The following is a 66,743-nucleotide window of genomic DNA, read 5'->3' as shown; positions in this document are numbered from 1 at the left end:
ATGCTCTCCCGCAAGCGGTCGTATCAGCTACGTCAGTCAACCAATTCAAGACCAGGCTGGATGCCCACTGGGCTGACATCATGCAAAGCCTTCCCACCTGAACCCGATCTTACCCAACCTGAGGCTGACTGTCGATAAGCACTGGGAGCTCGCTGAGACCGGGCCCCACAGGCCAAATTGGCCTCCCACAACCCGTATACCGTAAGGTAAGGTAAGGTAAGGTAAGAAAAATGCGTCAGCTGATCATTGTCATTTCTGCCACTTGCGTGTGGTGAAATGGGGTCATAACTTATAAGACGGCTTTTTCATATCAATTATTTTACATAAAATCATATTTCAAACCATAAATAATGTTCGACAGCCAAATAAAAGAAACAATACCAATACGGGCTTACAGTTTAAGGCTCGACATTGTGTTGTCTACGATTAGACAGCTGATAACTCATTCCCGTACGTCGTATGGTCGTAACACTATAATGACCTTTGCTTATTGTCACAAGTGCGCCGCATTCGCGATTGTTGCCCGACGCCTGTTTGCAGGTGAGCCCACTACAGTTGTTATACATATCTAAAAACCGAAAAACTTTTAGGCGAAAAAGGCACTATTCCAGGCCCATTTTTGATTTTTTTGCGATATTATGTAAAAACAGAAGCTTCTTATCCTAGGAAAAATAAAATGGGAAATCTTTCAAAGGTGGCACACTACCTTTAAGCTAGTCACATATTTCTCTGGGTGAATAGTGGCTGCAGGTAACCTAGCTCGCAACGGCTTTATGCAAATGGGCGAACCTTTTTCTCATTCAAAAAGTATAATCTTATAATTTTATACATAAGCTAATAGCAACCACATGTTCTGAATGTGCAGGCCAGTGGCAGCCTGGGTGGCAATGGCAGCAGGGAAAACGAGCTAGCGTTCGTCATTTGGCCATTTTCTCCAAACAGATTAAGTACTTTGTTTGCTGACATTGAATGTGCAAAGGTCTGTGGCTTCTCACATAAATTGTTTTAGTCGATACTGTTGCTCTGAGCTGATGATTTGTGTGACATAGCTACATAAAACTTATTTCGCAAAAGCACACGATATTTCCGGAATGAGCTGACAATGCTGGATCAATTTACATTGCAACTGTTTGTTGTAGGTTCAGGCCAATAAACAAATACCGAGGGTACTAAAAGTTCCATCGCGATCGGTCGCTTTTTGCCCGAGTTATTCACGAAAAACCGAGGGGGCTCCCATGTGCTCCGTTTGAGCCTCCCCCCCATATAATCGCTAGGGTTTAATTGCCCACGCGCTGAATGTCCACGTGCTAGGTGGGGGCGTGTGTGGAGGTGTGCGGATTACGTAAGAGCGCGCTGCTCTGGGGGCGGGGCAGGCGGCGGGGGCGCGGTGAGTCAGCAATCTATCGACTGACAGGTCACCACGAGGCCCGGTAGCACTCAGTAGGGAGCAGGTTGGTCAGCATAGATCTTCATAGCTCAGATACGATATCTTAGCAATGTTATCTGTCTGTCTTATCTGCACTGAGCTTCAGTGGGGAGCACATGGGTCAGCATAGATCTTCATGATCTTAGCAATGTTATCTGTTGGATAAACGAGTAACAACATGATACAGCAGCCATAAAACCTATGCTGATTTTTTTTTTTTCGCACATGATTTTTTAAAAGGCTGATCACCAAAAAATAAAAATAAAAGACCTGGTTACCAGAACTGACACCAGAAAGCGCTTCTTCACTCGCGATACCTGCTGGCTTGGAACGCTCTTCCTGTGGCAGCTGGCTCTGCCCCAAACCTGCCCAAGTTTAAGAAATCCTTCATTTGAACTTGCATGACAGATCATTTTAATTAGCGTAAAACTTTCGCTTCCTATCTTGTAGATTATCTTTGCTTCTGTTATGTGTTGTTATTTACTGTATACCATCTTGTGTTAACTACCTTTGTGTTTATTGTATTGTATTCATGCATATTATCATGGAAGACGCTCAAAACCAGCTTTCTTATTTCATAATCGTCATCAGGCAAGAACTGGTGCGTCTAGGATTCAGGATTCCTGTTCCTCCTCCTCACTTCCTTCCTGTCCTCCATGACACTGGAAACCCAGCCAGGTGAGTTAACCAGGTGAGTAAACTGACAGCAAGTCATCGATTGATATGTTCGCTGACCTTGTACCATTTTTTAACATTTTATCAACGAGTTGGAACAGTTTCAGACGCAGCACCCCGGCATGCAATAGGTATAACATATGATACATATGACAAGCAAACAGCGGCGTTAAGTTTATGCCGGTTACACTGCGCTTGCAAATACGCAATTCATGGTTCGTGTTAGAACCGAGCTCGCCCGCCGTGGCTTCCTTTTTCGTGCTAGTAAGGAATGGAATGGTGTTTAGTGGTTTTTAGTGTGCTTGTACTTTTGCTATGTGGTTTTAACTAGATATTTTATATTTTTATTTCGCATTGTATATGACGTGGAAGTCATAAAACCCATTGTATGGAGACTCCGAATAAACGTCTGTCTGTCTGTCTGTCATGGTTACGTATAGCCAGGCAGGTATCCGTCTACAAAGTATTACCTACCGTGTTTCTCGGCGCTTCACCTGGCCAGCATTCACAGCAACACAAACCTCTGCATTGGTACCAACACCTGCAATGGTACCAACACCTGCAATGATAACAACAATTGCAATGGTACCAAACCTGCAATGGTACCAACACCTGCAATGGTACCAACACCTGCAATGGTACCAACTAGTGATGTCAGTTACGGAAAATCGGAATACCGATACCAAACCAAATACCAACCAAAACCGTGGAGAAATACCGAAACCAAACCAACTTGGGAACATGAGGGAAATACGAACTTTTTACCAATTTCTTAGCCTCTTATGCATTAGTGGGGGTCCATGATACCAACAAAATACCAAACACATTAGGATTGAAATACCAAATACAAAGTTGGTATCGGTTTGGTATTGGTATACCAAAAAGTCGGTATCCAATTGACATCTCTAGTACCAACACCTGCAATGGTACCACCATTATCCTCACCAGTACCAGCAGCAGTTCCAGCAGCGCCATCACAAATCGAGAGGTGAGGTCAGGGGTCACAGGGTGCGCCCCCTCAAATGGCCTCCGTCCTGACAGGGCTGACCTCGGGTGGGGAGGGGGCGGGGGTGATCCACACCCACCGCAGCCAAAGGGCATCAGCCTGACCTGCCAGTGTCGCAGCGGCTGCCAATTTGTGCCGGAGACTATATCGGCTGTCAGCGAGCTGCTCTAAAATCGATTGTGGCGTTTAGGTTATGCTCTTTGCAGTTTAATTTTAAACGCTTCTAATTAGCACACCTGCGCGGGTCCGGCCACCTTCGCACCTGCCCTACCCCCGTGATATTTCGAAAACAAAACAAGATAGCGACAAGCTATCTTGTAAACGGCGTGGGATACAAACGGATAAGGTCTACAATTTTTACGGCCATTTTCAGGCCATGCCAAAAGTGACGTCACAGGGATCGAAATAGTCAAAATAGCGGCGTAAGATGTCAAGAGACTATTGTGCGCATAATTTTTAAACTAATCAAGCAAGATCAAAACTATCATCGGGATCCACTAGTCAATCCGCATCAAAATATGTGCCTATATGTTGAACTCGAAAGGCCAAGGCCAAAAGCTGACCCAGGTCACGTGGCATTAAGATCTACATGTAGATCATTCGATGCGTCTTGAAGAGCTGAACATAATGAGACCATTGACACGAAGTACGGCGAAAAAGTGGTGTCGTTTAACCCCACCCCCCACCCCACCCCCACCCAGTAACAAAAAGTGATTTGAGGCTGGATCATTGAAAGTGACCTGGTGACCTGATCTTAAAGGTTTGGTAAACCTTGCACACATTGCGTGTAATTGATGAGGACACAGTCATGTCAAATTTTGCGTCGCTAGGCGAAATTTTTTCGCTAGAAAATATCACACAGCCCACTCATCCCGGTGCACGATACTTTTTTATGAATCTGATGCCAGTTTTACCAACAGAAAAATAGCCGCCTGCCGGAATTTTTTGCCTAAAGACCGTTTCACATACGGAGCGTAAACGCGATGGGCACGTAAGCGGGTAGGAGTTTGCCGTTTTCCGTATGTGAAGTGGCCTTTGGGCAAAAAATTCCGGCAGGCGGCTATTTTTCCGTTGGTAAAACTGGACTCAGGAACATGCTAGCAGCAATCGGCTGACACTATGATGTGGATTATGAAATATGCAGATTGGAGAATACGGTAACCGGGCAAAAGATCGTAAAGCAGAAGCTCGTAAGGCAGAGGATCGTAGGAAGTTGATCGTATGCAAAATGTCATAATGCATAAAGATCGTACGGTATAATGCTCGTATGAACAAAAGATCATATGCGCCAAAGATCGTCAGTGAAATTGATCGTATGCCAAAAGATCGCATGGGATAAAGATCGTACAGTATAGCCCGGCGGCCGCTGGGCCTCCGCGCCACCCGCCGGCCGCTGGGGGGGGCATAAAGTTGCCCCCCCCCCCTTTACTTCTGCGACGATATCGTCGCAACGCGAAGAGATAGAGAAGCGAAACTTTGTACACATCTTCCTGAATACCTAGCCGAGGTTGTGTCCAAATTTGGTGTCGATCCCATTTGAAATGACGTCACAGTGACGTCATAAGTGAAATTATAGATTTGCGACTCTCATATTCCTCACGATACATCACATATATGGGACCGAATATAAAGGGCCGATTATTGGTCAGAAACTAGATGGAAGTGTAGTAAGATGTTTTAGGATGACATCAGGTGCTGTCTAGTTCATTTACAGTCGAGTTTCATGCTCGGCGTCATCAGAAACGGTCCATATCGGAAAACGACAAAACTTTATGACGTCACTGTGACGTCATCTTAGGTGCTACAACCACCAAACTTTCCTCAAACATTGCCTAGGTATTCATTTGAAGCTATGCCAAGTTTCACGTTCGTAGCTCATCAGGTTTCGGAGATATTTCACAAAACGTAAAGGGGGGGACTTTATGCCCCCCCCCCCCAGCGGCTCGTGGGATAGGTAATGCTCATATGAACGAAATGTCGTTTTCGCAAAAGATTGTCCGTATATCGCATTCGCAAATATCGTATTCGCAAAAGAAGGCAAAAGATCTTTGGCTTACGGTCTTAAGTCGTGCGATCTTTTGCGACATACGATCTTTTACTTACGATCATTTTCTTACGATGGGTAAGCATCTTTTCATACAATCATTTTCTTTACGCTCTTTTGCTGACGATCTTTTGTCGTGCAATCTTTTACAACATAGATATTTATCTTACGATAATTTTCCTACCGCGTACGATCTTTTTTGATACAATCTTTTGTCTTACGATCTTTTGTCTTACGATCTTTTGTCGCGTGATCGAGAATACAATGCCAACACTGTACTATTACTAAGCCAGCCTGCCGTCACCAAACCGTGCAGGTAGCGACATCTATTCACCACACGCAGCGCACTCTGGTGACACTCGTTCCAGACCTTCTTCGATGTGGCCTTGGACTTTCGTTCGTTGTTCGTTCGTTGTATATGGTCGGCCTGCCGCCGGGGGGTGATTTCGGACGCTTTTTAACTTACAACCACTGCATTACTCAGCTAGTGGTTGTTGAATGCTTCGGCGCTATTAGAATACAGCTGTGCTTCTGACGCACAATGGCTGACCGCTGACACATCTTTGTGTAGTAGAACAGTACCGTGTACCACTGCTGTCCGGTGTCCCCCGTGTAACACCGTCCCCTTGCGTGACACCACCGTCCCCGTGTAGTTAACACCGCCGTCCCCTGTGTAACACCGCCGTCCCCTGTGTAACACCACCGTCCCCCTGTGTAACACCGCCGTCCCCTGTGTAACACCGCCGTCCCCTGTGCCGACATTCTACTGTCGCCGGTGTGACAGCTCCTTCGAACGCAGCAGGTAGGGATGGGACGACACATGGGATGGAGTGGGACAGGAAAACAGATACACCAGTGGGCGGGTACAGGGATGGGACACCGAGTAAACCACTGCTGGTAGGTGTGGCTGCAGGAACTGCTAGCAGCAGGGTATATATGTAGAACAGGGGCATACAGTGTAAAGCCCCTTCCTCAGTTTCTTTTTTAGCTTCACCAGCCTCACCGCTCAAACAGCCTGTCACACAGTCACAGTCACAGTCACAGTCACACAGTCACAGTCACACAGTCACACAGTCACACGGTCACAGTCACACAGTCACAACTCACAGTCACAGTCACAGTCACAGTCACAGTCACAGTCACAGTCACAGTCACACAGTCACAGTCACACAGTCACAGTCACAGTCACACAGTCACAGTTATACAGTCACAGTCACACAGTCACAGTCACATTCACAGTCACACAGTCACAGTCACACAGTCACAGTCACACAGTCACAGTCACAGTCACACAGTCACACAGTCACACAGTTACAGTCACACAGTCACAGTCACACAGTCACAGTCACAGTCACACAGTCACAGTCACAGTCATACAGTCACAGTCACACAGTCACAGTCACACAGTCACAGTCACACAGTCACAGTCACACAGTCAGTCACACAGTCACAGTTACACAGTCACAGTCACAGTCACACTGTCAACAGGCCGAGGCCAGTTATACGGCCCATCTACCGCTTCCAGTAATAACTACTACCTACAATCTACATACTGTTCGTTGTGGGCTCACAATCATTTAAACATTGTCCCTTTACTAGTATATAAGTGTATTTGCCAAGCATTTCATCATTTCGCCTGAATATAACTAACATTAGGATAACAGTCAGTACGAATGTGCCAACAAGCAGCATGGGTGTAACTTTGTATACTTTCGAGGTCCCATGTGGGACCCCAATGCGAACATTTGGGACCCCAATTGTCATTTTGGGACCCCAATAGTGGAGGCCCCCGAGACGCATCAGCTACTTTGCAAACGGAGGTCCGATATTCATATAAAAGGTTCTCTGTTTAAATAGGAGGCCCCTTGGACAAATGGGAGACCCTGTTGGACAAATAGGAGGCCCCCTGAACAAGTAGGAGGCCCCCTGAACAAGGAGGCCCCCTGAACAAGTAGGAGGCCCCCTGAACAAGTAGGAGGCCCCCGGAAAACAGGAAGTCCCCTGGAGAAATAGGAGGCTCTCTGGACAAGTAGGAGGCCTCCTGGACAAATAGGAGGCCCTAGACAAATAAGAGGCCCCTAGACAAATAGTAAGCCCCATGGACAAGTAGGAGGCCCTCTGTACAAATAGGAGGCCCCCCTGCAAAAATAGGAGGCCCCCTGGACAAATAGGAGGTCCTAGACCTAGACAAACAGGAGGCCCCTTTCACAAAAGGAGGCCCCTGGACAAATAGGAGGCCCCATGGACAAGTAGGAGGCCCTCTGTACAAATAGGAGGCCCCTGCAAAAATAAGAGGCCCCCTGGACAAATAGAAGGTCCTAGACCTAGACAAAAAGGAGGCCCCTTTCACAAAAGGAGGCCCCCTGGACAAATAGGAGGCCCCTTTCACAAAAGGAGGCCCCTGGACAATTAAGAGGCCCCCTGAACAAGGAGGCCCCCTGGATAAAGAGGAGGCCCCCTAAAAATAGGAGCCCTCTGGATAAATAGGAGGCCGCTTGGAAAATAAGAGGCTACTTTAACCAATAGGAGGCCCCTTGGACAAATAGGAGGCCCCCTGAACATGTAGGAGGCACGCTGGACAAATAGGAGGCCTCTTGGGCAAAGAGGCCCCCTAGAAAAATAACAGGTCCCTTGGACAAATAGGAGGCCCCCTGGACAAATAGGGGACCTCTTGAACAAATAGGAGGCTCCATGGACAAGTAGGAGCTAGAGGCTCTCTGTACGAATAGGAGGCCCCCTGGACAAATAGAAGGCTCCCTTAACAAAAAGGAGTCCCTTAAAAAAAGGAGGCCCCGGGACAAGTAGGAGACCCTTGGACAAATAGGAGGCCCCTGCACAAATATGAGACTCCTAGTCGAATAAAAGACCCCTGGATAAATAGGAGGCCCCTGGACAAATAGGAGGCCCCTGAACACGTAGGAGGCCCCCTAGATAAAGAGGAGGCCCCCTGGAAAATAGAAGCCCCCTGGATAAATAGGGGACCTTCTGGAGAAACAGGAGGCCTCCTGGACAAATAGGAGGTCCCATAGACGAATAGGAGGCCGCTTGGACAAATAGGAGGCGCCGTTAACCAATAGGAGGCCCCCTAGACAAACAGGAGGCCCTCTGTAACAGTAGGAGGCTCTCTGTACGTACAAGAGACCGGCGCTGTAGAAGCTTAGCCGTATGTACGCTAGGAGGCTCTCTGTGCAAGTAGTCGAAGTAGGAGGCTCTCTGTACTGTACCTACAATTACAAATAAGAGGCCCCCTGGGTAACTTAGATGCAACACAAATCGGAGGTCACCTATAAAAAAGCGGGACTCTGTTGGAATACCTGATTTAATAAATTATTTTCCTGATATTCAAATTACTTAGGTAATCCTCGTCCGCACATGGTGGGGGGGGGGCAGTGGTTGCCACACCCCCCACCCCGACCTAGGTAGTTTTTTTCTGCTCTGCACTAAACATTTTGATTGCTAGAAGTCGGATATTTCGTATAGCTGCTGCTCTATCCTTTTTTAGCGTCCACTGAAAATTTCAAGTTTCTGTGGTTTTTGGTTTCGGAGATATGACCTTATTCTTCAGGTAATGTCATAACCCAAATGACAAATACCCAATATCTTGCGTTGGCGTTGGGTCTTGTGAGCTTTTGACACCTTGATTTCGGCCTTTTTTGTCAGTCTTACCTCCCACCTATCATGGAACATGTTGTTCAATGATGTAGAGATGCCAGGGTCAGGGTCAAGGTCAACCTAGGTCGTCTAAAAATATTGCGTTTTAGGCAAGCTGAATTTACTTTCGTGAAGTTTCTTTGACTGTATTTTTGGCAAAAGCTTCTCAGTTCATGATCTCATGTAATATGGACACATTCACAGTCGGTGCACACATCAGTATACTCGTACACACAGACACACACAGACATACAAACACATGTCATTGACCTTGAGCTAACTTGACCTGAAATGACCACAGCCAGCAAAAACCTAGTCGGATAGTGTGACAAAGAGGTTCTAGCTGGCTTGGCACCACAATACGGCAGCGTCATCGGTACATGATGAGCAGCGCACGTGATATTCCAACGGGCAACGGTGACCCCAAACAGCAACATTCTTTAGTTTGACCTGACCTGGAAGGTCAATGACTGACCTGATGAGGTAAAATTGGTATCATTGGATTCGTCACTTCCCAAAGAAACTGTTGCTCTTGACCGCAAGGCTTAAAATCTTGTAAGAAAAAATTGTGGTGATGTCGAATAAGATACCTACACAAGCAGCGGGCCAACCCATCATATACCGATGACGCTGCCGTATTAGTGCCAAGCGAGCTAGAACAGCTCTTTGTCACACTATCCGACTAATTTGCTGGCTGTGGTCATTTCACGTCAAGTTAGGTCAAGGTCAATGATATGTGTTTGTATGTCTGTGTATGTCTGTGTATGTACTGATGTGTGCACAGATCGGTTTGTGTGTCCCTATTACACTTGATCATGAACTGAGAAGCTTTTACTAAACATACAGTCAAAGAAACTTCACGAAAAGTAAATTCAGCTTGCCTAAAGCGCAATAATTTTAGATGACCTAGGTTGACCTTGACCCTGACTCTGACATCTGTACATCGCAGAACAACATGTTCAATGATAGGTGGGAGGTAAGACTGGCAAAAAAAAGCCGAAATCAGCGTGTCAAAAGCTCACAAGGCCCATAGCCATCGCAAGATATTGGGTATTCGTCATTTAGGACATGACATGACCTGAAGAACAAGGTCATATCTCCAAACCCAAATGCCGCAGAAGCTTGAAATTTTCAATGGACGCTGAGAAAAGATAGAAAAGCAGCTATACAAAGAAAATCAGGTTTCTAGCTTTAAAAATGTTAAGTGTAGAGCAGAAAAACTAACTTGGGGGTGGCGACCCTCCCCCCAGGTGCCGGCGAAGGTTAACCCTCACACTTTCTGGGGTCGGCTTACGGCTAGATTCCTTGCGCAATGCTGTGCCGTTAATTTTTTTTCTATTATAAAGGCATTGTGTTTTATTGTCAAAAGTGAAAAAGCCAGAAATTTTCGTCGATTTCGGATGCCGCGGGGGATATTTACATACAATGTCACCCTGCTGGCCTGGATCCACCAGTAGGGTCAGGTGACCTACCATTTCTTTATCGATATTAAAAAAAAAATCATGGCATCAGAGCTGTGACGAAAAATAAGTGGCCTAAATCCGATGAGAAAACTGGATTTGGGGGTACCCCATGTTTGGCTTCTGAGCCTCTGGTCCCCCAATGAAAATTTCTTAGAGGAGGCCCTGGCGTGGCTCGTAAATTACCGCTTCCGCAATTGGAGGCCCCCTTGGACGTTTGGGACCCCAATGGTGATGTCAAAGTTTCACCCATGACAAGCAGCATATAAGCTTTAAAGTTCTATTTTTCTCAAATATAACTTTAAGCTATAATTGTTAAGCGGCTATATAGACTATTACTAAATCAGATATATTTTCTTCAATTGTAACTTCAGGGTAACAGTTAGCACCACGTAGTTAGAGGCTAAGAACATTAGGTAAAAGATAGGTAAATAATCTGTATATCATATCATACTTTTGATCCGCAGAAAAGCGCAGAGTTCCCCGCTCGAGCAATGTAATATAAGTAAGAGATCTCACTCTAACATTACACCAGTAGCAAGTGTCCGGATCGATGACCGTGGTAGCGGTATGGTGCACATGTTACCAACTGTGCATACATCACTGTGATGTCCTCCTTCGTGTGTAGTATCCATAGGCTGGCCTGATCTTCATGTCTGATTTCTTCATTGACTCATATCCCCTCCACGTGTACCACCATACTCCAGTTTGGTCCACAATACCGCCGTCCCGGTACCGACCGTTCAGACTGCTGTACCCGCATCTCCTGCCGTACCACCAGGCCCCCTGATGCTTCTGTGCGCAGTGACCGATGATCATGTCCTGGTCACGGTCACGGGTAGAAAACTTGCTATCGACGCTGTACCACAGACAATCCCCGGTATTTCCCGAGTAGTCGGAGGCGCTCAGTGCGTAGCCATTGAGCTCAGACGAGATACGAAACTCTTGGTATATGGCGTATCTTTGATTGCCGTCAAACGCCTCTAGATCAATACGAAGTTCGTACCGTCGGCCTGATGACGTCAGCTGAAATAGGTGTTCTAAACCCCACCAGAATTCTTTGGTAACATTACCGAAGCCTTCCTTATAGTCCCCCCATCCGAGGAAGAAGTCCTGGTGGGGTTTGATGTCGTCTCTCCGCTGGATCACCGTCCAGTTCCCTCCGACAGTTTCCATGTCGCAGTAGGCCTCGACGGGTGGTTGTGTGTTGTTACCACTGGGCAGAAGGAGGTAGACTCCAGACGGGGAGTCGACAGGAATGTCGCTGCAATCACGGGGAGGAGGCAGCTGCTTTACCTCGGAAACCAGGTGATCTACGTTCTCCTGTATGGCTGTTGTCTTATTAATGGTTTCAGCCAGCTGGGACACTGGAGTGACAGTCTGTGATGTCGTGGCATCACTATGATTATCCAATGCGACTGTAGTCACGTTCTGAACTGATTTCTGCTCGTTCAGCTGGTCACTGAGCTCGTCCAGTTGTGATTCAAGCTGGCTGTTGAGCCTGTTGGCCAGTCCAGACACCTTTGTTAGTTGATTTTCTAGCCAAGTTACATTGGATTCCAGTCGTTCCGTATTGCCGTTCACGGTGGCTGCAGTCTCCTCTTGTTGGGTTTTTTGGTTGTTCAGCTGGGTCTTGAGCTCGCTCAGTTGAGATTGCTGGCTATCGAGCCTTGTAGCTAGTTGAGACGTCTGTGTGAGTTGATCTCCTTGCTGTGTGACGATGATGTCTAGTTGCGCTCTGAAGCTGTTCACTGAGGCTGCCGTCTCGTCTTGTTGTGATTTTTGTTCATTCAGCTGGGTGTTGAGCTCGCTCAGTTGCGATTGCTGGCTGTCAAGTCTCGAAGTGATTCCAGTCAGTTGACCGGACAGCTCTTCCATCTGCTCACTCTGTCTGCTCCTTAAAATGTGGGTGGTCCATTCAGTCACTCGAGAGTCGAGTAGAGTCAGTCTATTGTCCAGCGACTCCACTTGTGACTCGAGTTTTCTGGCGATAGGCCGTAGCTCTTGCTGAACTGCTCTTGCGATGATGATGAACATCTCGTCGGCAGTGGCGCTGGGCAGGGCGGCCGGCTGCTGCGGCTGCTGCTGCTGCTGCTGCTGCTGCTGCTGCTGCTGCTGCTGCGGAACAGCCGGCAGACACCACCAGCAAGGTCGACACGAGGATTCCTCTCCAGCCTCTAGCCATGGTGGCTCAGTAGGAGGAACCGCCAGCACCGGCTGCCGACCTCGGACTGACGGCTCGGAGCTGGCAGAAGGTCTTTAGAGCTCGGTGCGGCTGACCTCTGTCGGAGGCACCACATCCGGTGACGCGGCCCGGTCCCGTGACCGACAAACTGAGCGATAAACATTTACAAGTTGCCATGGACCAGTCTGTTATTGAGGACCTCTTGCTGCTCATGGCAGTTCTGTTTACAGTGACTTCTGAAAGCTTAGATAAATGCGAGCAGGGAAAGGTGCAGGGATGTTTTGCCATAGCTTAACCCGCGCACCGACGGGGTGTGGGGGCGGTTATCCGCCGCCCCGCTGAGGCTTTTCATGAATAGAGGAAAAACCGCGGCACGCATCATTCGTGATCATTGACCAACCTTGGCTACTTTGGTGTCTTAGTTCCTATTGGACAGCTGTAAGGTCACTCTTAATCCCTCTTCTCGAAAACTATCACCTATTCCATTCCCGGCCTGGTCCAATGTAGAGAAAGAGCTAAAGAAATGTGAGCCTCGTGTTGCGAACAGGGGGGGGGCATGGCTTCCCGAAACAGGCTGGGGAGTTTTCAGAAGGGCAAAAAGAAAAAAAGTGCCCAAGATACCATCAAGTCAGGTAAGTGGAGACATGGTCCCTACATTTTTGTGATAAAAACGAAATTGAACCACCTCCGATGACCTCCGATGAACTCGGCGCCTTTCCGTCATTTAATTTGTGTGTTTGTTGGTTGGTTGGTTGGAGTGGTTGGTTGGTTGGTTGGTTTGCTTGGGTTTTATGTAGGTAGGGACTAGACTCAAATCTGATATCCATTGTACATATGTACCTCAGATTGGAGACTTATGGAGACTGTGCGCCTTTAAGGACGCGCCACTGTGCGTTTTTGAAAACATGTTTCCTACTTCCTAATCACGCACACTCTTCCTTTATTCTCCATATCACAAAGCTGACACACTTCGGGTGAAAATGACATTGAGAAACGTGAGCAGCGAACATTTTTGATCCTAATGACGCACAGGTCAGAAGCCTACCCTCGTATTCAATCTTCCTAAACTCGGGATATATCGAACACTGCATTATTAGTTGCAGCATTTTTTGACCATTTAGTCGCATCGACTTTTCACAGAAAGATGTCTCATTACAACAGATATAAGCCAAACTTACTGTATCGACTCGCACGACGCACGTGGTGCAGAAAAGGCAGACGCGTTGGCGCAGCGCATTCAGCTGATAATAATCAAACTGTAATGACATCTATATAGTGATGATTTCCTTGCTCTCGTGCGTAACTAGGAGCAGTGCGGTATAAGGTCACTTTCCCCTACAATAGTTGCTTATGAAAATATTTCTCTTCAATTATAATTGTAACCTCAACAGAGTGACAAAATTTATTTTACCAGCATCTTGTTATTATCGTAGAGACGCGACGCATGAACTGTGCTTTGACCCTGAAAATTATTTTTCATTTTTTTTGTAACTTTTTGAAACTTTTTATTTTTGAAATAATTTTTGAAACCCGCCCCGGGCCGGTGTTCAGCGACTTCCGCGCCGGTTCGGGGGAAATGTCTGAACACCCCACCCCCCGTCTAACTCGGCTCCTGGGCCACGTAGTGACACGCAGTAAGCGGCATTCGAAAGAACGTCAAAAATAAGGACGGAAATACTCTGGGTCATTTTTTGGGTCAGGTCAAAGGTTAGGTCGCCAGAGGCCATCAAAGGTCGAATTCAGTCCATTTCAACAATTTTGGAAACTGCCAACGGCTAACTCGGGAACCAATAGAGCTACAGCCCCGGGAAAATCGCATTCGATAGATCTTTTACAGACCTTTCTGAGCCTTGTTCTTAGATTTGACCTCAGGTCAACGGTTTAGCCTACAGAGAGCAAAAACTTTAGAAATAGCCGTTTTCACGGAAAATGTTTTACGGTACTAATTTTTTGATTCAAGGGAACTACGACAGTACTTTTGTCAGGATCGTGTTCCTCTTGTCAAAACGCGTCGAATAAACTATAAGTTGACCTTGAAAGGTTATTTGAAAATTTGACCTCAGGTCTAGGTCATGACCTGACCGAAAAGGGTCATGTTGCATATTAGTCGATCCGTATCGTCGAGCTGAACACATCTGACGTCTTTTCACCGCTCTAGCACGTCTCTATCAAAAGTTGTAGCCAAAACACTGCTGGTGACCGTTCATGACCTGACATGACCTCAGGGGCACACAGAGGGATCACAGGTACATTTTTCCGATTCAGTGTGTCATGTTTATGACCTATGAACCAATGTGCCAGAGGGTTTTGAACGACATTCGTCCAAAAGAGGCGCATTTCAAATTTCTCCCATTGACTTAGGACTTAGGTATATGTAGGTAATGGAGAGGTCGCAAAATTAATCTGACCCTAGGTCACCGATATCAAAATTTCGAGATAAACATTTTGTAGGTACTGTTACACCGATCAATTTCTGAAAGTTGTAAGGCTATTGTTCAGTCGGTGTAGCTATGACGAGGAGTCAAACTTTTTCTGAGGTGAGGTTACTTGACGTGACCTGGTGACCTGACCTAAGGCGACCTGGGTCTGACATTTTTACAATATGTGAAAAAAGATTCATAAAAAGGTGTGTCAAACACGGCGGAGCTCCGTGCCGCCGTTTTTGAGATAGCTGCGAAAAACCGCAATGGGGTGTTCAAACACCCCCTGCTCGGCGCCAGTTACCCCTCGTCGGCACAGGCCATTTTGTGTCCTTCGACGGCACAAGTGGTTTTCATAAGGTGGATCTGAATTTACTGTTTTTTTTTCTGGAAATGTCAACATAAAATAAATTGATATACCTAAAAACAATGCTGCATTTAACCCTATTAGTGGCAGGGGGGTTGTTTTTATCCACCCCTCAGGTTTTTCGGGAATATCTCCGAAACCGCTGAAGCTACGATGCTGAAATTTTCTGACTTTTCCTAAAACTAAATTGGGCACATTCCCTGAAAATTTCAAGTTCATAACTTTACCAGGGGCGGCTCCAGAGCACTGGGAATTGGGGGTCCTATTCGTGAAGCGAGTCATTTGGGCGAAGATCACGATGCTGCACCAGTTTTACGAACAGTGAATGAAAGGTATCATGTGATAACATATACAAAGTTATTGTGCATCCTCTTTTGACACGTTTTTGCCATAATAGGCGGATCCAGGCGTCCAAAAAGGGGGTTATTTTTTACCTCCCAACATAGGTGCCCTGACACCGCCTATGCATGACCAATACAATTTTAGTCGTTCTCTCATAAGAAAATTGTAACATAACAAGACCATTGCCACCCTTTTTAGAAACAGTACCAACAAAACCCTTATTTACTATACTTTTTGTGTACCCCCAATCTCAATGATCTGTATCCGCCTATGATTTTTGAAAATGCATATTTTTAGGATCCATGTGAATTCCTGGTTCATTCTCTATCGATCGGCAAAAGTTGCGTTAAGATTGGTTCAGAAACCTGGCCGTGATAAACAGTCTAAAATGTATCTGCAATTTGCCCGTTTTTACCCCCCTCTACCCCCCTATTGACATTTTTAATTTTTTTTAGAAATGTAGATCTCGTAGAGCCAAATCGAATGCCGTTTGAATTTCGAAAATCGGCCGGTTAGCTCTCGAGATATCAAGGGGGGGGGGGTCGTAAACAGCCCCCCCCCCTGCCACTAATATGGGGTAGCCAGGAGCCTGCCACTAATAGGGTTAACACCTGCTCGCCGATGCTGAACCTCAACCGGTGCCTGCCGCCATTCCATCTTCTGCAGGCAAACAGATACATAAACAATCACAAAGATGTAAACAGATAGACAGAAAAAAATAGACAAGCTGTAAGACAGGCAAATAGCCAGACTATCATAAAAAGGCTATCAGCCAGACAGACAAACAGACAGACTGGTGAGACCAGACAGATCAGACAGATCAGACAGATCATACAGACAGACAGACAGACTGAGTGACAGCGTAGGTGACATTACCATCTGACTACCCGCTGATTTGTCTGAACCATGGAACTGAGTGACATGTCGGACAGCTGCCCCGCCCACAGAATGCTCGGTATATAACATGACATTTGTTCAGAACTGGCTGTGTGCCTGCAGCTCGCCCTCGACCATGAGGGCTCTTCCGTTTTTGGTGCTGCTGTGCGCAGCAGTCGTCGGCGCGCAAGGTAAGGTGTTTAGAGTTGTAGGTTAACTCTGACAAGCAAGTGCGTAGTATCGAACCATTTCTGTACATTGTTGGGCCAATGTTGACTGGGAATGTAAAGTGAGACACAAAGCAATCAACCTATAAGTTGACATATATAATCATTTTACAACATATGAACTATATATACTACTGCAATGACTTGGATTCACTTTCAGAAAATCATAAGGAATGCCGAGAATTCGGCGATATTTGCGGAAAGTACAAGAACTGCGTCCCAGACCACAGGGGCTATCTGCAGTGTCGTGACCGCCATCAGCTCGGTACGTTTTTACTTTGTGACGGTTTTCATTCTCTTGCCTTACATTTTTGTAGGTTTCATTAGGTCGGAATTGAGTGGAAGGAAGTAAGATGCGTAAGATAAGATGAGATACGTATGCAAGCATTCAAGATTATACCCAGAAATTTCCGTTAATCTACGGCAGACGACGCTCGCTTCACTCGCTCCATAACATATCCTTCTTTGGTAAGAAATGTCAATGGTCATACGCCTGATTGTCTATAAGTGTTTCGGTTCGGCAGACGGCGCAGCCCATTTGTGCCGCTTTGGTGGTGACTGGTGTCCCGATGGAAAACTCTGCAAGAAAACATCACACGGTCGACGCTGCGTCTGGGATCACAAAAACGAACGTGAGTGGATAGCTGTGTTGATTTATTCGTAAAACAATTTCCAGCGTACACTTGTTTATTAAAAAAAATGACGTAAGTAACTAAGTCAAGATTCAAAGTAAAACAAACTGCAAATGTCACTGCTCCAGCAACTGTACAGCGAATCTATCCCGGAAAACTCCCAACAGTGCTTCAGCTCACTTTATGCATGTACTTTTTCTACAGATGAAATAAAGAAATGTTCCAAAAGCCGGGTCACCAAGCACTGCGCCCACGGCCGTAAATGTATGCACTGCTACCTGCGTAAAGGGCTCTGTTGTCGACGTGCGGCCATCATAGGTAAATTAATACTATTCTTCAGCAGAACAGGATGATAAGCCGCCTTTCGGTTATGTTTTTTTCTATGCCACTTGTGATTACACGTGCGTGACGTGCGCGCTGCATATAGTTCATATAATGGGATGCAATGTTCGAAACATAGTAGAGTTCAACTTCATTTAATTCTAATGACAACATGGAAAATTTACTGTCATTTTCTCTCAGTTGGGACTTGGGATGCAAGTCTCAAGTAGCTAAATGATATCCTGACTTTCAAGTCACATTTTACACCGCAAAGCGTTTTTCTGGTAAGATTTGGTAAGAACGTAAATTAAACATTCTCATAGGTAGTCGGTCTTGGCGCTAATTCATACTTTGGTAATTTCTTTCCCAGACCACAAGAACTACTGCGGCATTAAATACAAGAGCCACGACCATACGACATGCGGACATCATCATGATAGAAAATCCTCTTGTTACCTTGTCGGGAAGTTCTGCCCCGATGGCAAACACTGCAAGAAAATCGGCCATGGCAAATATACCTGCGAGTCCAAAAAGAAACGTGAGCTGATTTTTTCACTTTCCATTTCAACTCAGATTTCTTGCAAGTAACTATATAATCATAAAAATGTCTACAGCGATTGGAAATTAGGTTAATATGAAGTATATATCATATGTATGCCACAATATTTATATTGAAATGTGTGCATGAGTTCCAGTGTATTTACGCGTTTTATGTCTTCTTTGGGTGGTGCGTTCTGTGATGTGGAATTTGTCCACATAATGAGCTGTCACAAGCATAGAGTAAATGCATATTTTGTATGTGTCATATTTATATTTTTCAGTTCCCAAGTGTCACGAGTTTGGTCAGCTCTGCGGTAAATATCACAAGCGCAACTGTGTGCCGTGCTTCAGCAGAAAAGGCCTCTGCTGTCGACGACGATCGAAACTGGGTGAGATTTGCATCATAGGTTTTCATTTTTTGTAACGAAATTACGTTCATGAAATTACGTTCATCATCTCAAAATACGTTCATGAAATTCGTTCCTTAAATTACGTTCAAGAAATCGGATCATGTATGTTTTATATGTTATCCCCCATGCGATTGATTGATGTGAGCGAATAATAGGCTCTCGCATACAATTTTCTGACTTTCGAAGGGGTCTGCTTCAGCATTTAGATATGACAAAAAGATAAAGTATTGGGGAAATTGGCTTCAACTGATTCGAATACATAAAATATCACAATTAATTTACTTTAATAATGCATGTCGAGATGAGCATTAGCAACATTGCAGGTACGTCGCTGACGTAATTTTCACTTCACTTCCAGGTCCAGCAGCCAAACATTGCCGTTATGGCGGCAAATGGTGTCCAAAGAACAAAACGTGCAAACAAAAATCCAGGAACGGAATCGTCCTTCGCCGCTGTATTTGTAAGTGGTCGCTATTTACGAGCATTGCTATTTCTGATTAGACTATGAAAACTATTTAACTAAACTATTAGACCTGAAGCTGATTTTTAGTAAGAATGAGTGCGTAATGCGTATGTATGTTTTTTTTTTTCATTTGTATGTGTGTCGCGTTTGTTTTTCCCTCGTTTTTCGTACCTCACATAACTAAGAACTGTAAAAACCACTTCCGTGTGGATAGTTCGTGCTTTTACAAATACAAATACAAATACAAAAGACTATCTTATCTAGCTTCGGGCGCTGTCTTGTTGTGATTTGTTTTGTACTTTGACTCATCCACATTACTTTTCTATATAAAAGAAGGTTGTGGCTGACTCCACACTTCCTCAGGTATTCCTAGTGGTATTAGCCGTTTTCACGACGGTCATCTGGTACACATTTGATGCACATTTGGTGCAGATTAGGTGCAGATTTGGTCAAATCCGGTCCCGTAGCTCAGTTGGAAGAGCGTTGGACTCCGCGTGGTGAGAGCACGCGTCCACGGTTATAACAGTCCGGGTTCGAAGCGCGACGGGCGCTTGACATTTATGGGCCTCCTGACAGGTATGGTTGCGGTTGGTGGCAGGCCGTAGCCAGGCGAAGTCAGTGAGGGGACCGGCCGTGCGCGGCTATGTGCGCACGTTAAACTTTGGACTCTAAATTCTGCCATAGAACCGGAATTGCGCGATCGGAGGGTAGAGGGCAGGGTCACCGCAACAAGCTTCGCTTAGCGGTGGCTCTGTCCTTGTGAATCCTTCCTATCAAAAGGTTCGGACTAAATTAAAAAAAAAAAAATCAGGTTCAGTGTGTCTCTTACTAGCTATCAGCTAGGGTTGCACTAATTGCTTATATACCTGCCTTGCCCTATTATCAGAGAGCATCAATGATTAACCCTTTTAGTGGCAGGGGGGGTGTTTTCATCCACCCCTCAGGTTTTTCGGGAATATCTCCGAAACCGCTGAAGCTACGATGCTGAAAGTTTCTGACTTTTCCTAAAACTGAATTGGGCACATTCCCTGAAAATTTCAAGTTCATAACTTTACCAGGGGCGGCTCCAAAGCACTGGGATTTGGGGTCCTATTCGTGAAGCGAGTCATTTGGGCGAAGATCACGATGCTGCACCAGTTTTACGAACAGTGAATGAAAGGTATCAGGTGATAACATATACAAAGTTATTGTGCATCCTCTTTTGACACGTTTTTGCTATAATAGGCGGATCCAGGCGTCCAAAAGGGGGAGGGGTATGTTTTACCTCCCAACATAGGTGCCCTGACACCGCCTATGCATGACCAATACAATTGTAGTCGTTATTTTAACATAACAAGACCATTACCACCCTTTTTAGAAACAGTACCAACAAAAACCTTGTTTACTATACTTTTTGTGTACCCCCAATCTCAATGATCTGTATCCGCCTATGTTTTTTGAAAATTCATATTTTTAGGATCCATGTGAATTGCTGGTTCATTCCCTATCGATCGGCAAAAGTTGCGTTAAGATTGGTTCAGAAACCTGGCCGTGATAAACAGTCTAAAATGTATCTGCAATTTACCCGTTTTTACCCCCCTCTACCCCCCTATTGACATTTTTAACTTTTATTTTTTTTAGAAATGTAGATCACGTTCAGCGAAATCGAATGCCGTTTGAATTTTGAAAATCGGCCCGTTAGATCTCGAGATATCAAGGGGGGTCGTAAACAGCCCCCCCTGCCACTAATAGGGGTAGCCAGGAGCCTGCCACTAATAGGGTTAAACACTGAAATAGGTTCATAAAATGAAGATATTTGCTGTAAAAGAGATTAGGTGCAGATTTGGTCAAATTAGGTGCACTCGCCGGATACCCCTCGTTAAAACGACTATTATGTTTCAGAATAACCCACGGGCTGTAGCACATCAGGCGATGGAACATTTGTTCACCTCTCTCAAGCATTGGGATAAGAATTGTGATTCCACGCTAATTTTGTCGTTTTTTATACAGACATCCCCAGGTGTAAGCATTACGGCGATACATGCGGTTATAAGAAGAACAAGGTCTGCCTGAGGTGTGGCCACAAGCTCTGCTGTAAGAAAGGAGTCACCAAGGGTGAGTTTAATTACGACTCACAGCACCACACCCTTTCGCTCGATCTAGCGCAGGCATATTTAATATTTATATCTATAATATTTTAGGTGTTTTCACGAGGTTTTGGGCAGGAATAGTCTCGGGAACATAGTTTTAGAATCCATTGTGGAGTCCACTTTACCGTTCCATTTTCCGTTGAGTTATGAATATAATTGGTATCGCGTGCTACACAAAGTATTCATTTGTATTCATAGAAAAACATCACAAATACCATTGGTAGGTCCTGGTGATGGTCGGCGGATCGTACTAAATTCGATTCGTCTGGATTGGTCGATTGTGAATTCCATTTCAAATGGGTTATCAGGTAAATTAGATTTTAATGCATGGAATCAAAGGCATTCCTTACTGTTCTTAGAGAGAAAAAAAGCGAAACCTGAGTGGCTGGCGTGTTTTTAATGGAGCATGACAACATCAAATGCTGTTTCAGACAAATGTAAGAAACATTGCAATGTATTCTGGAAAAAGTGTACATTGAATAAGTGCGGCCACAACTCCAAGGGATGGTGCTGCAAGCCATGGAAAATCACAAGAGGTAGGCAACTGAAGGTGCAATTAGAGAAAAACCTAAAAACGTCTTTAAATCACCACGAACATTTGTGTAATCGCATGCGCCGTGACACGGCAACATCTGTATGTGCTTTCAAATTTCTTAAATATTCCGATTTTTTAATGAAGTCAACGTGAACGCCAACTATACGAGTATATGTATGTGTTACAATATTTCGTTTGTGTGTGCCTTACAGATGCGCTGACCTATTGGTTGAGAGGGAAATGGCACTTTGCATGCGTTTTTAGCGACTGTTGTCCTTTCAGACGAATGTGACCGACACTGCATCGGACGCTGGAAGTACTGCACCGATAAGGGCTGCAGCAAAGACTACATTGGCTACTGCTGCAAGTCCCAGCCATACATCACAAAAAGTAAGTGAACTCGCTAAGCTATGAAAATGAAGCAAAAGTGGCCAAAATCCATGTATGTGTGGTAAAAAGTAACGTCGAACACATATAATGTTATTTGCCGTTTGGTATCGATCAGTGCCATGTTGTGTGGGGCTAAAATAAAAATGTAAACCGTCACTATGTCGGATAAAGCGTGCTTCACATAATTCACGACTTTAAAACATTTTATCTTCCCATAAGTCACAACTAACAGACAATATCAACAAACGCCTTCCACTACCAAGCGATGGAGCATATACTCGAAACGCATGTCGATTGTCTGTCGTCTTTTTCAGAGCTATGCCAGCAGATATGCTACGGCCCTGACAAGTACTGCACTAATAAATTCTGTCCCCGGGACATCCGAGGCCACTGCTGCAAGACCCGACGGCCGAGGCCGAGACCTCAGAGGCCAACAGCTCCGCGTATGTGCAGTAATTCCACCAAAGGAGTGATAGAAAGTTTATAGAAGGATTATCCATTGCGACTGTTTTGCAAATTAAATAATATTAATAATATTCAGGCAAAACAGATGCAAAAAAATATATATATCATTTTGATGGAAATTTAGTCAGTCTGATTGCATAATTTGAGCTGTACTTTGTCGCTACTAGGAAATGGGTCCGTCTCAGTCGAGGATTCTTTTAGAATGCAATCTTCTATATTCATATATTTTATTTATGAAATTTCTTTTGAGTATGCCTACCAAAAATATTTATACTATCAAACGACATGTGTAGCACGCGAACTACGTCATGACCTGTGCAGAGGGTTGTTAATTGGTTTGTTCCTGTTGCTCAGCTAAAATGAATTGGACTGCACTGAACTGAACCGATGTGTCCCGCATATGCTCATTTCGGTATTTCTATTTTACAGACGTTCAGTACTGCAAGCACGCGGGTGATTCGTGTGGGTACAAGGGAGGCAAAGTCTGCCAGCGGTGTTCCAAGGCGAAACTGTGCTGCCGACCTGGCGTGACAATGGGTAAGACGAAATTCCAAACATCAGAATTTGTATAGAAAAAACGGCTGTCTCTCACATATCTTAAAGATAATGCTACGAGCCCTGGCATGGCGCTGCATGCTCTCAGAACAATTTAAAGATGAAACGTTTCATTATTTGTCGTTGACGTATCAGGTAATATTTCTCTCAATGTCGTGTTCATAAAAATATAACCTGTTTTTGTTCACTGTCTCGAAAGAAAATCATGTTTTTATTACGCGAACCCCCTCCCCCTTCCAAAAAAAAAAAAACTAACAATGACCCAGTTTCCATGGGCGCCTATGAACTGTATCAGTAAAAGTGGACTACCTTATCCATTATGTGTATAGGCGCAATATGAAAATGAATATGAGGGTGGTCATTTTATCATTTTATATAGCCGATCCTCTTTTACGTATAGCTTGTGACAAGGAGTTCGAGAAAAGTTATGCTCCCGATTGACCATGGACACGTGGTAAAGATTGGATATTTTCACAATATAATCATTTCCCTTATCCGTAAGAGGTTCGTGTGCTAATTTGAACAATACGGCACAAACGATCCCGCTGTACAAATGGTGACGAAAGACAACTGACCTTTGACCTTCTTCCAGAAAAATGCAAGAGGACTTGCACCGGCAAAGGGCAATATTGCTCTTTCACTGAATGCCCCAAGGCTTTCAAAGGATGGTGCTGTACTTATTGTAAAAGGATCAACTGTAAATTGTTGTAACTCTTTGTCCTTTCATGAGTTAAAGAAACAACGATAAAAAACAGCTATACATCTGACGATTTTTGATGATATGGCAAGCTTAACCAGGCGATTTTTTTCTGGACTTCTAGCATCTAGGACCACGAAATTAAACTAACTAACAAACCGAAGTAAGCTTATTCTTCTACGCTTACTTGTAAATTCTACATTCATTTTCGTGCCTGTTCTATATTCTAATATCTACATCCATAGCGTTATATGACTATCAACACGCACATTTTGCGCTATTTTGCTTTATGTTAGAATGATGCCATATACAGACGGAAATAAATAACGGTGTATTATTTAGTTGTGTTGTGTTTGATTTATCCTAGTGAAGTGATTCCTATTTCTGATATTCAGATACCCATCCAAGCAAATTTAATACTTATCTAAAAATAGAGGAAAGTATGCAACTCATGCATATATGATGAGGAGGATATTGTCACACAATAAACTGCAGCAAGAGCTTAGAGTGCCTGTAACGTAGAACGGTGGAACGAATTACGGGCCCTAACTACAAAATACTACGTTTATAATTATCACGATCTGTTTTTGGCAAAGGTTGTCCACCTTTTTATTATTTATATTAGTAGCTTTGGGAAGGCATCTGTGTTCCTTCATGAGCCTGTCTTAACCCGGCAGTTGCTGGGGTATTTCGGTTAAACGCCCCCAGCCGATAACTCGAGAACCAATAGGCGCAGCGAAACGCACGAGGCGGCAAACGAAAGAACGCGACGAGACGCTTCAGATGTGTACTTAAAAGTTGAATTTTGAGGTCACGGGTCGGGTCAAGGTCAGGTCAAACACCTGAAATCGGGCTTTCAGTAGCATGGACTTCAGGACTTCGCAATGGGCGCCTCTCGTCATAAACTCTGTCAAAACGGTGCACAATCCATCATATACAAGAGTGTATAAGAGTTCCAGCTCCATGTAGGGGTCAGTCAAGCATAGGTCAGGGTCAAGGTCAGGTCAACCCGGTAGGCACATATCCTCGAAAATCAAAACTGATATTCGCAGCCTGTGACACATGTGTTATGGGTAATTTGGGGCGTAAAACACGATGGTTACATTCATTTTATCATATGTGTAAGTGTTTGGCTCAAAAAGTTCAATTTAACCCTATTAGTGGCAGGGGGGGTGTTTTCATCCACCCTTCAGGTTTTTCGGGAATAGCTCCGAAACCGCTGAAGCTACGATGCTGAAATTTTCTGACTTTTCCTAAAACTAAATTGGGCACATTCCCTGAAAATTTCAAGTTCATAACTTTACCAGGGGCGGCTCTAAAGCACTGGGAATCGGGGGGTCCTATTCGTGAAGCGAGTCATTTGGGCGAAGATCACGATGCTGCACCAGTTTTACGAACAGTGAATGAAAGGTATCATGTGATAACATATACAAAGTTATTGTGCATCCTCTTTTGACACGTTTTTGCTATAATAGGCGGATCCAGGCGTCCAAAAAGGGGGGTTATTTTTTACCTCCCAACATAGGTGCCCTGACACCGCCTATGCATGACCAATACAATTTTAGTCGTTCTCTCATAAGAAAATTGTAACATAACAAGACCATTGCCACCCTTTTTAGAAACAGTACCAACAAAAACCTTATTTACTATACTTTTTGTGTACCCCGAATCTCAATGATCTGTATCCGCCTATGCTTTTTGAAAATGCATATTTTTAGGATCCATGTGAATTCCTGGTTCATTCTCTATCGATCGGCAAAAGTTGCGTTAAGATTGGTTCAGAAACCTGGCCGTGATAAACAGTCTAAAATATATCTGCAATTTGCCCGTTTTTACCCCCCTCTAACCCCCCTATTGACATTCTTAATTTTATTTTTTTATAAATGTAGATCACGGTGAGCGAAATCGAATGCCGTTTGAATTTTGAAAACTGGCCCGTTAGATCTCGAGATATCAAGGGGGGTCGTAAATAGCCCCCCCCCCCTGCCACTAATAGGGGAAGCCAGGAGCCTGCCACTAATAGGGTTAAGAAATGCATGTATCATGGTCGTGAAGTAGTCACGAGAAATTGCCAAGATTCAGTTCAAGATTTTGGAAAATGTGGAACGATAATCAATAATCGAAGATAGCCATTTGATACTTCATGGTATTGGCAGTCTAATGACGTTTACGGCATGTCTGTATGTCTATTCTGTGATTTTATATGATTTTTTGAACATATGCCGTTTTTGGTCGAAAACTCAGAAATCATGACGTCACTAAAACCTCGATATCTCAAAAATTTTCCGACCGATTTTTTTCCAACTTTGTCACAATAAACTTCAATCAATTCCCTACAGGTACCAAAAATTTGGCGTGCCTGCGGCGCGCCGTTTTTATGCTATTTCCCGGCGAAAAAAGTTAGGGCGTTTAACGCCCCCCCCCCCCCCCCCTCCCCCAGCAACTCGCGGGTTAAAAGCTAAAAATACATATAAAAGCCAACAAAAAATCGAAATGCGCCCTGCTAACCTAAAAATGTCTCCTTTTCAAATGCGCATGCAACAAGAAATAAATGTGTCAAGATATCAAATGCGTTCTCTTTTAGGTTACCACAACGAATTTTGATTTCTTTGTCGACCTTTATATGCATTTTTAGCGCTTTAGACTGGCTGATGAAGGAAGGCGGATGAAAACTGCCAATAAAAATAAACAAATTTAGGATATTAACCAAAAACATTAGCACTGTTCGAGCTCCACAACATGAACTACAACTATCAAGAACGCCTTAATTGATTTAAATTTAACATTTGCTAGCCAGCAACATATCAAGAAATTGCATATATGTAGGTGGTCATTCCGTAATAGCCAATTTATATAAAAACTATATATATATATATATATATATATATATATATATATATATATATATATATATATATATATATATATATATATATATATATATATATATATATGTGTGTGTGTATGTATGTATGTATGTATGTATGTATGTGTGTATGTATGTATGTATGTATGCATGTATGTATGTATGTATGTATGCATGTATGTATGCAATGACATCAACAGACTTACAGATATGGAGTGGCGATTGCGTATTTATCATATGCGACCTTTTTAACCCGCGCCCTGCTGGGGGTTGAAAACACCCCCCTCCCGCGGTTTTTCGCAAATATCTCAAAAACAGCGGTGCGAAGCGCCGTCGTTTCTTTTTACACCTTATCATACATCTTTTCTACATATTTTGTGAAAATTTTAGACCCAGGTCACTTAAGGTCAGGTAACCAGGTCAGGTCAAGTGACCTCACTGCATAAAACGTTTCGATGTCTGCCAAAGCTACACCGACTGACCGATCGCTTTGAAACTTTCAGGGATTGATAAGAGCAGCAATATGTACAAAATGTTTATCTTGGAATTTTGACATCGATGATCTAAGGTCAGGTCAATTTGTGACCTCCCCAGTCCCCATTATAAGTCAATGGGAGTAAATTGAAAGTCGCCTTTTTTAGACGGAAGTCATTATAAACACTCTAAAACACTGAATTACTAGTGTCTTTGACACACTGAACATGAAAATTGCACCCGTGACCCCTTTTTATGCACCTGAGGTCATCTCAGGTCACCAATTGTATCTGACTGTTTAAGTTTTTCGCGAATAACTTTTGATAGAGGCATGCTAGAGTGATGAAAACACCTTAGCTGTGTTTGGCTCGACGATATGGATCGACTGATATGCAACTTGACCCGTACCGGTCAGGTCATGACCTTGACCTGCGCCCTGCGGTCAAATTTTCAAGTTGACCTTTCAAGGTCAAGTGATAGTTAATATGACGCGTCTTGACGAGAGAAGACAATGCTGGTAAAACAAAGTTCGTGCAAGGTTTGAGACCAGCGTTATTGCAGGAAAACGGTTTCCGAAAAAAATCGGCTTTTTTGGCAGTTTTTGCCCCCTGCAGGCAAAACCGTTGACGGTAGGTCAAATCTTAGAGGACCATTCAGGAAGAGCGTTAAATAGGGATATCAAATGCGCCTTTCTGCGGCGCTGTAGCTTTATTGGTTTCCGAGCTGTGCGTCGATTTGTTGAAAATTGTCGACATCTGACCTACAAATCGGCGAATTTTGGCCTTCAATGACCTCTGGTGACCTGACCTTTGACCTGACCAAAAAAGTGACCGAAGTGATTTCTTCCTTATTTTTTGACGCTCTTTCGAACGCCGCCTTTCCCGTATCGCTACGTGGCCCAGGGGCCGAGTTAGAAGGGGGGGGGTGTTCAAACATCCCCCCACCAGCAGGGTGTGGAAATCCAGGACCCCCAGCGGGGCGCGGGTTAAAAATTGATGCATGATTAGCGGCATTTCTGAAGCCTCCTCCACAGGTTCACCTGACAACAGCGATCACGTTTTGCAGCGTACAGACAATCCGATCGGGCCCCTCGTGCCATGAGTGACATGTAACCTCGACCGATTCGAACATGAACTTTGGTCCGACACGGATTTTGGCGCGGGTCAGAGCGTGTGTCAAGGGGAGGGGATGTATCCTGTAACCGATGACGCGAGGCCAACTCATACCACCGTGGTTACAGTGGGCGGTGAAAGGCGACCTTTCCGTGTCAGTGACCTGTCAGATGTTCCCGAAATCTGAATGTTATTGTGCACCGGCCCACCAAGTGTTTCTGGTTTCATTGTCATGGACACGTGACTTGTACGGTAAAATCTATGACAATCGATCACACTTTTATAGACTTATGACTACCACACTTGGCAAAGTTGTCTACCACTGAGGGTGTGAGGGTGATGGCTGTCCTTGTATGAACTCACCAAGATTGTTTGTTCTTATCCTTTTCGTTGTTGTTTGTGCACCTATTTACACTGTTCAGCCTTTACAATAAAATGTATCATGATCGGCTTTACAACGACTGGAGCAGGCTTCTCATGCTGGTTGCCGGTAGTGGCATATCGGAGAAAGGATAATACGAGAACACAACAGCAACTTTTACGACGAAAGCACTCATGACAAGGCGTTCTACTTCAACATTGATCACATAACCACAGTTCCGCAAATATCGATTCAATGCTCTCTGATTTTTGCTAGCAATGACCTGATTTTTATTTGATCGGTCTGCTAAGCCATTTTAGTCTTTAAATACCGATACAGGACAGCTTTCGACGAAGCAAAGGGAAAAGGCGCATTGGACATAAAGCACTGCACCGTGCTAGGGCATTGCACGAGATGCGCCACTTAAGTTACGAGGGGAAATCACGCATTGGCCACCGGTCATGCTAACAGTCGTGCAAGGGCAGTCAGTCTAAGAGTATATAAGCAATCTATTCTAATCACGTTCTGCCCCTTTATACATGGTTACCGCTGAAGAGCCTTGCACAGAATACGAGGGATAATAGTTCACAAGAAGGCGGCGGGGAATTTCTATGAATAAACCACGCGAGCTGTTGACATCCCAACAAATTCCTTCCCCGAATCCCCTCATCTGATCATTCACGGATACACTAGCTAGGGACACTTGTACATTCACTGGTTGGCCTCCACGGCTAGTTCGCAGTAGGTACGGAAGGCGTCACATTTCTCCTCTAGGCTGCGCACGTGGACTGCGATGAGACTGTGTGACCCGACTGTAATGAGCTGCCTGAGGCGCTGAGTACTGCGTAGTGCAGTTCAGACGAATTGTCGTCGCGTAGATTGCCGCGGTTCCTTGCGGTGTCAAGGCGAGCCCACAGTAGGTGAACAGGTTCTCAACTTCTGAAGTGTGTGTGTGAGAGATGTAATTTTGGCATGAAAATGTCCAAACGGTCTATATTCAGACAAAATCAGCCCAGATTTAGCCAAGAGTTAGCCTTGATTCGTCAACATTCTTGACGTATCAGATCGAATTGAAACTCGCACACGACAGAACCTGGGGTACAGAATGCTTACCCTAAGCCATTCGACGGCACTTGCTGCTGCTCAACAAAGGTCATGAGTCATCAAAGGTCACAGTCCCCAAAGCTGCGCAGCACATTGTGACTCACCATGCAGCGCTGAAAATGGCGCCGAACGACTCGCCGTATTTTGAATTCAATAGGGCAGGTTATATACAATATGGCAAACTTACATTCACAGCTTATATTTTCTGATCAGGCTCAGACATTCATAGCCGATGGTCAATGTGCACCTTGTTAAATTATAATTCACCAGGCCCCAGGGAATAACGATGCTGATTAAAGCAATGTCTTACAAACGTGGTGACAAAAGCATGAAGTTCAAAACTGGAAAATAAAAATGAAATTAGGCGGAGTTCGCATCTGCAGAGGATCCGGCTCTGAGTCAGACATGCAATTTCATGGTGCACCTGATATCAGGGTTTTGATGTGCTGCACTGACACCCGCCAGCCGCAAGTGTTACACAGATCAGAATCTAATCAGAATCTCAGATGACGCTATGAACAGTGAAATATCAGTCATTCCCGACTTAGACATGCAAGATGTCATTGCGGAAATTGCCACTAGTCATGCAAATGTTTAATGGAAAGAAAGGGAGAGAGAGATAGAGAGAGAGGGGGGAAAGAGAGAAATAGAGAGGGAGACCGGAAGAAATACCGAGTTTATGATGAGAGACATGCTTACCATAAACTGGATAATCTGGATAACTGGGTATTTATGACTACCACATTAAACCGACTTCGAGGGTAGTTGGTCTTACTCTTACCTCACCCACGACCTCTAAGATTTCGTTTTGCAGGACTTCTGCTAATCAGAAGCGTTTCGTAGTGAGCGTTTGTTTACCGCCTCGTGCATCGTATACACAGTGGCTGTTGGTTCAGAAGCCGTGAATCGTGATGGGCTGGAGGGAGGGCGTCCACCCCCCCCCCCCCCAGCAGGAAATGGTTGGCTAAGTGTCCCATTTGGCCGATAGCACGTGACTGGGCCTTCAGCCAAACGCCGTTGGCTGAGGAGGATTGTTAACCCACGCCCCGCTGGGCTATTCAGCCATACGCGCCCTGCTGGGGGGGGGGGGGGGGGGGAGTGCAGATTCTGCCCCCTGTCTAACTTCCGAACCGATGCAATGGTCGTAGAAGGACGGAACAGCAATCGCAAGCTCTCAGCAAGGCGGATCTTAAAAGCCTTTTTTGCTTAAGTAGGTCCGAGGTCAGGTCAAGGTCAGGTCAAGGGTACAAAATGCAAGTTGCTACAGCATCGGCCTTGCACCGTAGTTGCCGAAGAATGGACTGAGACTAATTGCCCATAACATGTTCTTAGGCTACCAAGACAATATTTGCTGTATACAATATCATGCAAAGGTCAAGGTCAAGGTCAGATCAGGTCACCAAAAACGAAATATAGAAAAGGGCATTTGCGACACATATTTTTATGGGTCATTTTAATCATAGAATTCAAGAAGCACACTCAATAAGTGATATGGACCACATCTGGATGAATTTCAGGTCTAGGTCAGGTCAAGGTCAGGTCAAGTGAGGTCAAATTTTGAAGTTGGCTGTCAAGACCTAAATAGGTGTCTATCTGATGCAGTTTTTACGGTGATTTGAATGGTGCTATTTTTGTTTCCGTACGAGGTTAAGAACTTCCAAAAAATTCATTTTTTAAAAATTTGTTTGTTGTGACGTCGTAAAATTTTGAATAACCCACACATTTGTGAACCAATTCTTTTAAAAAGTGGTATGTAGGTGCACATAGACCACTTCTCTGATATTTATTCCATTTTTTCGATACATTCAAAATTTTTGATTTGATAATGATTTTCCCAAAAAATCAGTTTTTGAGGAAAAAAATTGGGCCAAAATTCAAAACTTACAAAAAAAAACGAGATAGCCATTTGATAGACAAAGTAGATTCACGTATAACCTATTTTGATACGTCTTGATTCCTTTAAAAATGAATAAATTGGTTTCGGCTTCCTCATATCTGCAGTTAACCATAAAACATATCAATAGTAATTACATACTTAATCAAATCATATTCCCGCAGAAACAACAATTTTAGGTGTCCTTCAAGAGTGTATGATTGTTATGTGAATCGATTTGCAATCAGATAACTATCCTTGAACTGAGCATGCAAAAAAGAAGTTTCGCTGAGTGGTACATTACACACGGTTAAATAAAAATTTAAAAATGCAATCATTATTCCAGTGCTGTTTAACAAGTTGTTTGTTTTCATCGTAACAGCTCTGAAGGCTTTCCCTGTAATGCGATTCTAGAAGTCATTGAATTTCACAGCACGTATTGACGGTAGGGAAAACCCAGGGTCACAGGATTCCCTCGACAACATCGCTTAGCAGCATGGCAGGTGGTGACGCATTAACTCCTCGATTCCTATTGGTCAACGAAAGTGTTGCGACTCTGCCCGCCAATATAAGGCACCGTCAGGGCCCCGAAACCGGTAGTATCGGAAGTGTAAAGGTGCAAAAAAATATGAAGGTAGTTTGTTTACTGGCGCAGTTGTGCGCAATTGTCTACGGGGTGGCAGGTAGGTTTGGGTTAAAGTGTTCTCTTATCTTCATTGCACTACTTTATGACCTGTTTTCTTTTGATTTTTTTCGAGACTTGAGGTCAGGTGATGCTTCAAAAAGTTACAATACGTTTATAAGGAATATTTGATATTCTAGTCCTGCCTGCTTCATTTTATAAGAATATTCGAGTCCTGCCTGCTTTACATTATAAGAATATATATTATAAGAATATGCATCTCGAAGGACGGGTGAAATCGTAATTGTTTGTCCCTTTAGGTATATTTGAACATCCTGACAATGTTATATGAAAATACCGGACTCAGTTGTCACACATTGAGCTTTCAATCATCTAAATGTGAATGCGAATATTATTTTAGAATGTGACCGATGTGGATCTTTGACTTTCTTTCAGGCGCTGCCTCTGATCCATGTCCGCTGGGAGGCAACTACTGCCCCGATGGCAAGATATGTCAGGGAAATACGTGTGTCTGGCCCCAGGGCACTGTCGGTAAGCTCAATCCCTGCATTTGTCATCTACATTCAATTAGGTTACAGTAAATTTATCTATATTATTATAGTAAATTTCAACACGAGTGGCACTGAGCTATAGAAGAGCAATTATGAATCCGAGATCTTAAAACGGAAATGTTAACAAGGCTCCCTTTACGAATCAAAAAGGAACCTAATAAAGGCTCCTTTTGTAATTTGTAAAGAAACTATTTTTAGGCTGTATAATATACAGTATACCCGTCTCAGTTGAAGCCACTAGATATAACTTAACCGGCTTAGGTGTGTTTCAATGTGTGTTTTTGATATTTTCTTTACATAAAATACATATTTTTGCTCACCTCGTTTTTTGTAGGCATGTGTGACTTCCTGTTCACATAGGTCTATGATGTATGTATGGATGTATTACCGTTATGGACCATCCACACATGGCGTGGCGATTACTGCCCATGGTTCCGAAGCTGATGTGAATGTTTTGCAGAGTACCAATGCACGACACTAGGTGAGACATGCGCCTCGGGCCGTGCGTGTATCCCCTGCTACCTGCGGGATTCGGAGCTCTGCTGTCGCCGAGCCGCCCTCCTCGGTAAGACACTGGGCCGTTTTCCACAGTATTTTTTTATAATAAAACATGTTATCTAATGACGGTTATGTTATTGATGACTCACCTTTTTTGCCGTTGACGTTGGCGGATTGAACACTACAGGTTATTTGGCTAAAGATTATGGGGCACAAGTGCGTTCACTATGCCTACATGGATCATGGGGCAATAAAATACATATGTACATATACCAAACTCTTGATATTCTCTTCAGGTTCTGACCCATACTGCGGGGAGCGGTACCAGGAAAATAATATGTGGAAGACCGGCACTTACTGTCCAGACGGAAAAGTTTGTCAGAAAATAAATGGTGCGCACAAATGTCAGTTCACAACACCACGTAAGTACCTTTCAAATTTGTTGTTATTGCCAGGTTATATCTCGTCTTCTTCGGCTCTCGCAAGCGCAGGTGTTCTTCTTTTTGTATATTTATCATCCGTCACACATTTATCTACTAACATAGGCATGCTCTCACTCCTATCATAAGCATATCAGTTCTAGTAAGTTCTTCAAAGCTTCAGCTATGCACGAATGTAATATGCAATATGCGTGTTCATTGTCCAATTAGTATATACATTCGACGTTCCAACACTTTCCCATTCGCGCTCTCATACACCGAACGACTCAACCCCGCCCTTGAAAACATGCATATGTATAATTCTAAAATCACATTTCTATTTCTGCAGAGCCCAGTTGCGACACTTTCGGTGACATCTGTGGCCTCGACAGCGACCGAAACTGCGTGCAGTGCTATTTCCTTCCAGGACTCTGCTGTCGCCGGCGCTCCAAACTCGGTTAGTTTGTTGTGGGCTACGGCTTTGTTACTATGACAGCCTGTGTCGGCTGCGTGAGGAGGGCCAGTGGGGTCATTATGAGGGGACTACAACTTCCGTAGGAAAATGTACTTGGATATGTAGTGTCACTGCAATGCAGAACACATATTAGCTGTTGCCTGTGGTGTTTTAGGGATGAATAATTAATTATCGTTATGTGAGCGGTTGTTCGACTGACACGCATACCTAGGTAGTTATACAAGCATACGAGGTATTAAATAAACGTGAAACGGTATGTTTTAGAAATTAATATGGCAATCAATCACCAGGCAAATTAATGCGCCCCTCTGGTGGCTCCCCACTGACGCTATCTGTACCCCCTCTGACGTCATCTGTACCACCTTTGCCGTCATCTGTATCCCTTCTGACGTCATCTGTACCACCTTTGCCGTCATCTGTACCACCTCTGACGTCATCGGTACCACCTCCGATGTCATCTGTACCACCATTGACGTCATCCATCTGTATCCCTTCTGACGTCATCTGTACCACCTCTGACGTCATCTGTACCACCTCTGACGTCATCTGTACCACCTCTGACGTCATTTGTTGTTTTCCACAGGGAGCATTGCTAGCGAGTGCCAGTACGGGGGCACCAACTGCCCGGGAGCGCAAACATGTCAGCAGACCACCGGAGCCGATGGATCTGTCACCAGGACTTGTGTTTAAGCGGACGATATGCATAACAAACATGTTTAAACGCATGCTTGGTGTAACGACCCAGCAGCACCTACGAGGGGGTATCGAAAAGTTCTGATCATCACATAGAAGATATAGACCGATTTTGATGATTTTTGGTAGGCATTATATTTGGTTCTCAAGAACAATGTTCCCGCAAAGAAAATCCTGAGAAGTGGTTTTATCTTATGTAGGAGAGACTTAGAAGTAAAAAAGATGAGCATTGGGCCCACTGAGGACCGAACCGTCATCCAACTAATGCATTTGAAACGGTATCACACTGATAAAATACATCAAGAACGTGAACTTAGTTTATGGCGAAGAAAGCCCATCTCATGCACTTACCGAAAATGAAGAAATAATTTTCAACTTGGTTGCATAGCCTTTGCAAGGGAGTCAAGAAGTGAGTGACTACCAGTGATTGACAAGGTGGTGACTGTGAAGGAAGTGGAGGACCTCATCCTTACAGATCGTCGTGTGGCCTTTCAGATGATTGTGCAACAGAAAGGTCTCAATGCTGGCAGTGTCTGAAAATATTATCAGCGAAGAACTACAGACGATAAAGGAGTCAGCCCGCTTAGAAGTTCGTGTGTCTATGTTCGAGAGAAAAATTCGTCTTGGCCTTTCGAAACGAAAACTAGGCCTTTTTTAGGGAATTGAAGACATCCTTGATCATTTGATGACTTGTGACGAATGCTGGGTCTATGTGTATGATTCAGAGACAAAAAGATGATCTAGAAGTTTAAGCACGGCACATCTGCCCTTCTTAAAAGGCGAAGATGCAGAAGCCGATATGGAAAGTCAATGCTCTCAGTGTTCTGGATCTGGCGTAGGATAGTCATTACCGACTGTCTTGATAATGGTCGGATAATGATAAGCATGCGCTACTGCACACTTTTGAAGAAATTGCGAGATGGCCTCAAGCAGAATCGCCGCAAAAAAAGCCCAAGAAAGATGTTTTATCCTCACGGACAGTGCCCCCACCCATTCGTCCTGAGCTGCGATTCAAGAAACAACATGATGTGGACATTAAATCCTACCGTATCTAACAAATTCACCTGACCGGGTATTAACTGACTCTTGATTGTTACGGGAGATGAAAAATCCACAGTATGGCCGGTGATTGAAGGACAGAAATGACGTCATTGATGAGGTGAAGCAGTGATTTACGGGACAGTGCGAAGGTTCTACAATGACCGCCTGAGGCAGTTCAAGAAACGATGCAATAAGTTTGCGGTCGTGTGTGGTGACTTGTGAAGAAGTAATGAACATCATATAAAAAAAAATCAAATTTGTATCACATCTAATTCATGGTGATGATCAGAACTTTTCGATACCCCCTCGTATAGTAAGGGTTGGAAGACACCAGCGACACCGCTACTTGAGTGTGCTTCGTGTGTATTTATGCTTGCTTATTTCTGTTTTTATGTTACCTTGCAAAAATCAATTTAAGTTGCTGTATTTGTGATGTATGCGTATCATCAAATGCATATATATTTTATTGGGCATTTTCAGCATTTTTAACGACAAAGTGGTTTAGAAAACAGACTTCCACGATATCACGAGCCCGGTAGTAGGGAGGCAGACGAAGACGGTTTGACGTTGCTTTATTTAAGAGCGATGCAAGAAGTAATACTGCTGATACGTACTGAGAGGACGGGGATTTTACGTAACAATCTAGAATTTTTTCTCACGCGTATATTTTCATTTTTTCTTTTTATGCTGCGACGCTGGAGAGGGTCAGGCTCTCGAAACTCTCTTGCGTTACGAATAGCACGCAAGCAAAGCTTAAAATAACTCAGAAGGCCACACATGAGGGGTAGCGTATCTCCCCCATGCCTTCTGTATTACGAACCGGCCCGGTTGACGAGAACACAATGGTAGAACAACGAGAACCATTCTTGCATATACGCTATGTTACCTTGTCTTTCTCAGAGGTCCCTGAACCCCTCTCTTCTATCTCTTTCCACCAATCTCTCTCTCTCTCTCTCTCTCTCTCTCTCTCTCTCTCTCTCTCTCTCTCTCTCTCTCTCTCTCTCTCTCTCTCTCTCTCTCTCTCTCTCTCTCTCTCTCTCTCTCTCTTTCTCTCTCTCTCTCTCTCTCTCTCTCTCTCTCTCTCTCTCTCTCTCTCTCTCTCTCTCTCTCTCTCTCTCTCTCTCTCTCTCTCCCTCCCTCCATACGCCACCGGCCCGACTACCCTCCTCACAGCTACCCGTCTGCCCTGTGCCCGGCGGCTACCCATCTGCCCTGCGGCTGTTTTCCTGGCCCACCTCTCTCGACACCGCCCGTCTCGCTTCCCGCCACAGTCACCTACCAGGCACGGAGCCATGAAGACCTCTCCAAAGTCAGTGCTGCTGCTGCTGCTGCTCTGCTGTTGGCTCAAGTCGTGGTCGAGCACTGCATACCCAGTGGAGGAGGTTGACACGCCCTCGCCAGAGTCGGCCCAGGAGAGTATGGGCCTGGGGGATGTCGTCCCGAACGAAAAGCAATCAGTTTCTGAAGATGTTCATTTGGAGACGGATGACTCGAGTGAAGACATCCAAAGCAGCCCTGGAGACGGTGAAAAGGTCTTTGAGAAGATGAATGTTATTCGTGAGAAGCTGAGTACAATGCATGAGCAGTTGCATATGTTTGAAGAGAAAGGAGATTCTTATGAAGAGGAAGAAGAGGTCAGTGATAAAGACGAAAAAGAAGCCAGTGACGAAGAGGAAGAAGCTGCCCTCAAGAAGGATGACAACAACTTTGATATGGATAAAGGCGCTTCTTCTGGAGAACAGCAGCATCACCACCAGAAAGACCAGCAAAATGTGAACAGTGCATCCAACAGCCAGGACACCGAGACGCAAGACGCTGTCAGGATCACCAGTGATGACAATCCAAGGACTGAAAACTCAGAACTTCAATCAAACAATCCCGCTCAAGTTAGTGAAGGCTCTGGGTTCCCCATTCCAGAGAACTGGACTCCTTCTACCAGCGATGCTGATTCAGAACTCCCGTCCAGTTTCGGACTTCTCGCACGCTTCAGTGACGACTTCCAGGATCTTCTCGATAATGTAGAGGACATCACTGTCAACCTGCAGGATCTTCACTCGCCAGGCGAAGTCGTGGAACCCTCCGCTACAGACTCCACCGACCTCAGACCAGCAGAAGCTCGCGCTGACGATGTTGTACCGCTCTCTGTCGTACCTGACGAACGAGCGCGCATCGCCGTCTTCCCGGCTCGTGCCAACATCGACCAGGCGCTTCTACTTCTCCGCGACCTGCAGAGGATGCTAGAGGAACGTCTGGACGTCTTTAACATCATGCTGGAACGATTCTACCTCGGTGAGGTGCGAACAGGCGATCAAGTATCTCAGATCAGAAACAGTCTCGAGGGACGCCGGCGTCATCATTATCATGACCATCATCACAACTTCCAAGGTTTTCATCATCATCACGATGATGACCACAGCCATGATGGAAGCGGGCGCCCAGGTGGTGGTCGTCGCCCCGGTGGTGGTCGACGCCCCGGCGGTGGTGGCGGAGGACGGCGGCCCAGTTTGGACGCTCATCAAGTCAGCGATGGTCATGGAGCTCAACAGTTGACTATCATTAACTTGTTCGATGATGAAGGAAATGATGATGGAGGGAAGAAAAAGCCTTGTTCAGGAAGGGCTCCGTGCTAGACCAGCGAAGTTGCTAGACCAGCGAAAGTTGCAGAGATGGTAAAATCACTAACCGGTATTTATGATGATGTACAAATGACGTGTTGATTATTCTAAGTCTACATATAACCATTTGTTGTTGTTGTTGTTGTTGTTGTTGTTGTTGATTAGTTGTTCTTCAAAAGACATTTGTACGCAGTTACCTCTCATTGGCCAGGAGTGCTTAAACAGAACTTTATTAACGCATGTAAAAGTGTTTCGCATTGAATGTGTAGCCGGACGTTTTTCTGATGTTGAGATGCGATTCTGAATAAATGAACATGGTTAATGGTTTGAAGTGTTTCCATTGGTATCTCTGCGCTCCCACATCACCCAATAAATATATCGGCAATCCGGCAATAATTATTATATGCGCTGAAAGCATAAGATTCATCGCTGCTCACTATTAGGAAGTAATATGCATCGGCCAATTAGCCCGCGAGTCACTGGGGGAACGATCCACATTCCACACCCCCACATTTTCCCCACACTATAGCTGAAAAAACGGAGCGCCCAAATTTTAGTTACCTGCAGGTGATCGAATTTTATTGCGAAAATAAAAGTTTCCAAAAAATATGTTTGAATATTTTGAGATAGTGAGGTTTTGTTAACAATAGGATTTGAAAATTTCGACCAAAAATGGCATACGTTTAACCCACAAGCCGCTGGGTGTGGGGGGGAGAGGGGCATAAAGTTGCCCCTTCAACGTTTTGTGTGATATCTCCGAAACCTGATAAGATACGAACTTGAAACTTGGTGTAGCTTTAAATGAATACTTCTCTTATATTAGTAAAAAGTTTAGGATTTGTAGCCTTTGATGTTGTAACAGTGACGTCATAAACTGTTGTCCTTTTCCTATATGAAGCGTTTCTGATGTCACTAAGCATGAAATTCAACGGTAAATGAACTAAACAGCACCCGCTGTCATCCTGAGACATCGAAGTAAACTTTCAACTAGTTCCTGACCAGTTATCGGTCCTATATTCTCGGTCTCATATGTCGGATATATCGTGAGAAAAGTAAGAAACGGCAATCTACGATTGGGTTTCTGACGTCACTGTGACGTCATTTCAAATGAAATTGACACCACATTTAGACACAAACTCGGCTAGATATTCAGGACTATGTGTGCAGAGTTTCGCTTTAGTCTATTTGTTCGCATTCTGACGATATTGTTGGAGAAGTAAAGGGGGCAACTAGTTGCCCCCCCCCCTCCCCCAACTCCCCCCGCGGCCGGCTGGTGGCGCGGGGGCCCCCCCGCGGCTGCCGGGTAAAAAAACATAAAATCACAAAGCAAACGTACGGACATGCGGTAAACGCCATTAGCCTGCCGATACCATGCACCGTCAAATGGCTGTCCTTGATTTACTATTATCGTTCTACATTTTATAGAAAATCTTTAACTAAATCTTTGTAATTTCTCGTGACAACTTCACGACCATGATGAACGTATTTTTAAAATTGATCTTTTTGACCAAACAACAGTCTTATGATAAAATGAATGTCACCATCGTGGTCTACGCCTAGAAGAGCCCATATGAACTGTGTTTATGCTGTGAATGCCAACTTTTACTTTTGGGGATTTGTTCTTACCTGGTTGACCTGACCTTAGCCATGACCTGTGCTCTAACTGACCCCTACATGGATCTGCCATTCGTGTGACATGTATATGAAAGATTGAGCACAGTCTTGACGGAGATTATGACGAAGAGACCCAATGCGAGGTTCTAAAACTCATGCTACTGAAAACCTAATTTCAGGTGTTTGACCTGACCTTGACCTGACCTGTAACCTCGAAATTCAACTTTCAAATACTCATCAGAAGCATCTCGTTGCGTTCGTTTGGCGCCTCACGCGTTTCACTGCGCATATTGGTTCTCGAGTTATCGTCTGGGAATTTTATCGCCCCTCCCCCCCCCCCCCCCCCAGCAAGTGGTGGGTGGCGAAATAGGTACATACCTCAGCAACTGCCGGGTTAAAAGACGCTTAATTTTCTACATACATAACCATTTTAGGAGTCTCACTGCTCAAAGATGTGCTATTAAATATTCAGTCTTAGCAAGTTTAACCTTTCAGAAATGTGCACATAAGTGTATCATATCGAGTTCGAGACTAATGTCTGCGCAATCAAATATCAATCATCATTTGCTGAATCTAACTAGAAAAGAAAACAATCGTTCAGTTACAAAACGTACCTATGTATGGTGATAATTGGGAGCCTTGACTTTAAGTATGATTTATTTGCATGACCTGGTTTCTGCTGATCTGTCATTATGCGACCACCGACCAGTGGCTAGATAATTAACATGCCTGAAAAGCGTTTAGCACGACTGCAAAACAAATACTGCAATACTCTGAGCGATAGAGAAATATGATTAGTCAGGTCGTTAGGGTAGACTGGTGTGTCGAAATAGCTGGAGAAACCAGATGCACGTCAAGTCACCATTCACACTCCCCCCCCCCTCCGCGGCTCTGCTGTCCCCTCCCCCCCGTCCCCTCCCCCTTCCCGGCGCCTGCGTCGCTTCTACGACCATCGAGCCATCATCGCCACACAACCAGGTAAATCGGACAGCGCAGCAGGCCTCTCTCTCTCTCTCTCTCTCTCTCTCTCTCTCTCTCTCTCTCTCTCTCTCTCTCTCTCTCTCTCTCTCTCTCCCACGACCCAACACAAACACTTCCCGTTGTAAACAGGACGTGTGTCTCTGCCCCGGGGGCCGTCATTCCATCAGGCCCGTGCGAATGCCAAGCAATCCGAGGTCAGTGAACCCTTTCGGTCGTCCTGCTCTCGAAGTACCATTTACTTGTTTGTGCGTTACTCGCTTGGTTTCTGAAGACAAAGGCACAGACACTTCACTCTCCTTATCCTCCTCCTCTCTCTCCCATCCTGTACTGATGCTCACCATAGTAGATGCTCACCATAGTAGATAGGAAAGAGGCATAGGGAGCGGATGCTCATAGGATGCTGCCTCTTCTCAGTGTCATATGACGGTCATATCTGTTCTTGAATGCGTTGATGCTTGGACTCAGTACCACATGTTCAGGCAGTTGGTTCCACTGGTCCACAACTCTTGAGGAGAAAAATTGATTGCGTCTGTGCAGCCGATGCCTTGGCTTTTGCAGTCTGAGAGCATGTCCGCGTGTCCTTTCCCTGTTTGTACTGGTCTCTAGTTTCAAAAACTCTTCTCCAGCATTCACCTTGTCATGTCCATGGACCAGCTTGTAGACTTCAATCATGTCCCCTCTAACCCTTCGATCTGCCAGTGATGTCAGTTTCAGTTGGTCTAAACGATCTTGGTAAGGGAGATTGGCGAGTTCAGGTACGAGTTTTGTCGCTCTCCTTTGGATCCTCTCCAACCTGTTGACATCCTTTTGGAGAAACGGGGACCAAGCTTGGATGGCATATTCCATGTGAGGGCGTATCAGTGTTCTGTAAATTGGCATGAACATTTCCTTGTCCATGAAGGTGAATGTCCTCTTCACTCTTCCCAGCATGGAGTTCGCTGCAGCTGCCGCTCTCGTAACCTGCTCTGATGCTTTGAGGTCTGGCGTTATTGTGATTCCCAGGTCCTTTTCTTTAATGGTTGAGGTAAGAGTGGTGTCCCCCATTGAGTAGGTGTACAGTGGATTTTTTTGTCCCGAAATGCATCACCTTGCATTTGTCTTCATTGAAGGTAAGCAGCCATTTCTTGGTCCACTGTTGCAGCCTGTCAATATCTTCCTGGAGGACAATCTGGTCATCAGGGCTTCTTATCCTTCGGTAAACTTTGGCATCGTCTGCAAAAAGTTTCCCACGTGACTGGAGGCCCTCCAGGAGATCGTCAATGTAGATCAGAAATAGGGTTGGGCCCAGGACACTACCCTGTGGCACTCCACTCCAAACCTCTCTCCATCCTGAGTGGCAACCTTGCACTGCCACCCTCTGCTCACGTCCAATCAAGAAGTCTGTTATCCAGTGCAGAATTTGTCTGTCCAAGCCCATTCTTCGTACCTTAGCAATGAGGTGCTGGTGTGGGACAGTGTCAAATGCCTTGCGGCAGTCAAGGTACAGGGTATCCACGCATTCCCCCTCATCAATAGCATTCTCAACATCATAAAGGTACTCCAACATTTGAGTCAGGCATGATTTGTTTGACCGAAAACCATGCTGCTGTTGGCTAAGCAGGTCGTTTGTCTCAAGATGGTTAAGATGGTTGTACTCTCTCCTCCTTAGCTATAAGACTGCATGCCGATGTTAATTAATGGGTTATCTGACTCCCAAGGTGTGGTAAGGGAGGCTGGAAACTGTCAGGTGTTTTGACTAGCCCGGTGGCGACTGACTGCCATGCTGCATAGTCATGCTGTCATGTCAGGTCATGTCATGCTGGCACTGACTGTTCGTGCGTGAATGTAGATATTACCTTTACCACCTCATAAGGAAGTCAAACGTTTTGATGATGTCAAGCAGTACAAAAAAGTTAAAGGCGGTAAAGTGGTCAACGATATACGCAATTCATAATCACAAAAAACATAATTCACAAAAAAGACTTAAGCCACATCAGACAAACAAGTAGATGTATAAGTAGTGTTGGTAAGCAGCTTTCGCTATTGATGAATGAAGAAGTGCGACCGTATTGTTGGGCAATTGTTTTCTTTTTTACCTGTTATTCCGGCGAGTGTAAGCGGCCCAGGGGCCATACACTGTCTCTAAATCAATATGACCCGACATTTTTTAGGTCACTTACGAGTATGCGGGCAATGGTCGCCTACCGGCGTATTTAATACATTATCCTAAGAGATTGGAAATAGGCATTAAATGGAAAAGTGGCGGGTTATGCCACTGAAGTCTGGATACCTATGGGGAAAAATTGCGAAGAGTGCATGAGCGGTGTGCAAGCACATAGGTATCGACGGCATAATTGATGGTACCCTGTTATGGACAGCAAAACGCATATCCCATGAAGGCTTCAGTGTTGGAAACTGCATTCAATTGGCGCTATCTAATGCTACTGGAAAGCAAAAATAAAAAAGACACTAAATGGTTGAGACGATAAAACCAAGCCAAGTCATTTTGGGAGGTGAAATACTTGCAGTCGCACCGCAATGGCAAAACAAAAGGAAAAAAACGGCTCCATCACTCACGCAAGCCCGTCAAGTCACATAACATCAGGCGTATTTGTCATGAATACCCCATTAGTGTCTAAAGACTCGCATAGTTCGGCTACTTAGAACACACACACAAGCATCACTAACTTATAATGGAGCACCCACTGACAGCCCAAGTGGCCACAAGTCACGCCAGTTCCAGGGCTGTTTGGTCAGAGTGTATGATGATCAAACGGTCCTTGAACTCCAGGCGACCCCACTTCTGTTCATTCTCTTTCAGTGACGCATTTTCGATAATAGTTTCCATTAGAGGTCACGGCGCGGTCAAGAAGCTATTCACGACAAAAAACTGACACTTATTGTTGCAGGCTTATGACCGATAGGGTCGACTGCGATATTTTGACGTGCGTTTGTCGCTCCTGCGCATGTGCCCTGGACAATAGTCTATGTCCCTGTCTTTCGGAGAAACCCTGTCTTGTTTGTGCCGTTTCCAAAGCGCCGGTCCTCATAGCTTACAGAAAAAAAAAACACTGTCGCTGTAACTTGCTCGCATACCAAGGGATCAGAATGTCCCCAAAATATTAGCTCCGCTTTACGTGTTGACATGCAATTTAGCAATGATTTACTATGCTTAAGGGAACTCCATTTGCCTTCGCACAGTAAACAATTGCCAAACACGCTACAATTTCATTGATAAATTATTATTATTGCTGTAAACTAGCATGCCTTGGATATTGGGGCGTCAACATGGGCAATTAAATTGTCTGTTACTTTGGAGCTCATCACGGTACTTGCACAAATACACAGGTCGCGTAACACTCTCATAGTAATTTCTTTTTCTCAATATAAATTCAAAGTAACCAGAACCTCGTAATGCGTTCACTTAGAAGACGGTTAATCTGTAGCATAAAATGTCCGCCAAGTCACTCCTGCTAAAGATACATCTCTCATATAGCCACATCTAAGCATATGTTTTCAATGCTCAATAGTTCCCCTATATCGTAAGAGATTTGTAATTCTAACTATTTATATAGGCCTACACCTACCAGTTCAACCCCAGAAGTAGCAAATATTTCTACCAAGAAATAATACCTACTGAAAAAGTCGCACTTCGCATTAGGCACCCACATGACACACGCACATACGCGAACGCCGAGTATTTGTGACTCATCCACCATTCATCAATCTGCAGAGAAATCGCCCCCGCTTGCATACACTGCGTGGGGCACATTCCGTCCCATTTTGCAGTGCCTTACATGCCTCCACCAAAACTGCTCACCGATAAAGACCACAAAGCTAAGAACCATCCCGAGAGGAACGATCATCAGGATAACGAACACATCACCGAATGTCATCTCCCTGAAACCTGCAGGCCTTTCGCAAATAGCATCGTTCGACTTCAGCCACTGGCCTTTGATGCGTTTCAGCAGTCCCTCTTCGTTCAACCTCCTCATGACCTGGTTGATTCTACCACGAAGATCTTCACGTCCTTTCGCGATGGCCATGTAGACTTCATTGGTCTTCACAGGAAGGTCAGGTATGGGGACGAGGCTACAAGTTTCTTCGCGAAGGATTCTGAAGACGGGGTCGATGTTGACGTAGGTGAGTACTTTGGTCTCCAGCGTCCGCTGTGTGCTGGCTCGGTTCCAGTAGATGTCAATGATTCCCTCGCGTGCCTGCGACCTCCGATATAGAGCTCGCTCCTCCTCGCTGCGACTTTGTTTCCAGTCGTTAAGTATCGAGTGGCCCGGTTGAACAGCTAGCCTCCAGCCGGGCTGTTCGTGAAACTCGCGGAGGGATCGGATGGGAAGATCCTGCTTGGGTACGGTCAAGTAGGATATGAGGTTGGCCGTGTAGCTGGCGTAGATGATGATGCCCAGCATCCAGCTACAACTGGTAACGATCCTGACTGCCACAGAGTTTGGGGCACTCTCCCAACCCTGGCCAACCAGCGAGCGAAAACTGGCGAGCAGACAAGCGACCCAGCCCATACGCTCCACCGTTTGTCGACTCTCTGAAGCAGCATGGCTACATCGCACCACCACTCGAAGGGCCGCAGCGAGAGCAAGCAGCGCAACCAGCAGCGTCCACCACACATCTGGGTGAAGCGGTTTCAGCAGCGAACTCAGCGTCTCGGTTGTCACTTCAGGTACCAGGTGACTCGATGCTCTAACGTAGAACTTGCTGTGAGTCCGAGTCACCGACACAGCGTCGATGTAGTCGATCACCGTTGCTCTGTCTGAGCGCATATCCAGCGTCGTGACGGCGATGTCGGCTCTCCCGTAGGCTAGCTCTCCGACCATGCCGTTCCACGTGCCGTTGGCTTCCATGCTCCCGTAGAGGGGCTTCAAGAGCGGCACCATGCGGTAGCGCAAGCCGAGCTCGTGAGCGACGGTGTCCCAGAGGTCGTAGAGGTAGCCCTCGCACGTGGTTGTACCGTTGGGTAACACTGTCACCGTCATAAGCGGTGGGTTGTTCACAGTGGTGACCCGCAGCTCTTCGTCGTCTATAATGCCGGAAGAAGACACCAGGGGTAACGACCATATTTGATTTGTAGAAGAAACGCTGCCTTCTTGCGACATTGCCGGAATCGAAGGACGGTGCCGGTTGAAGTTATGACAGATCGCAGACTCTCGCTATAAAGAGCAACGTTTCTGAAGGAGCGCCTGTGGTCCTCTTGGGTCAGATCCACAAACCATTTAGCAACAAACTCACCACTGTTTTCTTATAAATATTTCCGTCTTGTGGTAATTGCAGCTTGTTTTCAACACCATTGCATTAAAAGAATTAACATTGGCAATTTTCTTGCGAAAATAAACGTCAAACGAACGAACTTCTTTTGTCAGCACCAGAAGTAAGAGCAGCAGCGTTGGCGCTGAGTGTTTCAGCAACCTTTCGATGGCGACTGGCGAAATGAACAAACAGCAGTAGTGCTGGCCACGAAGCAGTGAGGTGTGTGCCGTGCGGCCCCACCGATTTAGTGACTGCGATCTAACCGCACGACAGCAAGCTTCGTGAGGAGATCGATGGACCAATGGCAGAGTCCCCTGCCTCTATACCAGCATGCATTGTGCTTTAGACAGTGCTCCGTCACGAAGGTAAACTTGGCTTACAGAGTTAGAATAATAGCGAATGAGGGGCATGCAGTATAATTTCATTGCTGATTTTGAGCTATCTAACCGTTGGAGTTTTGCCGTAGAAAAAGTTATTGAATATGTGTTATTCAATTATTTCGTACTCCGAAATTCATTTGAGGTTCATCTGGTCTCTTAGCTTTGTGATATCAGCCTGATTTCAAACTCAATTCCAAAGGGGAGAAAAGTTGGCCCCGGCATTTCCAACAACTTATTAATCATTTTAACGGGGTTCATACGATACACGCAATCCTTGCATTGCAGCATATGCGTTCCCGAGAATTGCCATGTGTCCCAATTTCAGCTCAGTAAGGAGCAATTTCAGTAATGTGCACAGATGTAAACGTCGGTCATATATCAAGCTTTCCATGAATTAGTTGCATCCATTATCAACACAATATAGGTAGGCATGAGCAAGCTTTGCAGTAACGTCAAATAGAACTGGGTTGCTAATGACTTTGTGGTTACGTCCGGCTAAACTGATGTTCATTGTCGCCATATAGGTATCTAACTAAAGACATTTGCATTTGGGGGCGTGAGTCATGAATGAAATGTAATTAGGTTCCATAACCACATTTCGAACGGTTGACAAAATTTACTGCCAACTCGGAAAGGAGAGCGATAACGAAAGATTGTAAAGCGTGTAGCAGGGAAGAACAATGCTTTCCAAGTAGAACGTTGGGCGAAGCTCTGTTGGTGTTTTGCTTTGGAACACATAAAGAAAATAAATTGGATTTCGTCAATCGGAATATAAGTTTAGGCATATAGGTAGCGTCATTAAAGCCAAACCTAATATCACCTAATTTTAACCCGCGCACCGACGGGGGTCTGCGCCAACTTGCAACCGACGGGGGACGGATGACCGCCCCCCCCCCCCCCTGAGATCTCGAGAACGAAGCAAGATAGCGACAAGCGGTAAACGGCATGGGGTACGCACGGACAAGATCTACAATTTTTACGAAGGTCATTTTCAGGTCAGGTCAAAGATTCACAGGGGTCAAAAAAGTCAAAATGGCGGCGCTAGATATGAAGAGAGTTTTTCTCGAATAACGTTCGAATTAGTCAAGCTAGGAATAAACTAAGAGGACATCATCGTGATCCTCATGTCAATCCGCATCGAATCATAGGTATATATGTTGACCTCGAAAGGTCAAGGTCAAAGGTTGACCTCAGGTCACGTGACCTCGAGGTCATCATGTATATCATTCGATGCGCCTTGTCCAACTAAACACAATGAGACCCATGCATCCGCGCGGCTGTATCTTATTCCTGTAAGGAGTTTAATGGCAAAAAACCGTTGGTGACATTTGATGACGTCACATGACCTTACAGCTAGCCAACAGCAAAACAGGCATCAAGGTATTGAAGGTTGATCGTATATGAAGTCATGTATGGTATATGGGGCCATTCCGACGCGTTTTATTGGAAAAACAGGGAGTTGATTTTTCCCCCATTGACTTAGGCACCTATAATGGGGAGGTCGAGAAATTGACCTGACCTTAGGTCATCGATATCGAAATTCTGAGATATACAAATTGTAGCTACCAATGACCTAATAACATCCTGCGACTTTCAAAGGCCTCCGTCATCTACTGTAGCTCTGACACTGTGGCAAAGTTGCAAAAAAAAACTAAAAAGTGACTTGAGGTTGGGTCATTCAAAGTGACCTGGTGACCTGACCTTAAAAAAGTTAGGAGGTTCAAACTTGCACACCATGTGTAAAATTGATGAGAGAATAGTCAGGCCAAATTTCGCGGCACTACGCGCCACGGTTTTTCCGCTATTCACGAAAAACCTCAGGGGGGGGGGGGCGGATAACAGCCCTCCCCCCGTCGGCATGCGCGGGTTAATGACTCATTTATTGCCATTATTATTTGGAGTGCAGACTGTTGGACAGGGCGCTATATAAGAGCGCTCACCGCTCGGCCACCCTAACGTTAATCTCCTCGTCACATAAACAACCCTAATATCACGACTCCCGACAAGCACAAGTACCCCGATAACCTGCGCACCAAACCTCTGTGGTCTAACGCCACATCGACCTGCGTATTTCATTATGGCTCAGCCTCAATGAATGGCTGCCAGTCACCTAAGGTCAGACACAGACACACAGAACGACTCGTACGGGCCCCCTCCACAATACGCCGAGGACCGCTGCAGTGCACGCAAACCACTCAGGTGCCTGACAGCCTGATCTATTGAGTTCCTGACTGAGTGCTTGCTGCATTGTGTTGTGTTATGTTTGTGTTGTGTTGTGAGTGTTGAACGTTTAGAGCACCGGCGCCGATGAACAAGCCGGAAATGTGTAGCGTGAGCTGTCCAACAAACGAGGTGATGAGCCAATTAAATCTCGATAAATGACACGAGATACACTCTAAAAAAAATGCAAATATTGCAAAGAAATATGCAATTGGTAACAAGGATATATATTGCATGGTATAGTCGATATATGCAAAAAGATAGGTACATGCAAATCGTCATTCGCAAGGATAAGTACGACGGGCCTTTAGCGCACTGCATGCCTATGGGCATGCATTGCGCTGAAGGCCTCAGGTCGTATCATTGCTGAAGTCAGTACTGCCGAAAGGCTGCCGTGCGGTAGCTCATTAGCAGAGGATACGTTCCCTTGGTCACCAGTCACCACCATCAGTGAGTTCCGCAATCCGCAATGCCCGCCGGACGAAGCACTTACTGCCGGCTTGTTGCTGGATAATCAATGGTAAGCCAACTAGCCAAGCTAGAGGCTCGGAGTCGGCACCACCATGGATGCCACGGTCGGCCAGTTAGGGTTTACCTATTACCTATGTCCCTACTGGCCGTTTTCACGACGGGCTATCCGGCGAGTGCACCTAATTTGAACAAATCTGCACCTAATCTCTTTTACAGCAACAGGCATATAAGCAATTAGTGCAACCCTAGCTGATAACTAGTAAGAGACACACTGAGCCTGATTTGACCAAATCTGCACCAGTAATATGCACCAAATGTGCACCAAATGTGTACCAGATGGGACCAGAAACCCTCGCATGCACCACAGCCTCGGAGACAGTGCCATCAGCCGAGGAGAAGGATCACCAACTCAATCACAACGCGTCATCATAGATCACCAACTCAAGTTTCACGAGCAGACAGCGGCTGCAGTGTCGAAGGCCTCTCAGGTGTCGTCGGTCATCAGGCGGTCATTTGCGAACCTGGACTCAAACACCCTCCCATTACTATTCAAGACACTGGTGAGACCGCTGTTGGAGTATGGGAACCTCGTATGGGGTCCGTCTAGTAAGCTGGATCAGAAGAAGGTTGAGCGGGTGCAACGAAGAGCTACTCGCCTGGTACAAACTGTCCGACACCTGTCGTATCCAGAGAGGTTGCGCGCGCTGAAGCTCCCTTCGCTGTACTACAGACGTCAACGGGGAGATATGATAGCTGTCTATCAGATTCTGCATGGTGGCATGGCGGTCCCCACCGAGAAGCTGCTCACCAGATCAACTTCAGGAAGAACAAGAGGCCATGAGTGGAAACTGGTGAAACCGCGGGCCACGACGTTCATCCGAAGACACTCTTTCAGTGCACTCGTCATTAACCCATGGAATGCTCTCCCGCAAGCAGTCGTATCAGCTACGTCAGTCAACCAATTCAAGACCAGGCTGGATGCCCATTGCCCACTGCCCACTGGGCTGACATCATGTGCAAGGCCTTCCCACCTGAACCCGATCTTACCCAACCTGAGGCTGACTGTCCATAAGCACTGGGAGCTCGCTGAGACCGGGCCCCACAGGCCAAATTGGCCTCCCACAACCCGTATACCGTAAGGTAAGGTAAGGTAAGATGGCCGTCGTAAAAACGGCTATTAGCCGTTTAATAATTAGAATTATTTATATGATATAATATAAGTCATTTGCTTATACATAATATAATTATAATTATAATATGAAAGATTGATGGAAATACCTATTAAAACATGCTACCGCCGTCTTTCGTATCCGTTCAGGATCAGTGGGGATATAGCAACCTTCCCACCGTAGGTCCCCGATGAAGGGTCTGCTCTGCTGGGTAGGTACTGGATGGATTCTGGACTCGAGCATCAGACGCAACAATAATGGAAATTGATTCACTAATAGCACGATAGTCGACCATCGTGGGACGGTACGGTAGTAGTGACATTTACAGTGACATTTACAGCAATTATCAAAACAGTTGCGGTTACCCTTTCTATTAGCTAAATGCTACTCGGCATGCTACTAATGCAAATTATTACGTGGAGCTTATTCGCCTGTTACACAGGATGTTACAGCCAAATGCCAATATTCACCGTTCATCGTCCAGCGTTTTATTTTCTTCCCTCGCCGGCACAGGGGGGCGGGGGGATGCAGCCCCCCTAAGGTTTTTCGCGAATAACTCGCGTAAAAAGCGGCTGATCGAGACGAAATTTTCAGTACCCCCGCATTGATCAATTTTACACCTACCCTGAAAATTTCATGACCCTGACCCAAATGACCTTTGACCTATGACCTACTTTCCGAGACCATGTTTGGCCGGAATCGCGATTCGGCGTATGTCGGCTCACATTAGCCGCGCGTTTGCAAGCTTTTCGTGGTTTCAAACGTTCAAACATGTGATTTGATGTTGCTCCCATGCATTAGGGTGGATGTCAAGGTCACCTGAAGGTCAGGTCAGGTCATTGACCTTTGTTGACCTCGTTCACTTTTTCGAGTTTTACATATTTCTAGGCTAGTTTTTGGAGCTGATTTCGAATTTAGCAACCATTTGAACATTTAGATTTACGAAGTAGTTTTGGTGCCGTCGTAACATGTTACGAAGCTGTCAGAGGCGGTTGACACGTATTACGAATACCCGTCACGTCCCCTACCGGTTGACCTGACCTGACATGACCCGACCTGGTCTAAATGCTTAACCCGCGCCTCACTGGGGGGGGGGGGGGGGCTATTCATAGCCCTCCTCCCGTTTTTCTGAAATAACTTCCAAATCGCTTGACATATCGACGTCAAACTTTCAGTACCTTCGGCTGCATCAATTTGACACCTTGTGTCAAAATTTAAACTTCGTAGTTACCATAGGTCGGCCGGAAATGACGTCAGAGTGACGTCATGTTGGGCCGATTTCGACGCAAAACATTGAACCACGGCAATCGCTCCCAAGGGCTCAGTTTTTAAGCTAGATCCAATTTCTTTGCATGAGAGGACTCAGAATAGACTGCGCTATCAAACTGCCATCTCGGATTTTCGAAATTTTGAAAATTTCGAAAATTTTATATAATAAAATTCAAAATTTACATTTTTACTTTTTTCAAAAAGTTGTTGACTTTTCGAAAAAAACCGGAATATATGTGATAGAACGCGTTATTATGACTAACTCTAGCAAGTTTTAGCTAAATATCTTCAAAAATGGCCAAGTTATACGCATTATTGCAAAAAATTCACAATTATTAATTTTTCAAATCATTTTTTTTTTCACCACGTATTTGACATCGTACGCCAATATAAATAGCACCATCGTGTTCCTGAGCTCAAACTGCATCCAATAGACACCTTTTCTGTTGAAAATTATAACTTCAAAATTTGACCTTTTTTGACCTGAAAGTGACCTGACCTAAGCTAAATTCGACTCAAAATGACCTCCAATGACACAGACGACATCAAATTCGAAATGTTTGGCCTAAATGGACCATAAAACATGTGTCACGTGACCGACGCATGATATAATATTTTCGTGACCTGTGATGACCTGACCTTGACTTGAAAATCAAAGTACAAGTTTGGTACCCTCAGGGTATCTAGAGCATCTGTTCACGTGTGTGTGAACCAAAAATGAGCCTGATCTGACTTGTAAGACGGCGGCCAGAGCCCAAAACGTGAACAAGCCAAAATGCTAATAATTTTTACTTTGACCTGACCTGCAGGGGCGCGGGAACTACTTTCCGACTGGGGGGGGGGGGGGCACACCATAATAGAGATTAACCTAGGGTACCCCCAAATCTAGTTTTCTCACCGATTTTAGGCCACTTATTTTTCACCCCTCGGCTTTTTCAACAAAAAAAAGAAAACATTTGCAAAAAAAGTGTGGTATTCCGTCTCAAAGCTGTGGGGGCACCGCTCCCACGGCCCCAGAGTTGGGGGGGGGGGGGGGCAAGCTGCCCCCACTGCCCCCCCCCCGGCTCCCGCGCCTATGCTGACCTGTGACGTCATCGGTGACCTCGAGGTCAATGAAATTAGGTTTCGCTCGACAGTTTTTCCGGGGCTATCAGACGCCGTTTGAATTTTGACGATCGGCCCAGTAGTTTCGGAGTTAGGAGGGGGGGCTATGAATAGCCCCCCCCCCCCCCCAGTAGGGCGTGTTATATACGCAGACCCCAGTGGAGCGCGTGTTAAAGACATCATCTCTGATCAAAACTAACACGATATCCGTGATCAGCACCCCGGAAAACCCCATAGCAGCCATACTTTACGACTTTCTAACAGATCCCGATTTTCCCGATTTTCGGGTCATTGACCTGACCTGGAAGGTCACCCGATGACCTACAGACCTAGGACCTTAACCCGGCGGCCGCTGGGCCTCCGCGCCACCCGCCGGCCGCTGGGGGGGCGGGGGGCATATAGTTGCCCCCCTTTACTTCTGCACGACGATATCGTCGCAACGCGAAGAGATAGAGAAACGAAACTTTGCACACATCTTCCTGAATACCTAGCCGAGGTTGTGTCCAAATTTGGTGTCGATCCCATTTGAAATGACGTCACAGTGACGTCATAAGTGAAATTATAGATATGCGACTCTCATATTCCTCACGATACATCAGATATATGTGACCGAATATAAAGGGCCGATTATTGGTCAGAAACTAGCGAAACTAGATGGAAGTGTAGTTAGATGTTTTAGGATGACAGCAGGTGCTGTCTAGTTCATTTACAGTCGAGTTTCATGCTCAGCGTCATCAGAAACGGTCTATATCGGAAAACGACAAAACTTTATGACGTCACTGTGACGTCATCTTAGGTGCTACAACTACAAAACTCTCCTCAAACATTGCCTAGGTATTCATTTGAAGCTATGCCAAGTTTCACGTTCGCAGCTCATCAGCTTTCGGAGATATTTCACAAAACGTAAAGGGGGGGGGGAACTTCATGCCCCCCCCCCCCAGCGGCTCGTGGGTTAAAATTGGGTGTCATCGGCTTCTTCTCAGTCGTGACGGGCAACACGCTCGTTTTTTTCCGCGAAGCTCTAGCTCGATCAGGGGCCAAACGCGAGAGGGGTGTTGCCACCCCCTCCCCCTTGTGCCGTCTAATGACACGAAATGGCCTGTGCCGGCGAGGGAAGCTCCGACACGACTACCTAGTATGTACAGGTCTCGCGAGATTAAGCGGTAGGTTTTGCACCTTAATATTTCCGGTTATATCTCAGAAACTAATCGATCTACGATGAAGCCATTTTACACGATCATGGCCGGCTTGTTACCCAACAAACAAGTCGATCGCATCTTCAACACTTGAAAGCATAGCCAAAGATATAGCCTGAAGTACACTAAATTTTCTAGGTGCAAAACCTACCGCTAAAACCCGCGAGACCTGTACCTACTATCCTTTCTACAAGTAGGCTTGGCTCCGCCATCAGAGGTTCCGGTTTTTTCCAGACCCTCTCCCCAATCCCCCCAATAATTTCACTTCTGCTATGTAGCCTCATGCATAAGGTGCATTTTTGGGTGAACAATGAAAATCCCAATCCCCAAACCGTGGCAGAGCCGCTGCAAGTGGGTAACTCATTTATACCTACTTAGTACATTAGACACGAAACCAAGTTTTTGGGGAGAAAACAGTTTAGTGCTAGATTGGCCACTGTATGCTATTTGAAATACATCAATTTTCTCGAAAACATTGTTGTCTTTAAATAATTAATTGCTAAAAATTGCATTAGATAAAAAAATATTAGACATGCAAGCATATTCAGTTGAAAATATATTGTCAAAAAATTATATTTTTCCAATACTCTGATCGTGAAAACGACAACGCTGCACATCCTCTTCGAAGTGAACCTGAGACCTCTCAGTGGCGTTTGCGAGGTAAGGGCCGATTTTCGAAGATTTTTGGGTGTTGTACATGATATTTGAGCTTTAATCTATGCTACGTTTTGTTCTCCATCACATGTTTTGTCACCTTTGTTATTTTTTTGACCTAGCCGCACGTTTGTTCGACGAAAAATGCCCTGTTGATTTAGCACCTCTGCACTGTCAATTCCCTTCATTTTTTTTTTTCGTTTGTCAGATCATAACAATGCCGAAAAATACAATCATTTAATATCAAACCCTAGCTATACAGTGTTAAGTTGTCCAAGAACTTTAGTGTGACCTGGGTATTGCCATGTTTGGATGGAATCTGAAAATGGTGCCAGAGGACATTTAGTCACATGATTCTTGGGATATTCTCACCCTCTTTGTGCTGTTAACAGGCTAATTGTCACATGAAAATGTCAAGTGAATTTCAAGATATTTCATCAAATTGCCAAATGAGCCCTGGTCGAACCACATTGTTTTCAGATTTCACCCGTGTTGGCAGGAAGTTGCTACAGGAACTAGTTACCTGATAAACTTACTCCCCTTTTGTGAAAAATATGTGTAATTGCCTATATATTTCCCTATCTTTTTTGAGTTTAAGACATTTAGTTACAATACAATGTCATTCTTCAGAGTGACATTATGAGTTATGACTGATAACAGTTGAGAAAATATGGGCCTGTTCCAGCACCTCCAGTTGAACTTCTTGACTGGAGGCTCTACCAGAGGTTTTACTGGAGGTGCTGGAATGCAATCTGGAGATTTCTGGAGATTGGTGTTACAGATACCAAAAGTTGGTTCTCTCTTGAAACACAAAATTTGCTTTTAATTTTAGTGAGAAAGATTTACAAAATTATTAAAATGTAGTTTTTTACATTCAAGTTATGAAATTAACAGTAAAAAGTCTTGCTTACATTCATGATTGTCACATGTGCACTATAATCTTAGACCAGAGCCTCCAGTGAAATGTGGACCTCCCAACTCTGGAGGGTACTGGAGGTTTCTGGAGCTTTGGCAAGAGCTTTCTGGAGGCGCTGGAACGCTCTGAGAATTCTAGAGTTTTCTGGAGGTGTGCCTCCATTAGAAACTCTTGACTGGAGGCTCTACCAGAAGTTCTACTGGAGTCGCTGGAATGCAATCTGGAGATTTCTGGATATTTGTGTCACAAATACCAAAAGAATGAAGATGGTTGACTCTGGAATAACAAAATACATTTTAAATTTTAATGAGAAAGATTAGTAAAATTATAATATAATTTTCTTAACATTCAAATTGCAAAATTAATGTTCAAAAGCTCTTTGTTTACATTCATAATTGTCACATGTGCGCTAAAATTGTAGACCAGAGCCTCCAGAGAAATGTGGACCTCTGAACTCTCTGGAGGCTGGAGGTTTCTGGAGCTTTGGCGAGAGCTCTCTGGAGGTACTGGAATGCTCTCTGGAGAATTCTAGAGCTTTCTGGAGGTTTCTGGAGGTGCTGGAACAGGCCCTTTATGAGGGGAGGGAGATCTTCAGGGTACCAGCACAAACATATAGGCACCTATTTCAGTATTTATATTTGAGATGGGAGACCTGAGGTCAAATTTTAAGAACCTTGATAGGATGGTAACAACTCCTTGCTAAGATGAACAATACAAATATATTGATAAGCAGCGTGTCTTTTTGGTTAGAACTTAGGGCTGAGGCCATAACCTAGGGCTAGATCAGGGGGGTACGCTCCGGCTGTTTAGCATTACGAAAAGTGGTGACAGACGTTTGTGGAGGATTGTCGACGAACTCTTGTTCCGCGAGCAGCACTCACGCGCTAGCGGAAAATCCACCAATCAGCGCTCGGCAGTGCTCGACGCTGATTGGCCCGACGCTCGTGACGAAATTGCGGGGGACCGCAGTTATTCTCTATGGACCCGAATAGGCTTTTGGATTTCAGAGGGGTTTCTTTAAGATTATATGCTGTTTCGAGCTGTTTTCGAGTTGAAATATATTTCTTATGACTGTTAGCTATATAATGGCACCATAAAATCATGATTTTAATTAATATTACCGATGTAATATCGGCCGAAAAGACATGCTGTCTTGGCACGGACTGCCCCGCGGCTGATGTGGGGCCTTTAGTGCCAGCGTATGGTAATAATGGGCTGAAGAAGGGTTATTGGAGACTCTTAGAGCCCCACCAGGATTCAGTATAGGGTCATCAGAGGCCGGGAACGTCCATCAGGGGTCTGAGTAGGCCTGCCATAGGGGCATACATGACACATCATGGAACATGGGTCAATCTAGATCCATTAGGGGCCGTTGAAGGGCCATCATTGTTCAGTGTGGGCCCGCAATTACCTCTAATGGGCATGCCGTGCCCCGATGGACTAACGCTGGCCTCCGATAAACCATCACCAGCCCCTGAGGCCTGATAGGTCTACAAAGCCCCCTGCTGGGTCTAAATTGGTCACTGATATGCCCAAATGGGTCACTGAGAAACCCGTACAACATCCCCTGACTGCACCTGATGGACCAATGCCGTCCCCTCATGGGCCCACCACGGCTCTTGAATGGCCTCTTCAAGTCCCTGAAGCGCCTTTATTGGCCTAAATGGACCCCTGATTGGCTTATGTTGTCCCTAATGGTCCTATATGGCCCCCATGAGCCCTCAATTCGTCCCGAGACAGCCTTACATTATATGCCACCGGCCCCTGGTAGGCCTGCACTGGACCCACTGGGCCTATACCGACCCATAAAGGGCCCATGTCGAGCCCTCATGGGCCTCCGATGACCACACGCCGACATGTGTGGCCCCATCAGCAGTGGTCCGTCTATCCCATGTACTTACGGTCTTTTTGGCCGATGTGACACCGGTAGTATATAGAAATGTCATAATTAAATGTCGTTATTATATAGTCAAAGGTCACGGAAAGAATATCCAAGCTCAAAAATGGCCTCAAACCCAACAAAAACTGATACAAATCCCCTTCAAAAGTCATAAGTCAATGAAACGCCATAGGGGAGTAGCTGCAGTCCCCCGCAATTTCGTCACGAGCATCGGGCCAATCAGCGTTGAGTATTGCCGAACGCCGATTGGTCGATTTCCGCTAGCTTGTAAATGCTGCTTGCGGATATAGTCTTGAACAAGTGAGGGTCGCGGCAACTAAATATTGCTTGTCACCACTTTTTCTTCGGGAGCGTTCTACCTGGTTTATATAGCCTTGGGCTAGATCTTATGTGAAATAATTTTTCATTTGATGCATCTAAAGAGAAATGGTGGTCAGATATGATACAAACTGCAACGCTTGATACCAAAGTTACTGCATAAAAAGTTGTGGACAAAATCTACTTTGGCAGTTTTGTTTCTTAGTTTTGTCAGCAAAATTGCTCACTGAAGGTTAAATCTCAGGCAGGTTACTGAAAAGGCTTTGATGGGTCTCTGAAATGTGCTCTTCCTTGAAGGTGTTGGTGTTCAGGTTCAGGTTCAGGTTATGAGCTAGGAGTAGACACTGTCTTTTAGGAGTAGACACTGTCTATTCTGTCTATGCAGTAACTTATGCAGTGTGATCTCTTAGTTTACACAGTACTGCACTACTTTGTGAAAATTTGATTTTAAATGCATGGTCCAAAATATTAAGAAAGTCTAATCCATTTTTGTCTACATGTCAGCAAAAAAAAAGGATAAAATGTTGAGTTATTTTTGTTCATTTTTTTTGCCTTTTAGACAGCAGTGTTGCGTTACCCGCAACTTTGCTGTATTTTTTTTTTTAGTTGTCCATCGCCACGCTCGTGGGTCTAGTTCTCGGCTGTTCGGGTGCCAGTTTCCTTTATATAGGAACTGTAATGGACTACATTACCAGGGTCCCATAGGAAGCAGTCCTGTTCGTCTCCTGAATGGGGCTGTGCCGAAAATGAGGACCACACTGTATTATGTTTTACACTAATTTTTAACATTCATTAAAACTGGCTGGTGATAGTTTTGGTTATTTGGTCTGATAGACAGCTAGCAAATTCATAAAACTCAGGGGAGTTGGAAATTCTGTGGAGATATAGTCAAATTCCACCGCAATCAGAACTTTCATAGGCAGCTTCATGGTCCGATTGAATTGCTGGTGAATCAAATTAATCATGCGATGTAGGGGTCACACGTAGGGGTCTGTCCCAAATAGCTTCACTGGACTGCTGCGTCTCCCACCAACCGTTGGGAGTCTGGCATGTCCAGCGCCGGAGCGGCTCAAACCCTGGCTGTCATTGGACTCGGATTTGGGAGTCCAACACTCGGTAGTAATGAGTGCAGGGTCTCTACTAGCCTCTACCCTCACTAACCATAATTGCTCCTTTTCAATGGCTGTCAATCGTAGCCCCAAATTGACACATTACAAATCGATGAATCAATCTTACGAGAATTTCAGGTGCTGACACTGACCATCTCCCCTCCCTTCTTTCGCAGGTTGTCAATCGTAGCCCCAAATTGACACCTTACGATGTCGGGAGGATTGGAGGTGTTGGCCCTCAAGGAGGCCGACGTGATGAAGATGCTGGCGGCATCGACTCATCTCGGCACTCAGAACGCTGACTACCAGATGATGCAGTACGCTTACAAGCGCAAGAAGGATGGTAAGCTGCTGGGTGATGGTCAATTGTTGCGTGTCATTTGGAGCATGAGAGGTATTTTATTATGGGTATTGTTATTTGTTATCGGTCAAAAACCCTGATCAGTTGTTTGATCGATGGTACTTACAAGCCATTTACAAAGGAAAAATAGATTGTTGTTGTGTGACATGTCCATCGCCACGCTCGTGGGTCTAGTTCTCGGCCGTTCGGGTGCCAGTTTCCTTTATATAGGAACTGTAATGGACTACATTACCAGGGTCCCATAGGAAGCAGTCCTGTTAGATTCCTGAACTGGGCTGTGCCGAAAATGAGGACCACAAATATCTCGTTGCAATGTCTCAACGTCGACACACATTTAGCGAAGCATGTTAAATGAACAGGATGAGGGGGGGGGGAGGGAGAGCCAGGGCCAGGGGTGGACAAATGTGCCGAGTTGGGGTAGCACGAGTCTTTCCAATTCCACGACGGCTGCGCCGGCTTGGCTTTGGCGCCGCACCTGACAGCGGAGGTCAAGGTCACCGCCAGGGCGGCGGCGGATTTCCTGCGCCCGTGCAACCCCAACTCGGCATATTTATCCACCCCTGGCCAGGGCTGCTCCGATCCACCACTGAATTCGTTCACTGTTCTGTTTTTATCACTAATGAACTGAGCCAAATTGATTGGTGACCAACTAAGAACCATATTTGAGCGCAATCGTCACAGCCAACGCACAGACCCTCGTGATCAGCACCAAGTCTAACTCCAACCCCATCCGTCCCGTTCGCCAGGTATCCACATCATCAACCTGCGCCGTACGTACGAGAAGCTGCTGCTGGCGGCACGTGCCATTGTGGCCGTGGAGAACCCTGCCGACGTGTACGCCATCAGCGCCCGGCCCTGGGGACAGCGCGCCGTGCTCAAGTACTCGCACTACACGGGCGCCACGCCCATCGCTGGACGCTTCACTCCCGGCTGCTTCACTAACCAGATCCAGGTGAGTAGGAGACGTGAGCAGGAAAGATGTGGGATAGTTGGGTGAATTGGATTACTAGGCCTTGAAACTTCCCACATTCACACCTTGGGAAGATGTGAATGTGGTGTTTGTGTTGGATCTCTGGTTGTGATCATTAGGCCAATGTGGCATGTCGATACTTGGTAGAATAGTTTTTTCTTTTGTGGTGGGAGTATGCGGGAGCCAGCGATTCACGGCATTTTGTTTCATCCGCTTCATCTGAACGTTGCTAAAGTGGACAACCGGAGTATTTTAACAAGTAAATTTCAAATGCTTTTAGTCTTTAGGGGGACCAGCTATTTGATTATTGTAGAAGGCTTAGCTATTTTGTGTTTAGGAAACAAACAAATGTCATTCAGCCGTCCATCGCCACGCTCGTGGGCCTAGTTCTCGGCCGTTCGGGTGCCAGTTTCCTTTATATAGGAACTGTAATGGACTACATTACCAGGGTCCCATAGGAAGCAGTCCTGTATGTCTCCTGAATGGGGCTGTGCCGAAAATGAGGACCACATTTATATCTATCCTGACAGTGGAGATCACTGGCATTCACAATTACTGTCTCTATTGAACTGCTGGTAGCTGAACTTAACGTTATTTCTGTCGAGGAAATGGTATGAGCGATTGCTGGATGCAGACAACTTTTACAGCATTGGCGACAGAACAGAAGCGCTACATGTCAACAACTCTACCGCTGTTGAAATCTCTGTAGTCTCTGTTACACGCTCACCCTCTGTCCTTTCCAGGCCGGTTTCCGTGAGCCGCGTCTGCTGATCGTGACGGACCCGCGCGTGGACGCCCAGCCCATCTCGGAGGCCTCCTACGTCAACATCCCCGTCATTGCCTTCTCCAACACCGACTCGCCGTCTCGCTACGTGGACATCGCCATCCCCTGCAACAACAAGGGCTACCACAGCATTGGACTCATGTGGTGGATGCTGGCGCGCGAGGTGCTCCGCCTGCGCGGCACCATCGGCCGCAAGCGCGACTGGGAGATCATGCCCGACCTGTTCTTCTACCGTGACCCGGAGGAGATCGAGAAGGAGGAGCAGCAGAAGCGCGAGGCGGCCGCCGAGGAGGCCGCTGCCGCCCAGGCGGCCGCCGCCGCCGCCGCGCAGGCCGCCCTGCCGCCGACCGTGGAGGATGTGCCGGCTGACTTCGGCACGGTGCCGACCGGCGCGCCGGTGCCGGCCGCCGCCTCCGACTGGACTGAGGAGTGGTCGGCCGGAGCCGCCACCGGCGAGTGGGCCGCCGCCGCGCCCGACCAGAGCTGGGCCTAGACGCGGCCAGGTGAGAGAGGAGGGGCAGTAGGCCAGAGCGGGGCCTAGTCACGGCCCCGGTCAGGTGGGAGGACGGCAATTGAGAGTCTGGTTTCATGTTTACTCTTTGTTTCCTTTGAAAATAGACTTTTGTTCATAGTTTTCACCTGATGCCTATTCATATCAATAACTCGTGTTTTTCGATGGATTTAGGTTGTTGCTTATTGGAGTCATTATCCGCCATATAGAATGGCTAGCACCTTGCGGTTATCAACGACCCGCTAGTCGCTGCGATTTATGTTGCACTCTGTGATCATAGCGGGGAATGTCTTGGCTGCGCCGGTCATCCGTCCATCGCCACGCTCGTGGGTCTAGATCTCGGCCGTTCGGGTGCCAGTTTCCTTTATATAGGAACTGTAATGGACTACATTACCAGGGTCCCATAGGAAGCAGTCCTGTTTGTCTCCTGAACGGGGCTGTGCCGAAAATGAGGACCACACCTGTTTTATTGATCCAACAATAGTTTTTTTCGGGACTGCCTTTACTGTGAAAGTCACGAATCACGATTGTGATAGCGGAACACATTATCATGCCAGGTGCTCGTGCGTCAGGCCTTATACTTTTTTCTTCTCTTCGCAGGTGATTTGGCCAGGGCACACCGACATTTCCATTACAGGTACGGTTTGAGCACATTTTACTGTAACTCATGGTAGGTTGCATTGCGGTTCTTTCACAAGCCTGTACCTACTCATGAGCTAAATTATGTTCAGCTGAGAGCTCGGCTTTTACATATTTTAGGTAGCCTTTGCGTAAACCTAGTAAGCATTGATACTTGAATGAAGTACGAACTGTTTGTGATCAAAGGTACCTATTTCCGCTGATGAATATATAAAGGGACTTAATACAGAACTTCTGTGACGATTCTTTACTCTGATATACTTTTACCACACCACCAGTGTTCCTAGTCCCGAATGTGTTCTTACAGGGTTTGTTTCTGTTTCACAGCTGGGGAATCCGGCCGTATTTCGTCGAGTGTGCCTGAGGTACGTGTTCGCTGGGTGTTTTATTATTTTCTGCCTGTCCATCGCCACGCCCGTGGGTCTAGATCTCGGCCGTTCGGGTGCCAGTTTCCTTTATATAGGAACTGTAATGGACTACATTACCAGGGTCCCATAGGAAGCAGTCCTGTTTCATGAACGGGGCTGTGCCGAAAATGAGGACCACAAAGTTTTATTCCTTTTTACGTGTCCGTTTTCTATTTTTCGATTGTTTCCACATTTTAGCGGTAGTATCGATTTTTACTCGACCTCTAAGCTACATTTTATTTTAATGAATGCTTATACATTGCCCTCTTCCAGTATATCAAAGTATCACTAACCGAACCTCGGTACATACGCGATTTCAATCCACCTGCAGATTTTCTATTTTGTTTTCTGACTGATTTCCGTGTCTGTTCCGTTACAGGTGTGGTCGCCGCGGTCTCTACCAACGGCCGGTGCTGCCATCTACCGGCGGCATCTGTCATCCGTTCGCCACACTGAGGGCCAATATAAACACCTATCCAATCGAACAAACTGACCGTGTCTCTCTGGGGAGTGGAAATAGGAGGGGGGGGGGGGGTGGTTGGTGGAGAGAAGGCTGCGAGTGATTTGGCTTCCTATTATGGTGAGTAATATGGGTGCCGAGGACCACCGCAGTCCGGCCGACGTCCTAAAACCCCATATCATCGAACGATGCCTGTATTTGAGAGCCATCTCCCGACCAACTGTTTTGTGTATGGGATTCAGAGCATTATTATTTTGCTTATTTTGGATGGCTGTTTCAACATTAATTTTTCACCACATAACATTCGTTATTTTTACTGATATTGTACTCATGATTCAAGTAAGTAGCTTGAGCTCTTTTCTGTTTTGACAATCTTTTCACATCCCAGCCCGAGCCGATGTGGACGCCTGAAGGTAGTCTTGGATCCTTCTGTTGGCGTCATCAGGTGAGATGTTTTGACAATATTGATGGTTTTTGTGTTGCTTTGCCTCAGTATGTAAGGTTGTCAGATATTTTGCTCGACATTGGACCTGTTTTTCTAGTGCCCGTTTCAATGATGATTAACTAAGTACAGGGACTTAATACTGAATCTCTTGATGACGTACTACCTGAACTCTGTGCGTTTTTCCTGTCTGAAATCGGTGTTTAATATGGTGTGTAACAAATTGTTTCGATTTTTCAGCGTTTGCTCTCGTCTGGCAGTACTTATCGTCCATCACAAGTTAAAGTGTAAGTTCGTTGCTGTGTATAATAACCGTTCGCTACTTGGGTGCCAATTTTCGTATGTCAGATATTTTGCAAGCCAGATAAGAGAGCAAATGCTTCGCCTTGCTTGTCTTTTGCTTGGCCTGCACTGTTTGACATTGTACCACCTACAAAGTGATGATTAACTCAGTACAGGGACTTAATACTGAAACCCCATGTTGACGTACTACCTGATGATTGGTAGAAGCGTTTGCTATCGAAATATGCTGTACAAAATGCTCATCTCTTTGGTTGTCTTTGCCGATAGGTGGGGACAGTGTCATCCTCTTGCCTCTGAAATGACAACTCCCTGTTGTCTCTTCTGCTTCTGAGGTGAGTGTTTGCGTGTTATATGAATCTTTCGTCTTTTTTGTAGGATTGAATATGGTAGCTACCGTTTTCGCAATAAATGCAGTTTCAAAACTACTCTAGTGAACCATCTTGTTACTATTTAACCAGCTACAATGCATTAATTGTTATGGCTATTGCGATATCTTGCACTATCATGATGAAGGATCTTCATACGGACCACGATGACCATTGTATTCGTACACTGAGATGGCCTGTATAACCCTCAGCGGTGCTCAAATGGTTCATGTTCTGACTGCTCTGCTGTCCTTTACAGGAACTCTAGAAGACTGGTCTGGCACCCTCGTGGTGGTCTGTTCGAATACACATCGCTAAAGGGGATCGTCGAATGATGCCTCTGTATTAAATGGTGAGCCAATTTTCCCGACCTTTTTCAGCACAATGCAGTCTTAATTTCATTTTAGCTTATTTGGCGTCTATGTTCATTTAATACAATAGTCACGCAATTAAAAGTCATTCCAAGTATTGATAGGACGTGTATTCGTTTCAAGTGATGATTAACTCAGTACAGGGACTTAATACTGAAACCCCATGTTGACGTACTACCTGATATTTGTAGCGTTTCGCTAATTGCTCTCATCCTGTCGTCATTCGCTTATCGACGCCTTGCTTTGGTTTCAGAATTCCACTCATTCTGCAACGTCTCGTGGCCATTGATCATCTGATATTCATCCAAGCTGAGGTGAGCTGTCATACGAGGGAAATAGTCGTGCATTGCTTTGTCAGCATTCGAAATGAAAATTCAAATGCGTCTTATATCGTATTTCAAGTGATGATTAACTCAGTACAGGGACTTAATACTGAAACCCTATGTTGACGTACTACCTGATAGCCTTTCTTTATTCTGGCTACTTTATCAGCAATTCTGTTGTCTAATTGTCTATTTCTGCTGTTACAGGCCGTATATGGACTGATGGTCCTGACGGAATATAGAATATATGGAGTTTAAAAGGAAGGTGAGTTTCGTTCAGTTATGCACGTCGTGCTATCTCGAATCTTGTCCGGCTTTGTGACTGAAAAGAGTGAACTGTATAGAATAAAATTGTTAAATTGTACGCAGCTGTTAGCATTTATGAGCGAATTTTGCCGGTCGTTTTGTATGTGCATCGTGAATACTATTGAATAACATTGTTTTCCATGTGAATTGTTTCCGTTCCAAGTGATGATTAATTACTCAGTACAGGGACTTAATACTGAACCTCCCGTGTTGACGTACTACCTGACCGTCCACTGTTCCACCGTTCGCGAGTTATCGTCCCCTTTTAATCGTACCGTTCTGCTTTCACAGATCGAGTCAACGACGGAGTGTTGCAGATGGAAGGAAAGAAACAATCAAAGGCTACTGAGGAGCCTGAACGCGTCATTGAACTGCCTGTGAATTGTATCATCAGTGTCGGTTGAGCAATAAATGTGGAACAAAAACTCGATTTTGTGATGCATAGCGATAAGGTGCGTCCGTATGAAAGATAAAATGAACCCACGCAAATAATCCGTATCCGAAAGCTTCCACGTATAACACGTACCTCATTCCGCTCATCAGGCGCTATCAAGATATTCAAAGCGGAGTCTGTCAATCACCATCATAGTTTTAGAAACAAAACTGCTTCAACCGTTCACAGTGGATTAGAGACCTTAGGTTTGGGAATTCACTATGATTACGGTGCAAGGAGCAGTGTGTCTAGCGAAGGGAGACGGGACGTCTATTCAACGCCCAGCAGAGTCACAAAACGCACGAGAAAAGGCTTTTCACTAAACTGCGTCTGCTAGTCGTGAATCACCGGCATTGCTGCTGAGAACCGTAGGTGACGCCCCCGTAGCCTATCCTGCGCGGCTCGAGTGTAACGAAACTTTAAGTTTTGCCTTTTGTGTAATATCGAAAGCCAAGAGAATTTCGAGACTGATTGCGGAATGAAGAGGCCCTAGTGGTCTACAGAATCAATTTCCCTTAGTTTCGCTGACTTCATTCTATGATTCGACACAGTATGCTTACGCTCAGCATCAATACCCAAGTTCATGAAGGTCATCTGCACTGGGCTGAGCGGTGCTTTGGTCATGTTTCCTCAGTTTGGTCCCGTTGCTGGGCTGGGGCCTTCCTATTTGGCAGTCCCGACGGGATGCCATTCCTTGGGTCGACCCTTCTACATGCCCATATGTCAGTCCTCGCTCCGTAATGGTGGAGATTCGCGAAAAAGGCCCCAGTCTAGTCCGGCGTTTTCCACCGCAACATCGAAATCTGTCCACCGAAACAATGTCTTACTCGATACCGTCACTTAACTCATTAACGCCGAGTGGCAACTATAGTTGCCAGCTACAAAAACCTACTGCTGAAGGCGAGGTAATAACTTCAGAACAGCATTTGAGGGTTACCTAATCAGCACAGTCCCTTCTCATCATGATTAGACG

The 66,743-nt window shown here is 45.3% G+C and overlaps 5 protein-coding genes across 5 annotated transcripts; 3 read left to right on the top strand and 2 right to left on the bottom strand.

Moving 5' to 3' along the window:
• Positions 1 to 6,150: 6,150 nt before the first annotated feature.
• Positions 6,151 to 12,299, bottom strand: LOC122367819 (angiopoietin-4-like). The gene is made up of 3 exons (XM_043341246.1): positions 11,336 to 12,299; positions 11,003 to 11,057; positions 6,151 to 6,166 (listed from the first exon to the last, which is right to left on the bottom strand). The coding sequence occupies exons 1-3, from the start codon at positions 12,297 to 12,299 to the stop codon at positions 6,151 to 6,153; spliced, it is 1,035 nt and encodes a 344-aa protein (XP_043197181.1).
• Positions 12,300 to 16,537: 4,238 nt separating this feature from the next.
• LOC122367810 (spore coat protein SP87-like) lies at positions 16,538 to 24,153 on the top strand. The gene is made up of 13 exons (XM_043341231.1): positions 16,538 to 16,643; positions 16,840 to 16,944; positions 17,204 to 17,311; positions 17,516 to 17,629; positions 18,003 to 18,170; positions 18,454 to 18,561; positions 18,941 to 19,042; positions 21,035 to 21,139; positions 21,606 to 21,710; positions 21,992 to 22,099; positions 22,414 to 22,542; positions 22,994 to 23,101; positions 23,712 to 24,153. Exons 1-13 carry the CDS (start codon positions 16,541 to 16,543, stop codon positions 23,828 to 23,830), a joined length of 1,482 nt encoding a protein of 493 aa, XP_043197166.1. The 5' UTR covers positions 16,538 to 16,540; the 3' UTR covers positions 23,831 to 24,153.
• An 8,035-nt stretch (positions 24,154 to 32,188) lies between these two features.
• Positions 32,189 to 36,399, top strand: LOC122367824 (fibulin-2-like). Its single transcript, XM_043341252.1, has 6 exons — positions 32,189 to 32,289; positions 32,685 to 32,780; positions 33,261 to 33,365; positions 33,595 to 33,720; positions 34,067 to 34,174; positions 34,776 to 36,399. Exons 1-6 carry the CDS (start codon positions 32,235 to 32,237, stop codon positions 34,880 to 34,882), a joined length of 597 nt encoding a protein of 198 aa, XP_043197187.1. The 5' UTR covers positions 32,189 to 32,234; the 3' UTR covers positions 34,883 to 36,399.
• Positions 36,400 to 44,837: 8,438 nt separating this feature from the next.
• LOC122367818 (glutamate receptor ionotropic, kainate 2-like) lies at positions 44,838 to 50,367 on the bottom strand. The gene is made up of 3 exons (XM_043341245.1): positions 50,269 to 50,367; positions 47,230 to 47,264; positions 44,838 to 46,176 (listed from the first exon to the last, which is right to left on the bottom strand). Exons 1-3 carry the CDS (start codon positions 50,365 to 50,367, stop codon positions 44,838 to 44,840), a joined length of 1,473 nt encoding a protein of 490 aa, XP_043197180.1.
• A 4,413-nt stretch (positions 50,368 to 54,780) lies between these two features.
• Positions 54,781 to 63,256, top strand: LOC122367823 (40S ribosomal protein SA-like). The gene is made up of 7 exons (XM_043341251.1): positions 54,781 to 54,858; positions 59,272 to 59,438; positions 60,203 to 60,408; positions 61,170 to 61,713; positions 62,322 to 62,358; positions 62,688 to 62,725; positions 63,147 to 63,256. The coding sequence occupies exons 2-4, from the start codon at positions 59,306 to 59,308 to the stop codon at positions 61,701 to 61,703; spliced, it is 873 nt and encodes a 290-aa protein (XP_043197186.1). The 5' UTR covers positions 54,781 to 54,858; positions 59,272 to 59,305; the 3' UTR covers positions 61,704 to 61,713; positions 62,322 to 62,358; positions 62,688 to 62,725; positions 63,147 to 63,256.
• Positions 63,257 to 66,743: the final 3,487 nt, after the last annotated feature.

Source organism: Amphibalanus amphitrite, unplaced genomic scaffold (genome assembly GCF_019059575.1).
Source record: "Amphibalanus amphitrite isolate SeventyFive unplaced genomic scaffold, NRLGWU_Aamphi_draft 000898F_arrow, whole genome shotgun sequence".
Taxonomy (NCBI): Eukaryota; Metazoa; Arthropoda; class Thecostraca; order Balanomorpha; family Balanidae; genus Amphibalanus; species Amphibalanus amphitrite.
Note: the sequence above shows the minus strand (reverse complement) of the source record. Positions and strands in the feature narration are given on the sequence as shown.

Excerpts from the sequence above, each read along its gene's own strand:
- LOC122367810 (XM_043341231.1), top strand. The coding sequence starts at position 16,541 with ATGACATTTGTTCAGAACTGGCTGTGTGCCTGCAGCTCGCCCTCGACC. Across the intron at positions 17,630-18,002 it reads TCGACGTGCGGCCATCATAG|ACCACAAGAACTACTGCGGC; the intron begins GTAAATTAATAC and ends TTTCTTTCCCAG. Across the intron at positions 23,102-23,711 it reads CCGACCTGGCGTGACAATGG|AAAAATGCAAGAGGACTTGC; the intron begins GTAAGACGAAAT and ends ACCTTCTTCCAG.
- LOC122367819 (XM_043341246.1), bottom strand. The coding sequence starts at position 12,299 with ATGTTCATCATCATCGCAAGAGCAGTTCAGCAAGAGCTACGGCCTATC. Across the intron at positions 11,058-11,335 it reads GGACTATAAGGAAGGCTTCG|AAGCATCAGGGGGCCTGGTG; the intron begins GTAATGTTACCA and ends CACTGCGCACAG.
- LOC122367818 (XM_043341245.1), bottom strand. The coding sequence starts at position 50,367 with ATGACGAGTGCACTGAAAGAGTGTCTTCGGATGAACGTCGTGGCCCGC. Across the intron at positions 47,265-50,268 it reads TTCTTCCTGAAGTTGATCTG|CCGGACGTAACCACAAAGTC; the intron begins GTGAGCAGCTTC and ends ACATCAGTTTAG. Across the intron at positions 46,177-47,229 it reads AAGTCATTAGCAACCCAGTT|TTCCGGCATTATAGACGACG; the intron begins CTATTTGACGTT and ends CCTGGTGTCTTC.
- LOC122367824 (XM_043341252.1), top strand. The coding sequence starts at position 32,235 with ATGAAGGTAGTTTGTTTACTGGCGCAGTTGTGCGCAATTGTCTACGGG. Across the intron at positions 32,290-32,684 it reads AATTGTCTACGGGGTGGCAG|GCGCTGCCTCTGATCCATGT; the intron begins GTAGGTTTGGGT and ends ACTTTCTTTCAG. Across the intron at positions 33,721-34,066 it reads ATGTCAGTTCACAACACCAC|AGCCCAGTTGCGACACTTTC; the intron begins GTAAGTACCTTT and ends CTATTTCTGCAG.
- LOC122367823 (XM_043341251.1), top strand. The coding sequence starts at position 59,306 with ATGTCGGGAGGATTGGAGGTGTTGGCCCTCAAGGAGGCCGACGTGATG. Across the intron at positions 59,439-60,202 it reads TTACAAGCGCAAGAAGGATG|GTATCCACATCATCAACCTG; the intron begins GTAAGCTGCTGG and ends CCCGTTCGCCAG. Across the intron at positions 60,409-61,169 it reads GCTTCACTAACCAGATCCAG|GCCGGTTTCCGTGAGCCGCG; the intron begins GTGAGTAGGAGA and ends TGTCCTTTCCAG.